General features: G+C 34.9%; 4 protein-coding genes and 1 pseudogene across 10 annotated transcripts; 3 read left to right on the top strand and 2 right to left on the bottom strand.

The window, feature by feature from the left end:
* The first annotated feature begins 4,728 nt into the window (after window positions 1-4,728).
* Window positions 4,729-7,744, top strand: LOC115990665. Its single transcript, XM_031114475.1, has 5 exons — window positions 4,729-5,257; window positions 5,423-5,794; window positions 6,016-6,557; window positions 6,800-7,138; window positions 7,235-7,744. Exons 1-5 carry the CDS (start codon window positions 4,729-4,731, stop codon window positions 7,742-7,744), a joined length of 2,292 nt encoding a protein of 763 aa, XP_030970335.1.
* Window positions 7,745-15,399: 7,655 nt separating this feature from the next.
* Window positions 15,400-16,260, bottom strand: LOC115990663. The gene has a single exon (XM_031114474.1). It carries the CDS (start codon window positions 16,258-16,260, stop codon window positions 15,400-15,402), a length of 861 nt encoding a protein of 286 aa, XP_030970334.1.
* An 8,567-nt stretch (window positions 16,261-24,827) lies between these two features.
* Window positions 24,828-28,747, top strand: LOC115990662 (probable LRR receptor-like serine/threonine-protein kinase At1g53440). The gene is made up of 6 exons (XM_031114473.1): window positions 24,828-24,959; window positions 25,078-25,315; window positions 25,418-25,655; window positions 26,452-26,483; window positions 27,575-27,693; window positions 28,370-28,747. The coding sequence occupies exons 1-6, from the start codon at window positions 24,828-24,830 to the stop codon at window positions 28,745-28,747; spliced, it is 1,137 nt and encodes a 378-aa protein (XP_030970333.1).
* A 6,460-nt stretch (window positions 28,748-35,207) lies between these two features.
* LOC115988704 lies at window positions 35,208-38,308 on the bottom strand (annotated as a pseudogene).
* A 1,559-nt stretch (window positions 38,309-39,867) lies between these two features.
* LOC115989425 (probable LRR receptor-like serine/threonine-protein kinase At1g07650) lies at window positions 39,868-58,869 on the top strand. Of its 7 annotated transcripts, none has more exons than XM_031113099.1 (24): window positions 39,868-40,046; window positions 43,105-43,282; window positions 44,046-44,117; window positions 44,208-44,276; window positions 44,354-44,425; window positions 44,700-44,771; window positions 44,899-44,970; window positions 45,112-45,183; window positions 45,276-45,347; window positions 45,481-45,543; window positions 45,673-45,744; window positions 46,680-46,748; window positions 47,465-47,530; window positions 48,789-48,851; window positions 48,943-48,978; window positions 49,084-49,124; window positions 49,339-49,712; window positions 49,781-49,976; window positions 50,309-50,443; window positions 51,328-51,446; window positions 51,596-51,806; window positions 51,915-52,152; window positions 53,888-54,038; window positions 58,232-58,869. In XM_031113099.1, the coding sequence occupies exons 1-24, from the start codon at window positions 39,947-39,949 to the stop codon at window positions 58,604-58,606; spliced, it is 2,988 nt and encodes a 995-aa protein (XP_030968959.1). In that variant the 5' UTR covers window positions 39,868-39,946; the 3' UTR covers window positions 58,607-58,869. The 7 variants fall into 7 exon arrangements, with proteins under 7 accessions (XP_030968959.1, XP_030968958.1, XP_030968960.1 ...); XM_031113098.1 differs by having other exon boundaries at window positions 45,472-45,543; XM_031113100.1 differs by lacking the exon at window positions 44,208-44,276 and having other exon boundaries at window positions 45,472-45,543.
* Window positions 58,870-72,089: the final 13,220 nt, after the last annotated feature.

Below are 72,089 nucleotides of genomic sequence, written 5' to 3'. Positions count from 1 at the left end.
GAAATCTCAAATTATAATAAATGCAAATTATTAATCCTTATCCAAAAAATAGAAGAGCCTTTGAGCACGCGCGTGAGCTTGTGCTCAGAGGCTAGTTGTTAATATTATTATTATTATTTAAAAAAAAAAAACTCTTAAATGTGAATTTTGAGTGGGATTTTCTTTTTCTCAATAAAATTATTTCTTGAACGTTTAAAACACTCATCTATATCATATCATATAAGTGACTTCACTAAATTGCAGAAATTTTTTTAGATTTTTAGATTTTTCAATAAATTCATTCACTTAAGTTTTTAGATTTAAAAAAAAAAAAAAAACTTTTTGATCTTTATCAACTTCTTTGGATAAAGTAACAATAAGTGTTCTAATGAACTTCTTCTTCTTCTTCTTCTTTTTTAATTTTATAAAGTAACAATTTTACTAGCTTACATTAGTATTTTTTTTTGTTTTTTTTTTTTTGGATAAACATTTATCCTACATCATCTATTTCCTAATAATAAAGTAACAAATTGAAAAGTATTATTTTTTCTTCTCAAATTTTTTTCTTTTGGAATAAATAACAAAAAATAGCTAATATGGTATTAACTTTAGCGTAAACTAAAAAAACAATTCTAAAACAATCTAATAACATTAACTTTTTTTTTTGGGATAAAGTAAAAAAAAAAAAAAAAACTAATATGTAATTAACATAAACTTCTTAATTACGTAAACTCCTTTTTCTTTTTATTCATATCAAGTTATCAACTTCTTCACAACTTAAAATTATCTAATATAAAAGTGGGAGTATACACACAATTTTCGTAAAAGATAAATCACACGATCACGAAATAGTATAACAAATTATCAATTTATATTGATTTGTGTATGTGTGAGTATAATTCTCTGTGTGACTCTTTACAAATGAAAGAATACAATAAACTCCTCTGATTCGATCTCTAAGAAATTTTACAATCCGAAGGGCTGTGAAGCTTGATCTTGAATCGTGCCTTAATGCCTCTAAGTTGAATGAGTAGTTGAACGTACTTGATTTGATGCGAGGGCCGTTAGCTTGATCTCAATTTAAATTGAAGGAAAATCCCTACCTTGATTTGAAAAATGTAGGAATGAGCTTGATTTTTGAGGGAGCAAGGTTGCTCTTTTGGACTTAGAGATGACTCTCTATTTTGGCAGAGTGTCAATAGGGTTTTTCTCTCTAAGTTTTTGTCCTTCTTTTTCTCATATGAGAAGCTTCTATTTATAGGCAACTCAATAGCATTTGATTTGGAATTTTCTCTTAGCATTTATTGAGAGTTAATCATGAATTTAATTTGGTCTTCCATTTAATAAGAGCTTTTCATATGAGTCATTTCTTTTGACGTTGCCACATGGCTTTCTTCATTTGATGTTACCATGTCGCTTGATTTCTTTCGCCGATCATCCACATCAACAATTTGAGATTAATTTGATCACAAGTATTTTATCATGAACAATCGGACAATTATGAATATATCATAAAATTTTGATGCCTACAGGGGGTATATATACAGTTTGGTATATTTTTCCCTTTTCCAACCATACGATTTCTTGATATATTCTTTCCTTCTCATACTTACCTTACCTATGAAACTTGCATGTATGTATTTGCCTTCTTCTTTTTGTTTTTTCATAAAATTCCCTTCTTTATTTTTTTTTTCATCAAATTGAATATGTTTTATGTGCAGGTTTCCTTTTGTTTAAGTTATTTTTGTTAACTTTGATCTAATTTATATGCTTATTATGGTCTTCAGAATCAATTGTATATCTTCCTTGAAAACTAACAGATTAATTTTAACAAAAATCTTATTCACTTTTTGAAAGATCTGTTTTCCAATATGTGTAGATCCCACAGGTAGCTATGAGACCAAGATTTGAGCATCCAAAACCATTATAATGAACATCACTCCACAAAGAATGGAGACAACAAATTGATTAAATATAAAAAGGGTGATGTAAAAACAATGGATATTTAAGGTGATGTGAAATCTCCATTACTTTGCTGCCTCCCCCTTGCTGTTAAAGTTAATTCAATTTTAATGTGAGTATCTTTACTTTAACTCTATTTACAAATTTTTTTTTAATGTTTAGAAATTAATATTGTTTGTAATTATTGAATTCAGAGTTTCTTTGTGTCTATATATTTATCTGTGTTATTGTGAATTTTGCTTTCAAATTTTTTTTTAATTTTATAAATTTGGGTAGTTTTAATTTGTAAATTCGGGATGAGTGCTTGGGGTTAAAGTAAAAATATTAGCTCAATTTTAATCATAATTCATGCAATAGTAGGGTGTTAGATGTTGATATTAATTTTATGCTTATTTACATTAATTAATATAAACATCTTAGCATTTTAGTGGTGATATTAATTTGACACTTTGAGATGCAAGCAATTCATTATAATTAAATATAAATGTTATTATGTTGGTATGTTATAATTATTATTTGTTGTTCCTCACCCTACTTCACCTTAATTGTTATTTGAATAAGTAAAATTTATGTCTTAATCCGACCGGCCGACCGAGTATAGCATTTCTCTTCAATCATTAATTAGTGTTTCTCAATAAAATTATTCATATTATAAGTTTATGACCAAAACCATGCAAAGCTCGGCCCGTTTACTACTAAAAGCTTTTAAAAATTTAAAACTTGCCATAATCTTTAAAATATTTTTACTATTTTATTTGTTATTAAATTTAATTATATTATCAAAAAATTTATATTTAAAAAAATTTATATATAATTCTTTTATTAAGTCGTGCATTGCACGGGCATAATACTACTAGTACTATATAATAAAAGTTGGACTTACAAACCATGGTTGCGCCAAGTGGCTTCACCTTACAGAAATTTTTTAGATTTTTTTAAAAATAGATATATATATATATATATATGTATTTTTTTTTTTTTTTTTTGTTCTTATCTTCTTCTCCTATAATTTCTAAGTTGATAAAAATCATAATTGGATTATAATCCAAATTCTAATCCTTTTATTATTAATTTATTTTTTACTATTTTTTTACTTCATTTATTAATCTATTTTTTTCTATTTTTTAACGAATACTTCTTATAACATTATACTTCTATAGCTCTATGAACCTAAATGCTATATATAAGGTTCCTAATAGAATAACAGTTTCTCTGGCTGGCTAGGGTTTAGGGTTTTTCCTTGAACACGCCGCCTATAGAATTTCGTACCTAGCATAGTCTAGGTTTCTATCACCCTTCAGCCTCCTTGGAGACTGGTAGGACGGACTGTACTGTGAGTAGCGTCACGTAGTGAGGCAGTAGTTGGGTCAGAAGAATAATCATGGCTGGTTTAAATGAGATGTGGGCAAAATTTTCTCTGTCAGAGGAGGAAGAACGTGGGGCTGAGGTTTCACAACAAAAGGAGTTGCTTGTTCATAGGCTGGCAGGTAAGTTTCTCACGAAGCGTGTGCTGAACGTGGATGCCGTTGCTCGCACGTTTAAACCCCTTTGGAAACCTATTGGAGAACTTAAGATTCGTGACATTGGGGACAATATATTACTGTTCGAGTTTGATGATGCCCTTGATCTGGAGCGTGTGTTGGAGTACGAACCTTGGTCGTTCGACAGGAACCTAGTAGTTTTTCAAAGGATCGTTGATGCTGAATCGGCATTGTCACTTGACTATTCATCCACCACCTTTTGGATGCAAATTCACAATATTCCACCGAACCTTGTCACTCAGGAGACGGGAGAATCAATTGGTAATATGTTGGGCTCAGTGGTGCAGGTGGCCAACCCCGAAAACGACGGCACAGGGGGTGAGTTTTTAAGGGTGAGAATTAAAATCGATATTTCGCGGCCATTGCCAAGGTGCTGCAAGCTCTGGAATGACGGTAAACTCGTGGGCTAGGTGGGCTTGAGATTTGAGTGCCTTCCTAACTTTTGCTACTGGTGTGGGAGAGTTGGTCATGGGGAGAGGGATTGTGAGGTTTGGCTGCGCAGCATGGGGCGTTTGCGAAGGGAAGATCAGCAATATGGTGATTGGCTTAGGGCAGAGGCAGTCAGAGCATCAAGGAAGACGGTGACTGTGATTGCAGGAGCTGCTCGCAGCCAAGTTCCATGGGCAAAGCATAAGCAACGCCAAGCTTATGGACTCGGCACTAGGGGCGGAATGGCTGCTCCAACAAGCTCTGCTACTGGATCAGATCTCAAGTCACAGGGGGAGTACAGAGGAGATAAAAATGTTGTGGCATCCAAACCGGTGGCACTTATAATTGAGGAGGTTGGGTGTGGGAGCACTTCAGACAGTGAGAGCATGGCGACTAGCAAATGTAGAGTGCTTGAGGAAGAACAATCCGTGAGATTGGAACAGAATATAGTGAACCTGTCCATTGGGGAAGAAACGAATCACCAAGAAATTGGGAGAAAACTTACGGGTAAGGGCAATTATGTGGTGTGTGGTGTTCAATCAAGTTCCCTGGATGATAAATCTGCCACCTCTAAGCCAACACCACAATCTACAAGGGGTTGGAAAAGATTAGCACGTGAGGTGGGAAATTATGGACATGGGTCAAAAGAGGGGTGTGGGACCGATGTGGAGGGTTTAAAAAATGTTTTTGGGAAACGTGGTATGGACATGGAGATTGATGTACTGTATGAGGGGAAGAAGCATTGCTTGGAAGGTGGTAGTCAGGTGGAAGACCAAAATTCTAAGGTGATTGCTGGGTCCCAGCACCACCGTGCTCAATGAGTTGCCTTAGTTGGAACTGTCGTGGGCTTGGGAACCCACAGACAGAGGATGAAGTAGTTGCTCTTGTGATTACAAAAGATCCCAAGTTGGTTTTCTTAATGGAAACCAAAGCTGATAAACCTATTTTGGAAAGGGTTGGTAAACGGATTCAATTTACTAATCTTTTCTTTGTTCCTCGTATTAATTCAGGTGGTGGTCTTGCATTGTATTGGAAATCTAAGCTTGTTGTGGCTGTTCAGTCTTATTCAAATCTCCACAAAGATGCTTTTATCAACCATGGAGCGGATGACGCCTGGCGTTTCACAGGTTTCTATGGAGATCCTGAGACTGCCAACCGGGAAAACTCCTGGTCTTTACTTCGAGAGTTGAGCCGCCGTTCAACCTTACCTTGGGTATGTATGGGGGATTTCAATGAAATTTTGTTTGCTGATGAGAAACTGGGTTGGTTGGATAGGCCAGAGAGACAAATGCAGAGTTTTAGGGATGCCTTGGACTACTGTATACTGAAAGATCTTGGCTTCAATGGTTAACCTTTCACTTGGTGTAATCGTAGGTCGGGTGATCAAAATACCTGGATTCGGCTGGATAGAGGGGTAGCTACCATTGATTGGATTTTACGGTTCCCTACTACCCGTATTCACCATTTAGATGCTTTCCATTCTGATCATAAGCCATAGCTGCTTTACCCAGATTCTGAGTATAAGCGTTTTTATGGAAGGGGCAAATTGTTCCGTTTTGAAGCAATGTGGTTAAAAGACCTTTCCTGTGAATCGGTGATTAAAGATGCTTGGGGTGAACACGCTATGTCTGAATCGGTCTGGGGATTCCAAAAAAAGATTGTGGCTTGTCAAAATAATTTGAAGGTGTGGAACAAAAATTGTTTTGGGCATGTCCGTAACTCTTTACAAAAGAAACTTAAAGAATTGCAGGAGGCAAAAGAAGGTGGTAGCTATCGAACTAACCCAAGGAGAATCTACATGTTGAGGGAAGAAATCCAAAGGCTGAAAAATAGGGAAGAATGCATGTGGAAGCAGCGGTCCTGGAATGCTTGGCTCAAGGAAGGTGATAGCAACTCACGGTTTTTCCATTGTCGGGCTAATCAAAGGAACCGAAGAAATTTTATTACAGGCTTGGAGGACAATGATGGGGTGTGAAGAGAGGATGAGGGCCGAATGGGAGGCATCATTGAGGATTATTTCAGGGACATCTTTACTACATCCAATCCTTCAGGATTTGAGGAAATTTGGGTGGTGTTCACTCAACCATATCTGAGGAGGATGCAGGGTTGCTAGGCCGTGACTTCCAAGCTAGTGAGGTTAAGCTTGCTCTTGATCAAATGGCCCCTCTTACCGCCCCTGGACCTGATGGTATGTCCCCTATCTTTTATAAATCTTTTTGGCACATTGTGGGTAAAGATGTTACTTCTGTGGTGCTTAATGCTCTTAATTCTGGTGTGGTCCCTGAGTCGTTAAACTCCACTTTTATTGCTTTAATCCCAAAAGTAAAACACCCTAAGAAAGTGGCAGATTTCCGCCCTATCAGTTTGTGTAATGTGGTTTATAAACTGATTTCTAAGGTTTTGGTGAATCGTTTGAAAAAATTCCTTGCTTTTGCTATTTCGGAAACTCAGAGTGCATTTTTATCAGGTAGACTTATATCGGATAATGTGCTTGTGGCCTTTGAAACTCTTCACTACCTTAAAAGGAAAACCATTGGGAAGGTGGGCCAGATGGCTTTGAAGCTTGATATGAGTAAGGCTTATGACAGGGTAGAATGTGAATTCCTGGAGCAGGCTATGCGGCATCTTGGGCTGGGGGAGAGGATGGTGTCTCTCATTATGTCTTGTAATTAGCACTGTAACCTATTCGGTTCTGGTGAATGGTTAGCCTGTGGGTAATATCAAACCTAGTCGTGGTCTACGTCAAGGAGATCCACTGTCACCCTATTTTTTCCTTATGTGTGCCATGGGTTTACAAAGTCTGTTGAATAAAGCTGAATTGGAGGGGCATATCAGGGGTGTGGCCATTTGTAGGAATGGACCAAAAGTCTCTCACTTATTCTTTGCAGATGATAAGTGTGCTGTTTTGCAGTGCTAAAGAAGCTGAGTGCCAGAAGATTCTTGATATTCTGGCTATTTATGAGAGAGGGTCGGGGCAGAAAATTAACCGGGAGAAAACTAATTTATTTTTTAGCTCCAATACTCCTCATGAGGTCCAGGTCCGGATTCAACAGGTTTTGGGTGTTCCTTCTATCCGTCAATTTGAAAAATATTTGGGTTTGCCGGCATTGGTGGGTAGGGCAAAAAAACAAAGCTTCATTTACATCAAAGAAAGGGTATGGAAAAAGCTTCAAGGGTGGAAAGAAAAATTACTGTCTCAGGCGGGTAGGGAAGTGCTGATTAAGTCAGTAATTCAGGCGATCCCGACTTACACCATGTGTTGCTTTAAACTTCCCAAGGGCCTTGTAAGGGATCTGGAAAGCATGATTCGCAAATTTTGGTAGGGGTATAGTGGAGAGCATCGGAAAACCCACTGGGTAAAATGGGAACGATTATGTGAAGCCAAAGAAGTGGGTGGTCTGGGTTTTAGAGAGATTGAAAAATTTAATGATGCCTTATTGGCTAAACAAGTCTGGAGAATGATCAATAACACTGATTCTCTTTGTCATCGTGTCTTTAAGGCACGGTTCTTTCCGAATTGTTCCATCTTAGATGCAAAAGAATCCAGTTCCGGTTCTTACGCATGGAAGAGCATTATTGGTGCTAGAGACGTGATTCGAAAAGGTATGGTTTGGCGTATTGGGACAGGGGAGGCAGTGCGTATTAAGGAGGATAGGTGGCTGCCTGGACATGTTAACTGTTCGGTCATTTCTCCCCTTCCTTCTATGGCCTCGGATGTGAAAGTGAGTTCTTTGATTGATCCAGATAGAGTAGCTTGGAGAACAGAGGTTGTGCAGCAACTATTTCTACCCCATGAAGCTGACATTATCTTGGGAATTCCATTGAGCTCTTGACGCCCCGATGATCGCATTATTTGGGCACACACACCATCTGGTATGTTTACATCTTGTAGTGCTTATAAACTACTGGTTTCTTGTGATATCTCTACCAGTGCAGGTGGATCAAATCTAGACAGCCAGAAAAAATTCTGGAAAGGCATCTGGCAGCTTCGGGTACCCAACAAAATAAGGCATTTTGTGTGGAGAATATGCAACAATGCTCTGCCTACTCTGGTCAATCTTCACTGACGCAGCATTATGCCTAGTCTGATCTGTGCTCAGTGCCAAAATTACCCTAAAGACGCTCTCCATGCAATATGGTGCTGCGAAACCATCAAAGGAGCTTGGTCGACCTTGGAGTGGATTCGTCAAATCGCACCGCCACAGCCTGCCTCCTTTAACGAGTTACTAGCTGGATTCTTGTCCTGCGGAGAAGAATTCAGAGCTGAGATTTTTGTGACCAGTGCGTGGTTCCTCTGGAATAGAAGGAATGCTGTTCATTTTGGCCGCCCCCCATTGCCCGTGGATAGCATATGTAGCAAAGCAGGAAATTACTTGCAGGAATTTTTGCAAGCTCAGATAGAAGAGCCAATTCCAGTTCGTCCTCCTCCCAGTCAACAGTGACGTCCTCCGGATCATCATTGCTTAAAGATAAATTTCGATGCCGCGGTGTTTCGTCGATCAAGTAAGGCAGGCATTGGTGTCGTTATCCGTAACAATGCAGGTGAAGTTGAAGGTGCTCTGTCCTCTTCCATTCCCATGGCCCATTCGGTGGCTGATCTTGAAGCCTTAGCATGTTTGAAGGCTGTCCAGTTTGCTCTGGAACTGGGTATTACTAGAGTAGTGTTTGAAGGTGATTCAGCAGTTATCATTAATGCCCTTCTACACGGTGCGGGTGCATTCGCTACTTTCAGCAATATTTTGGATGATATACACATGCTTTCTACGGTTTTTCAATTTGTAGAATTTAGTTTTGTTAATCGACGTTGTAATTCAGTAGCTGATGCTTTGGCCAAAAAAGCTAAGCTTATTGTTGGGGCACAGGTTTGGCTTCATGATGTGCCAGCAGACATTGCCCTCTTAGTTAGTCTTGACGTTCATTGATTTTGTCAGTTCTTTTCAATAAAATGCCCAGGTCCTTGATCTGGTTTCTCAAAAAAAAAAAAGGTACCTAATAGATATATACTTATTTTACTATTAAAAATGATGACAATCTTATTAAGCTACAGACAAAACAAGTCAAATGTTACAAAGTTGATGATACCTGCATTCACCATGGTATCAATTACATTTGCCTTAGGTTTTGAAATACGACAACCAGATCTTAACAAATGCCTCTTTGATTGTAGTGCAAGTTCATGATTATGCTCTGAATTAAATGCACTAGCCCTCCAAACACCATTTTCAATTGTGAAACGAGCAAATGCTTTACAACCAATTCTAGTCTCTAGTCTCTTTGAATATTTCTCTTTACAAAAATCTTCATCTAGTTTAAAACCCTCCTTAGAACATAGAAATTCATGTTGCTTTATGTTCTTCGTCCCATTATAATATCTAGGCTTTCCTTTTCGAATACTAAAACCCATTCGCAATGTATAATCATTATACAAAGCATATGCTTCATCAGCATTATGGACCATCTTATTCAACAACTTTTCATCACTATTTTATAGCCTTGCCACAAACATGCAATCCCCTTCAATTTCTTCAATATCACTTGGTTTGCAAATAACTACAACAATTTTTTATGACAAATATAAATATTAGAAACAAAATACTAAGGAAATTACAATACAATAATTATATCATGTTTATAAATTTTTTTTTTTTTTTTATCGATATGCACCATGTTTACAATTTTGTATGTCTTCTTAAATGCCTATGGTACACTTGATCACAAAATTCTTATGTTTAGGCACAACAATATAACAACAAATTTTTAATACCAATTTTAAAATATTTATTTATTTAATTTTTTTTTTTTGGGATTGACTATGGATAACAATAACAGCAACAACAAAATTTTAGTCTTAAATTTTTTTGGGTCAATTATGGATACTTATTGAAAAAAAAAAAATAATAAATAAAATATTGTAAAGAGCAAAAAAAAAAAAAAAAAAAAATACAGCAATACATTTTTATATAGTTTTATTTGTGAGCAAATATATCACCACAAATAGTTAAACATTCTTTCAAAACATAAATTAAATCAAAACAAGACAAGACAAAATATACCTTTATCACTTTCCAAGTCCATTATTTCTACCATTCTTTTACTTGAAACCAAAAAAAAAAAAAAAAATAGTAACTTGTTTGTAGGAATGGCAACTGGTCGGGTTTTTTCATACTCAGACCCGACCCGCGGGTCAAGACCCGCGGCCTGAACCCGGCTAGTTTATTAAACGGGTTTTTTTCCCGGGGCCCAGACCTGCCCCGTCGGGCCCCACGGGCCTCGCGGGCTCGTTTTGCCCAACCAGATTTGGGTCCAATCTGGGGCCCAAATCATGGCCCAAAAAAAAAAAAAAAAAAAAAAAAAAAAAAAAAAAATTGAAATGCAAAGAGACTCACAAAACCCCTCTCTTAGATACTTTGGCTTGAGACTGTAACAAGAACAACGAAATCCAAATTTCAAATCTGTGAACCTCACATACAAAGCAGATCCATTTACTGAAACTCTAAAGTAAACAAAATGGGAAAACCTTGAGCTTCTTTCACTGAGCTCTCCATCTCCTAAGCTAAACCAGCTAATCCAAAAAGGAACAAACTTGAACAAAAACACAAATCACACCCACCATTCAAAACAACCACAAAAACACAAATCCACTACAACCGCATTCAACTCTTCTTTTATCATTTATATATATACACAAAAATGTTTGATTTAGCTACAGAACAGAACAGACCAAGTACATCAATATAAAAAAAAAAAAAAAAAATTGAAGAAAAGTAGAGAACAGAACAGACAGAGACCGACGGCGAGAGCTTGGGATGGAGACGAGAGGGACCGGCTACGGTGACTGTGAGAGGTTGGACAGTTGGGCCGACGGTGAGATTGAGAGTGAGTGAGTGAGCTTGTGAGTGAGTGAGCTTGGGACGGCGAAGAGAGGGATCGGCGGTGAGCTACGGCAACGGCGAGGTGAGTGAGTGAGTGAGAGTGGCGAGACTGAGCTGAAGAGATTGTGAGTGAGGCAGCGTGAGTTCTAAGCAGCTGAAGAAATGAGGGATTAGGGTTAGATTATAGGTATATATATATATATATATATATATATAGAGGGTATTTTTGTAATTTCAGGGTACCGGGTTTTTATCCGAGTCGGGTCTCGGATTTTTTTTATAAAACTCGGACCCGACCCGGACCCGCTTCAGGTTTTTTTTGTAAAACCCATACTCGACCCTATTCCTAATCGGACTGGGTAAAATCCGGCCCATTAGGGTTGGGCCGGGCCGGGTACCCGCGGGTCGGGCAAAAATAGCCATCTCTACTTGTTTGTTCCTTTGTGTCCGTCGCTTGTCTTTTATTGAGAATTTTGTTTTGCTGTCAATATTCTTTATGGCTTTTAAGCCTATATATTAAGAACCCTATATTACTATTATCACTTATTTTATTAATGTGGGCCCAAACCTTTTAACTGAGCTTCATGAGGCATGCATGAAAGTTTTGAATTTCGCTTCGCGGTAACAGAAGTTAAAAGGCATCAATTATTATGAGGCGCTGGTAGGTAGGTTGAAGTGAGCATTTTTTTAATGAGGTGTCTTATATTTATTGGCTCGGAGTACAAGGTCAGCCTGCTGACCTTGTACTCCGGGACTACACAATAATTTCCCAGGAAAAAGAACCAAGAAAACGTGCTCTCATTAACTTAATTTTTGCTTGTAAAATTATTATTATTTTTTTTTTTTCAGATTGATAAATACAATTCCGAATTTCCAATACCTAAAGAAATAAACCACAAATCTTTTTTTCAACCATTAATGAAAAGACAAAAAATAATAATTTCCTTAAACTTTCCTCTAATAGCATTAGCATGTGTTTTATTATTATTATTATTATTATTTTTTTTTTTTTTGTGGAAATTAACATTCTTATTATACTAACCTCGAATGCATGAAAACAAGCCTAACAGGAAGACTGGGTTTGAATAGATCTAGGCTGGTTGGATCGTGAGGTAGACTGGATTTGAATTGGATATTGGGCTTAACATTTTATAAGTCGATTTAGGCCTGCTGAGTGGGTCCTTATATATTCACTATTCAGGATTGATGAGTGTCGCCTCAATTGGGCTGGCTATCAATCATTCAACAAGATATGTTTTAGGCACGTGCCAAACATAGCATTTGATAATTACCATTTTTTTTTTCAAATTGTATATCCTTGAAATACTTTTCTTTACATATAGAGATCTTAGGATGAAATTTTTTTATTTATTTATAATTTAATAAACAATACTATAATTACAAGTTAGTGTAATGATCCACATGGTCCAACCAATACCTCCATAATCTTTTGGTGTTCAAAAAAAAAAAAAAATTTTTTTGTTTATAAGATTAGAAAATTTAATAAAAATATGAATTTAAGAATAAATAATTAAAAATGTAGAAATCCACAACGAAAAACATAACATATATAGAAACATATCATCTTTTATATGTATATACATGTAAACAAATAAATTAAAACCACAAAATTAGGGAACGGTGTTAAAGTTTTAATATTCATAGATTATTGAATTCAATAACGTACCAATTATTGTAGGTGTAATTGGGTGTTAATTTTTTTTTTTGAGAAACAACCCCCTCGGGGTAATGATTTTATTAATGCATCCTTAAAATATCAAGTTGATAAACATCAAGAATATCTGGAGGAACAGACTCCATCCGGACAAGAAAAGGATTTCTGATAGCCCGTCTAGCAAGTTTGTGGGCAACACAGTTCCCTTCCCTATGAATATGCTTAACTGAAATAAAAGAAAAACTAGAAAACAACAGCTTAATATCCTGCAATACATGACTCATATAAAAACAATCCATATAGTCACCAAGAATAGCCTTAATAACCATTTCAGAGTCACCCTCCAAAACCATCTTGTCAAACCCAAGTTCCTTCACAAACACCAGAGCCTGACGAGCCGCTAACACTTCCACCATCTCCACCGAAGCAGGTGATGGAATTTGTTGTGAGAGAGTAGCCATAACTAATCCTTGCTCATTCCGGATTATCACACTGATGCCAACTAGTCCATCATGTGAGAAGATTGCACCGTCAAAGTTCGCCTTCACACATGGCGCAATAGGAGGCCATCATTTTATTGCACGAGCTGTCCTTGGGATCATAGTATGAGTGGGGCGAAGTTGTTGGAATTCTTGAAGCGCACCATGTGCCTTTGGAGCAACCTTCCAAACCGGTGATGTAATCCCATCGTTAGTTGCACCATTCAGCTCTATATCCTCAAGCTCCATCAAACGATGGTAACCGGACTTAACAGAGAAAACTCCATCACAGGAATACGGCAAAAAAGGAAGGTCCGCTTGATCAAACAAACTGAGTGGGATGGCCTTGATGATTGCTGCCTCATCAGGTAAGAACAATCTGTCAATCTCTGCCACATTCCAGCACCTATCATCATGGTTAATTAAGCTATAGACCAAGGCATTTGCATGGCTCTCAGGGATAGGGGAGAGGACTTTGCCGTGCTGAGACCCAGGTAGCCAATCATCATGGAAAATTCGCACCTGAGAACCATCCCCAATCCTCCACTTCAATCCACACTTAATGAGTTCTCTACCCTTCAAAATACTCTTCCATGCAAAAGACCCTTTATTGTCCTTAGCATAAAAAATAGACCCATGTGGGAAATATTTTGATTTAAAGAACCTATAGAAAAGGGAGTCTTGATTTTTTAATAGTCGCCACACTTGCTTGGCTAGCATGGCGTCATTAAAATTTCTGAGCTCCCTAAACCCCATACCTCCAGAAGCTTTTGGCCTACACAAAGTGTGCCATTTTACCCAATGAATACGTCTTCTAGTACCACGCTGGCCCCACCAAAACTGTCTAATCATAATCTCAATCTCTTGGCAAAGTGAAATGGTAAGTTTAAAACAACTCATAGAGTAAGCTGGGATCGCTTGTATCACTGCCTTTAAAAGAACTTCTCTTCCTGCTTGGGAGAGAAGCTTCTCTTTCCACCCTTGGAGCTTAGACCAAATCCGATCTTTAATGTAAGCCAAGCTTGCTTTCTTACGCTTACCCACAAAAGATGGTAAGCCTAAGTATTTTTCAAACTGCTTAATTTCAGGTACCCCCAGCCAATATTTAATGGAATCTTGGACCTCAATGTCCGTATTCTTGCTGAAAAACAGTGTTGTTTTCTCCCTATTCAGCTGTTGCCCAGAGGCTTGTTCATAAGTAGCAAGAAGGGTTTGTATGTGAGTGCATTCTTGGATTGATGCTCTATAGAAAAGCAGGCTATCATCTGCAAAAAATAAATGGGTTAAACGAGGTCCATTCCTGCAAATAGATATACCTCTAATATCACCAGAAGTGGCAGCTTTAGAAATTAGGCCATGTAAACCCTCTGTAACTAGGAGGAATAGGTAAGGAGATATAGGATCCCCCTGCCGCAATCCTCTACTAGGATAGATGGTTTGAGAAGGCTCCCCATTAATCAGAATGGAGTAAGAGACAGTAGTAATATACTCCATCATAAGAACAACCCAACGGTTGTGAAAGCCCAACTTTCTCAACAAACAATCCAAGAAAGACCATTCAACTCGATCATATGCCTTACTCATGTCAAGTTTGAGAGCCATAAAACCTGTAGAACCATTTTGCTGAGTTTTCATGTAATGTAAAGTTTCAAATGCCATAAGGATATTGTCTGTGATCACCCTCCCAGCTTGAAAATCACTTTGATTCTCAGACACAATAGAAGGCAACAGAGGTTTCAAACGGTTAGCTAGAACCTTTGAAATCAATTTATAAATTACATTGTACAAACTTATTGGTCTAAACTCAGAAATTTTTTCAGGATTCTTCACTTTAGGAATAAGAGTCACATAAGTGTTATTAAACTCTTTAGGAATATGACATGACTGTAAACAATCCAGGACAGCTTTAGAGACTCCATCACCAATCAAAGGCCAAAAAGATTGAAAGAATAAAGGGGGCATACCATCGGGTCCTGGAGCCTTAAGTGGGGCCATCTCCTTCAAGGCAAGATCAACCTCTTGTTTAGTAAAATCTCTAGTTAGGTTGGAGTTCATCTCTTCACTAACTATTGGTTGTATCACTTCCAAAATACCCTGAGCAGTGGATGGTCTTTCAGATGTGAACAACCTTGTATAAAACCCAACTATAATGTCAGCCACCTGAGTAGTATCTATGCACCATGAATTAGAATCATCAAATAAACCCACAATCCTATTGCGTCGAAATCTCTGAAAGGCTTTGTTATGGAAAAACCGTGTGTTTTGATCACCACACTTAAGATGCAAAGCTCTAGCCCTTTGCTGCCACATTAAGCTCTCTTTGTCCAGCAATTCATTGACCTCCATTTTTCGTAATCTCACTGTCTCATAATCTGCCCCCCATGCCGCTGCAAATTCAGCCTTTACCAAAAGTTTTGATTTTTCCTCCAATTGTTTCCTCACACTGCCAAAGGATCGCTTACTCATTCCATAAGCTTAATACCACAAAGCTTTATCTTTTCATGCATCAACGGAGAGCTTGAAACAGGGAGAGGAGACAGCCACACTGCCTTCACGGTGTCACCGCATCCATTTTCTTTTAACCACATGTGCTCAAACCTAAAGGGTTTACATGGTCTATCTGCAACCCCTTCAGGATTAATAATAATGGGATAATGGTTAGATGCATTGGACCGAATACATTGAACTCTTGTTGCTGGATTCAAAGCAAGCCATGAATGAGTAGCAAGAGCACGGTCAAGTCTCTCCAACACCATGGTATCACCTCTCTTGCCTCTCCAAGTATATTTTTTTCCCACATAACCTAGGTCCATAAACCCACAGTCATCCACAACCTCTCTAAACTCCCTCATTGCTGATTCACTTATTAGTCCCCCTCCAAGCTTTTCATGTGACAGTAGGATTTCGTTAAAATCACCGGCACACAACCACGGAAGGGTGTATTTCCGATGAAGATTACGAATTAAATTCCAAGTCTCGCTTTTTCGGCTAGCCTCCAGTAGCCCATAAATGCCCGTGAACCTCCATGAATCCTCCTTCCCTTTGTTGACTATAACGTCTATATGGTTAAGGGAGGAGGAGTCCACATCAATCTGAATCGTGTTCTTCCATAGTAGGGCCAAACCGCCTGCCCTTGTCACTCTTGGAACAACCCATTTCTCATCAAAATGCAAGTCATCAAAAATCTTCATTAGCCTATCATCGTCTGCCCACGTCTCGGCCAAAAACAGGACAGCAGGATCTTGTGCCCGCATTATCGATGCAAGCTCATGAACGGTGCGTTGCTTCCCAAGCCCTCGCACGTTCCACCATAGCCAACTCATTGTATTCGGCGGGGCTGCTGGGCAGCCTCCACCGTTGAGAAAGAGGGTGGCTGAGAAACCACATTCTGCTGTGATCGACGCTTCGCTTCTGGATGCTCAGTGGAATATGCTTCAACATGGCGCTTTCCCAACTGTGTAGTAGGTGCAACTTCTACGTAAGAGCTAATGGGCCGAGCCATCATCACCCATTTAGCTGTAGCTTCACTTACCAGGCCCGATCTCACAAATGAGGCTTTGTTATCTAGACTGGTTGGGCTTAGCCCAACATGGACTTTATTACACTCCGTGGAATCCACTGTGTCATCCAGTACAACATCTCCATGTTGGCTATCCTCATGCAAATCAGAATCCCTGGACGTGCGCTCCAAATTAATGGGATTGATTGTATCGTCATTAATGGCCTCATTTTGACTCTGAAAACTAGGCGTTGAAACCGGCTTGTCTGAATTCAATTCAGCATTAATGTCGACCGGGCTAGGCGCACCTTCCTTTTCTGGTTTTTCCTGTTGCCGGCATGGGACATCCGGCTCTCCTCTCCGATTGGATTTCTTTGTGAAAGTAGCCCTCTCTTTGAGTTTCTGTTTTTGTGTTTCAAAATAACTAGGTACACAAACAGTATTTTTGTTCGAGGGATAGAAAGGCAAGGCTCTAATGCTAGAATCGTACCTTTTGTCCTTCAGCTTGAGGGTGCCATTACTTTGAATCCATGCTTCGCAGTCCTTATCGGCATGGTCTAGGCATCCACACCAATAACATAAAATAGGCAACCTCTCATATTTAAAAGTCACCCATGACTGCTCACCATTTTCCAAAGTCACCACCCTCCCACGACAAAGGGGCTGAGTAACATCCACTCGTACCCGTACCCTCATAAAACCTTGTCCACCCAAGGTGGAACCCCCTGGCACGCGTATCACCTCTCCAATCGAAGCACACAATTCTTTTGCCGTAGCTTGGTTCATGTATGTAATCGGTATGCCATGCACTTGAACCCAAAAGTCCGTTTCCTTGAACACCACATCACGCAAAGGAAGGGTTTTGTTAAAATACTGTAGTACAATAACATGCTTATCAAAGCTCCAAGGCTCATTGCGTAAGACCTTTTCAACATCTGATTTATTTTCAAATATGAACAAAAGCCGATGGTCACCAAGATTTTGGATCTGAAAACCATTCTTTGACCTCCAGATAGGGTTAAAAGTGCGTGCTACTGCTTCCACATTTAGAGCTCTAGGTGTGAAGAACTTCGCCACAATCAAGAACTCCCGAAACTTATGCTGTGCCTAAAATTTGAATGCACCCCCTTCTCTGTCGGAGAGGGATAGTTTGTTCCACCCATTCGTGATGTCCTCCATACGAAAAAACTGTTAGAGCAATCGGGTCCATCATCTCTTCTATTGTGTTGGTGTATAATTCACAACAAAGTTTTCACAATTTTTTTCCTTAAGCCCTTTTGTGGCATACATAAGTACATCAAGGAAAAGGAAAATTAATTATGACTTCTAAAATTATGATAAACGAATATTTTAAAAAAGCATTAGGGTTAGGGCTTTTAGACAATTGTAAGGCCACATTGATTTTCCTGCAATGCAAGGATTTTTGACCAATGCAAGTAAGTGAGAAATTAATTGTATTCAATCTTCTGACTACACTAAAGTTATTAAAGGCCGTTTCAAAACACCTAATAATTACAATTTCTAATCGTAATTGAAATTTTGTATACAAATTCGCCCATTCACCAACTTGAAGTGTTGGTGAAGATACAAATTTTTTTAAATCTATTGTTAGAATATTATATAAATGATGTTATAATTATATATGTACTGTAATAATATTATATTACTAATTAAAATAGTTTTGTTCCTATGTTTTATGGAGTATCTACACAAATAAAAGAAAATCATCAACTACCATTTTTTTGAAAATAATACAATATTATAACAAATAATGTTCAACTTATACTTCAAAGAACTTAAATTGTTATGGCAAACATTAAAGTACAAAAGTATCAAATGTCTTTATTAATTTTTATTTTATTTAACAATTATTTTTAAATATAAATATGTCAAGCATAACCTTATATAATTAAAACATGGAAGAAATTTTAAATTTTTATTTTTATTCCATATGTGCATATTTTCTGCACTATGCTATACACATAGATCCAAATGCATGAAATGCATGAAGAATGAGAGATAAAGAGATCATACCAAGTGATTTGAGACAAGAAAAGGTTGAAAATCACATGGATTGAAGGTTTTGAAAGAGAAAAGTGTGTTTGGGAGGTGAAAAGGCTGAAATCAATCGAGAGAGATCGAGGAGAAGTGATCTGAAATCACAAAGAGCCTTTATATAGAAACTTCATAAATCTCGACAGATCGAGATGTGTCAAGAGGTGTCGAGAATTAAAAAGGCGCTTTTTAGCTGTCGAAGAGCTATCCAGGATCTATCGAGAGGTGGCCATAGTGAAGGAAGCTTAATGGATCGAGGAAGCTGTCGAGAAGCTATCGAGCAAACAAAAGGTATCTCGATGGATCAAGCAGCTATCGAGAATGCGATAAAAAGTACCTGAAGGGTCTCGATAGATAGCCTAGCTATCGAGAGGTGTCCAGCAGCTGTCGAGATTGCTTAAAAACAGTTTTTCAAGAAGAGAAAAACACAGATATGAATGCAATCAAGTATGTTATACAACCAAAGATCCAAACAATATTTTAAGTTCTCAAAATCATCTCTCAACAAGAAAAATGTTAAGCACATAGATCCAAAACACATACACACACTAAACACGTCTAACCAATTTTATATTTCAAAAACAAGTTAAGACAGTTTAGTGAGCATACATTTTCACAAGTATTCCTTGTGATAGCCAAATCACATTGTACCTGCACATGTATCAAAAGTAGCAAAGAATTTTGCGTGTCATGTGGTGTGTGAAAGGCATTGCAAGATTGCATAAGTGTCTACATGTTATGACGATTTGAGATATGAGAAAATCACTTTAACTCACACACAATCATAACTGTTTGATGGGGACTATCACCTTTGACGTACATCATATAACTCCCATATCTCCTAGAATACACACTTGCAATCATATGTAAAGCATTTTGATCTTTTTACTTTTATTTTTCTTTACATATTTTTCTTTTAATAAGCAAACCATGCATGGGCATATATGAGAGAGAAAAGAAATACCCAATGATGTTAAGCATTTGACATTCCACTTTTACTATGCCGAAGCATACAAATGTCATTTCATGATTGGCGGGCAACAATGGTGAGATGGTTATTTATGCATTTCTCTTAGGATTTTCTAATCCTTCCCGTCAAAAAAAGTGATACGAGTGTTAAGTACAAGAGATCACTTAATCTTACTCATCACAAACACGAGCCACAAAACTCACTTGCTTAGTTGTGCATAGAGATGCTCATCTAAGTTACAAAAGATACAAAGTTTACAAAACTGTGTTTCAATGGCCACCTAAGGTACACAAGTACCAATGTACACAAACACATACTGTTTTTGTATTTTTCTGATTTTTCAATTTTTATTTTATTTTATATGAAAAACAAAATAAAGCAAAACTGAAAAGAAAACAAACAAAAACATGTTAAACAGAACAATGCATAAAACTAGATGCAAATGCATAAGGAAGAAAGAGGAGAAGGAGAGATCAATCCATAGAGATGACACCAATGTTTTGGCGAAGAAATTTAAACGTTTGCTGTCAAAGCTTTGGTAAACAAATCAGCCTTTTGATCATCAGTGTGAATAAACTCAAGAGTAAGAGTACTATCTTCGACAAGCTCCCTAATGGAGTGATGTCGAATCTTTATGTGTTTAGTTCGAGAATGTTGAACCGGATTCTTAGAGATGTTGATGGCACTGGCATTGTCACAGTAGATGGTAAGATGCTCTTGACAAATACCGTAATCATGGAGGAGTTTTTGCATCCATAGAAGTTGGGTGCAACAGCTATCAACAGCGATGTACTCAGCTTCTGTAGTCGATAATGAGATGAAATTCTGCTTTTTGCTCATCCAGGAGACAAGATTATTACCCACATAGATACAACCCCTCGATGTACTCTTTCTATCATTAGCATTCCCAGCCCAATCAGCGTTAGAATACCCAGCTAAGACATCATTTGTGTCCTTGTTGTACCACATACCAAAGTTGGCAGTGGTTTTGACATTCTTTATGATTCTTTTCAAAGCAATCATACGAGACTCTTTGGGATTAGCCTGATATCTAGCACACACTCCCACACTGTAACTAATGTCAGGTCTACTAGTAGTAATGTAAAGAAGACTACCTATCATGCTTCTATAAAGAGATGAATCTACACTTTTACCTAACAAGTCAACAGTGAGTTTAACATTTGGGCTTATAGGGGTTCTAACAGAACTAGCAAATTCCAAACCAAACTTCTTCATAAGATTTTTAGCATATTTAGATTGAGATAGGAATATACCTGAATCTTGTTGACGAATCTGCAATCCAAGAAAGTGAGTTAGCTCTCCAATCATGCTCATCTCGAACTTGGCATGCATGAGTTTTGAGAAGTTATGAGCAAGTTCATCCTTAGTTGACCTAAAGATGATATCATCAACATAGACTTGAGTAACTATCAACTCGCCGTCTTCCCTTTTTATGAAGAGAGTTTGATTTGCTTTTCCTCTTGTGAACCCATGTGACACCAAGTATTGTGTGAGCCAATCATACCAAGCTCTAGGGGCTTGCTATAACCCATAAAGTGTCTTCTTAAGGTACAACACGTGATCCAAAAAGTGTGGATCAATGAATCCTTTTGGTTGAGCCACATAGACATCTTCTTTAAGGATCCCATTCAAGAAAGCAGTCTTTACGTCCATTTGATAGAGTTTGAACCTCAAATGACATGCCAAGGCTAGGAGAATTCTGATGGACTCCATACGGGCTACCGAAGCAAATGTCTCATCATAGTCTACTCCTTTCATTTGTGAGTGTCATTGAGCTACAAGATGAGCCTTATTGCGGATTACATTACCCTTCTCATCAGTTTTATTGCGGAATATCCACTTTATGCGGATGATATGCTCACCCTCCGGTCTAGGTACCAAAGTCTAGACATCATTCCTCTGAAACTGAAGCAGTTCATCATGCATAGCTTCAACCCAGCTTTCATCCTGAAAAGTTTCCTCAACTTTAGTGGGTTCAACCTGTGACAAGTAACAAGAATAAGATACAAAGTTAGCAACACATTTTTCAACTGTACGCTTCCTTAGTGTAAGTTCATTCATGTTTCCCACAATAACTTCAGGAGGATGATTCAATTTGATCATGGAGGAAGGTCCTTTCTCTTCATGGGATTCAAAATCAGGTGAAGTATATATGTCAGCTAAATCTTCTACAACACTTGGAGTATCAGGAGTACTTGGAGATGTAGGTTCTTGTTCAAAAATTTCTTGAACTTCCTTGGGCTCAGGAGGAAGAATTTCTTTGGGGATTTCCTCACTAAATTTATTAGAACCAGATTCTGAGGATTCATCAATGACAACATTCACTGTTTCCATTTCCTTCATGGTTCTTTTGTTGTATACCCGATAAGCCTTACTTGTAGAGGAGTATCCTAGAAATATTCCTTCATCATTTCAGGAGTCAAATTTTCCCACATTATCTCTATCCTTGAGAATGAAACAAATACTTCCAAAGATTCTGAAATACTTCATATTTGGCTTTCTTCCTTTCCATAACTCATATGGAGTCTTCTTGGTGTCGGGTCTAAAGTACACTCTATTAACCGTATGACATGCAGTGTTAACAGCTTCACCCCACAAGCCACATCCTTGTTGTGCAACATGGCTCTAGTCATCTCTTGAATAACCTTGTTTTTCCTTTCTACTACACCATTCTGTTGAAGAGTAATAGGAGCAGAGAATTCTTGAGATATACCTGATCTCGTGCAAAAGGACTCCATATATGAGTTCTCTAATTCTTTACCATGATCACTTCGAATTCGATCAATCTTCAGGCTCTTCTCATTCTGCAATCTTGTGCACAAAGTTTCAATGTACTTAGGAGCATCAGACTTGTTTCAATGTACTTAGGAGCATCAGACTTGGATCATAGGAGTATGACCCAAGTGTACCTAATGAAGTCGTCTACCATAACCATGATGTATCTCTTTCCATCAAGAGACTCAGTTCTAGTTGGAACCATAAGATCCAAATGTAGTAGCTCCAACGGTCTGGATGTAGCAGATGTCTGAGTGCCCAGATGTTTAGCTCTCGTCTGTTTCCCAAGCTAACATGGTCTATACACCTCATTGCTCACTCTACTGAGCTTTGGTATCCCCAACACTGACTCATGCTTAGATACAATTGAAAGATATTTGTAACTAGTATGTCCCATCCTTTGGTGCCATAGATCTTCATTTGGTAAACGAATGCTATTGCACACAATATCAACATTAGGAACCAAGCCATAACAATTGTCTAGAGTGCGAATACCACTTATGAGCTTCTTTCCAGACTCATCCATGACAAGGAATTTTCCCTTTGAGAATGGTACCATGAAGTCTTGATCACATATTTGACTTATGCTCAACAGGTTCACTCTCAGACCTTCTACATATAAAACATTTGCAATGTCTAGCAGTCCAGGTAGAGAGATGATTCCCATTCCTTTAATCTGTGATTTGCTCTCATTACCAAAAGTAACAATACCACATTTCTTAGACTCGAAAACCTTGAAGAGAGATCGGTCTCCAGTCATGTGTCTTGAGCAGCCGCTGTCAAGGTACCACAAGCATGTGTCCATAACCTTAAATGTGGACTTCATCATGAATCACACTTTGTGCTTAGATGACAGATTAGTAGGAATGGTGTTTTCTCTCATTTGCCTTTTATGAACTAAACCTTTAACTTTCACTCTTCTCAAACGAACTCCTTTGCCCATTTTCATTCTGAGACAATATAATTTCTTCTTTGTCAAGCTGAGATCTTTTCCAATAGTCATCATAATAGAATTCAAATAACTTTTAGACTTTCATTTTCTAATACACTCAAACAAATAGAGATTAGAAAAACAAGATGTATTTGAAAACAAAGATCTCTTCAAGCCGGTTGTAGCCATGACAACAGGGGTCAATGGGTCACACAGCAAAGATTAAAACCTAATTAGAGTGTGCCCGCTCTGATACCACTTGATAGGCCAAGAATGTATTGACCCCTTTTGATAAATTAACCAATTAATTAGCCAAGTTGATTAATTAATCAGATTAACTTACAATATGCGTAGCAGCACAAAAAAATCACCAGTTAATCTAAATGCAGCGGAAAATAAATTGACACAGTGATTCGTTTACAAATGGGGAAAACCTACACGACAAAAACCCTACTGGGTGATTTTAAGGTCACCATTCCCGAGAATCCACTATTATCAAAACAAGCGGTTACAAGTAAAGGAATCCCAGTACCTTATACCAACCTACAGTTGAACCCTTACCCCAATAGCTAGTTGGACTTGTTCTATAGTGACAATCTCTCCTTTTCAAGGCACAACTCCTAGTACGTGACTAACCAATAGATGCGCGGATCCCAATACGTGACTTAATCACCAACTTGAGAAAGATGTTGCTGCAAAGTTCTTCAGTTCATCCAGACGATGAAGATCACAAAACTCCTTGGTAAAAAAACCTTAAGGTGTACAAACACAGCAGCTTCTTCAAGAGAAAGATGAATTAGGGCAAATTCTGTCTCCGGTCACAATTTGCTTGAACATAACTTTGCTTCACACTCATGCAACTTGTGTAATCTTTAACGGCCCTTAAAATAATCTTTATATATGTTTAGGGTTGTGAGAAAAGAAAGCCTAAACATATACTCATGGATTGGATGCAAAACAGAATTGAAAATCTATTTTTCATAAACCTCGATAGATAGGGTATCTATCTAGCTAGCTGTCAAGCTTCAAACTTCACAGCTTTTTAAACCTCGATAGATGCTAGCTGTCGAGTTTTAAAATGCAGCACTTTCTCACTTGTTTCTTGGACAGACTTGCATGGCTTTAACACTTGAACTTGAAACCTTGTTCCTTGAAGTATTAAACACATCCTAGATCTACCAAATTATAAGTAAAGTGTGTTTTGTCAAAAGATTAGCCAATTACATAAAATATTGACATATGTTCTTAACATGATTCACATATGTCCTAACAGGAATCATGGGGAAAAAAAAAATTTATCATTGCTTCTTTTTTAATTTTTTTCCCATTCTATGATAAAACGAATGGAATATTTCGCATTTTCATCTAGTTTTTTGATCGCCAATAAAGTACTTGTGATTGAGAAAGAAGCAAAAGACAAAATCTAAAAGCTTGGGGGGTTTTTTGTACTCATTCATCTATTTTTCTTTTTTCTCCCCCCTTATAGCTTGTGTGTTCAACTACAATATAGTGCCTTCCAAAGGCATTTAATTTTCTTCTCCTCTTTAAGAGTCATCTAACTAGTCAATAGCTATGCATTTTTAATTGTTAAAAAATTGATCTTGTTATATTATAAGATGCAGTTTGACATCTTAGCCTAATGCCTTTGACAGAGTTAAAAGGATTAGATTTACAAATCGGTTTTTTTACATATAGACAAATAAAAGCTGCCACTAATAACTTCAATGTTGCCAACAAGATTGGGGAAGGTGGTTTTGGATCAATTTACAAGGTATTCGATAGCTCCTTTTCTATTCTAGAATGAATTTATATTTCCATCCTTTCTTTTTATTCTCCTTATTGATCCTTGGCATTAGGAGAGAGAGATAAGAGGAAATACATAGCTAAAGAATGCATTTTTTCTATTCTTGATGCAAGCTATTCTATTTGATGGTACTATAATTGTAGTTAAACAACTTTCATCAAAATCAAAGCAAGGAAGCCGTGAGTTTGTGAATGAAATAGGCATAATATTTGGTTTACAACATCCTAATCTTGTTAGATTGTATGGATGTTGTATGGAAGGAAAACAACTATTGTTGGTATATGAGTACATGGAAAACAATAGCCTTGCACATGTTTTGTTTGGTAAGCTAGTTTTCCATACCTTACCAGACTGGTCCATGCATTTTATGTTGATAATAGAAGAATGAGGGCGAAACACTAATGGATTCTAAACATCAATTTTAGGTCTTGCGGATGGCCAGTTAAAATTGGATTGGTCTGCAAGGCAGAAGATATGTGTTGGCATAGTGAGAGGTCCAGGTTTCTTGCATGAGGAATCAACACTTAAAATTGTTCATAGAGACATCAAATCTACTAATACGTTGCTTGACCAAGACCTCAACCCTAAGATCTCTGACTTTGGTTTGGCCAAGCTAGACGAAGAGGAGAACACCCACATTAGCACTAGAATTGCTAGAACAATGTGAGCTACCTTCCTTTATTTTTGCCCCTTTTATACTTCCTTTTGCAGTCTATTTTTCCCTCTTTTCTGTTTCGTCACCTCTGCAAATCTTGATTATGAGGTATTGTGAATAGATTCCAATCTTATAAGATAGTAGTGTTGTGTTGTTGTCCTAAAAGTATACCAGAATATGGAAGCAATGAAATCTTTGCACTAAAACAAGTACAAAATGTTGGGAATATACACGAATTTGCAGATCTATGAGAGGTGAAAAAAAGAAAGAAAAATATCAAACACAAAGGCAGTCGCAAACACAAGAAATTATGTGATTTGACAATTTGTCTACTTCGACAAAGTTATAGAGATTTCACTATTTTCAGGGAAAACATACAAGATGCTACATTACAGTTTTTCTCTCTAAATAACATAACAAACCCTAAAATGAAGCAACGGTATTTATATCCCACATAGTGGATTCACAATGGACTAAAAACATGTCAAAAGAATTCCTGAGGCAGAAAAACTCCCATTAAAAACCGTTATCTCTCTAGTACTCAAGAAATGATCCACTTTGCCACTTAGAAAACACAATCTCTCTAGTACTTATCAATCTTGCTTTTGTTGTTTTGTTATCACTTCTAGTTCAATAAGACTAAACTCACTTATATGGTGGCCGTATTAATTACATTATTAAATGTGTAATAGTTGATTGGACAATTTGGTAGTTTGAAATGGACTGATATTGACCCTGTTAGATTTAAAAGTTCTTAAGATCATCCTAGTGAACCAAATATCATAGTATATGTATGTCTTGTAGAGGCTACAAGGCGCCAGAATATGCATTATGGGGTTTGTAAGGTTGAATTTATTCAACTATGTGTTGGCTTTATTTCGTGCCAAATTTTCTTGTAATTCAGCATTTAGAAACCATGTATTTAGGTGGGAATAATGTAAGGGTTGTGTGTGAGAGAGTGTGAAGAATTGATCAAGTGTGTGCATGAAAAGGCTTCTTGCGACTGACTCACGAGTGGTGTCTCGCCAAAATCCATCACACGTGTGAAGCATGTAGGAAGTTGAAGGGTCAAGACAGCTGGATCACTACAGGACAAAAAGTATAGTCTGGCCATTCTGTTTTCTGGTGACTGGAACTCGCGACTCATCCCAGTCACGAGTTACTCGCCAATGCACCCTGTTTTGCAAAAAAATGACTTTTCACATTCCTTCTCATACTCTATTATAAATACTCTTATTCCCACAAAATGTTGAGAGCTTCCAGAGAGAATTTTGAGAGAGAAACCCTAGAGAACAATAAGACTGATTCATCCACAATCTTATACATTTGACTCTTCAAATTCCTCTACTCTCACCCTCTCCATTGTCATACCCTTGAGAGGATTTTAAGCCAAATCCTTACCTCACCACATTTAGAGCAGTGAGAAGGTTATTGGTGTTTGGGAAGCAGGTCAAGAGAGAACTAATTTATTTTGGTTGATGCAATGGGCTAATTGCGGGATCCAGTAAGTTAGAGAAGACAAGGTTCGGCATAACCCTGTTGGAGCAAGATGCTTGGAGGGCTTAGGTGTATCGAGTAGATTAGGCTTGGAGAGTCTATTGCTATTCATGTATCCCAACTGATTTTCTAGTGAATCATTTTATCTCTTGGAGGGCGGCGGAGAGGTTTTTCGCCGAGTTCTTCGATTTCCTTTTCGATAACACGTGCCGGTGTTATCTTGCATTTGCTTCTCTCTATCCCTTACTATTTGATTTTAATTACTGCTGTGTTGTGATTAAATTATGGCTTAGAGTAGTTCGCATGTTTGGGTATAGCTTATATTTATCATTCCGCACATATATTGTTTGAATATAAGCTTGTGTTGGTTATTTTGTAATTGGGGATCTGAACATTCACTAGTGTTTTACACACTAAGTGAGCTTTCAAGGTTATTTAACCTACAAAGCCGACGTTTATAGTTTTGGAGTTGTTGCATTGGAAATTGTTGGAGGGAAGAACAACGTGAAATATCGACCAAATGAGAACTTTGTATCCCTTCTAGATTGGGTGAGAAACTTCCTTCTCATTTTCTTTTGAAAGTTACAACTAAAAGTTCTATATGAACCTATGTTTTTTTTTAGTAAACAGTATGAATCTAAGTAGCTTCTTTGGAACTACTCCACTTGACAAGGTCAATTTTATGTTTCACTGGGCTTAAGTTGGAAAATAAACATGTAATCGAGGCAGAGTTTGGCCAATTATGCAGTTTTTTTTTTCCTTACATCTCCATGGTTCAAGTTGCATAAGTAATTTTTCTTCATTAGAATCAAAATGATGAGTAAATGAAATCTTAACATTTTGTAGTTGAGTAATATTGTCTGATTCTCTCCATGAGGAGAACTTGGGTAGGTTCGAATCTCCCATCCTCCATTTGTTTTAAGCACAAAAAGAAAAAATCGCGTTAAATTTTTTGAAAATGTTGAAAAAATCAATTTTATTTGGAAAATAAATCAAGGGGATGAATTTTCAAAAAGAATGCTTTTATTGATTGCATTATATTTATAATTAAAAAAGAAACTCTTTTATTAATTTACTAACTGTTTTTTTTAATCATGTTTTTTTTTTCATCATTTAAATTGGTATTCTATCGCTTGCTTACGTTTTTTATTTTTATTTTTTATTTTTATGAATTACCTATTTTTCTTTACACATTTTCCCTTATTCTCTCTTCTTTTCACTTCAGGCCATCGTTTTACAACAGAAAGGAAATTTGATGGAGTTGGTAGATTTAGAATTGGGTTTAGAGTTCAATAAGGAAGATGTACTTAGAATGATTAAAGTAATTTTATTATGTACTAATCCATCACTAGTGCTTAGGCCAACTATGACTTCCGTAGTAAGCATGCTTGAAGGCAAAACAGTTGTTGATGAATTGGCTTGGGATCCAAGTATTTATGGTCATGAATGGAGTTTTGGAGCCTTTAGAGACCAATTTGGTCAGAACCCACGACCAAGCTCAATGGAAACTCATAGCCTAATTCAATTATCAATTGCAACATGGAATAGCTCTTCTTCTACATCAGCCCAGGATCTCTATTCCATCAATCTTGGCTCTAGGTAATATATATAAGCAACTAAGCCTCCAGCTTATGTGACAAGCGCTATGCAAGTTTAATGATAAGAAACTATGAGCTTTGTGGATTTACTTCCAAGATAATACTTTGAATGTACAAATATTTTATTTAAGATGAAGCTAAAGGTGTTTCTAAAATTGTTCCTTCTTGATGATTGAAAACTTTACATTTGACAATACAATCTAAAACTTCCTTACAATTAGGTTCACTTGGTTGAGGATATTGAAAAGTAGAAGGATAGAAAATGGAGAAGAGATGAAAAAGTGGGAAATAGAGGAGATGTTAGTTTTTGTCTCGTGGTGTTTGGTTGAGGGTAGAAAAATGGAGGGATGAAAACTCTTTTGTTTGGTTGAGAAGAAAAATGAGAGGATGAAAAATATAGTTTGTTTAAATTTACTCGCATACCCGTATTAAATAAAAAAATTACAAATTAACAAAAAAAAAATAATGAACCAAAAAAAAACCAAAGTAGATTAAAAAAAATGAACATAAAAAATTTAAAAATCCAGATAAAAAGTACCAGAAAAAGACAAAATCCAAAGAAGAAAACCAAAGAAAAAAAGAGAAAAAAAGAAAAGAAATAGATGGGTATTAGAAAAGGACAAAGAGAAAAGGGAAACAGAGAAAAGCAAGAGAAGAAAACAATAAAACCCAAACATGTGCTTTTTGGTCTATGCATATACGAACAAGAGTTTCGTGTTTACTTTCCAATTTTTTCTCTGATTTGGAGAAAAAGTTTTTTGGTAGGTTTGAGGAGAAAACAATCAAGCAATACCAGTTTTATCTCCTAAAATTATTCTAATTAAACACCTAAAAAAATAATTTTCTCTCCACTTTTCTCCTTTCCTTTTCCATCTCCCTAAAATCACCACAACCAAAATGGGGCCTTAGTGACGGAGGATAAAGTTTCACAATAACATAGGGATGATGCAATTAATAGTGGTGCTTACAGTTCCTAAATACACCATAAAATTGGGAAAAATTGGCATTTGTCCTTACTTTACAAACTATGCAGCAAATGCCCCTGTTTTGAAATTATTAAGCAAAATGCCTCTGTCAAAATGGCATTTGCCCTTAAAAGGGAAAACCACAAATCAAGAGAAAACCATATTTCAGAAACTATGGCTCTATTTCCGCCAAATCAAGTGAAAAATATAATCTATTTCCGCCAAAAAGAGAAAACCACAAATCAAGAGAAAATGTCTTCTCGTTTTCAATTGTTGTCAGCCTACCCTGACCGAGAAACTAAAGCAGAGTTATAATAGGATTACAAAGCAATAAAATATTTGACAGGTCTAATTGTGACTTGTCATGAGTAATTCTATGGTACCCCCCCTCCCCCCAAAAAAGGGGGGTACGATACCCACTAGTAGGTAACCTGCTACACTAGGTTACTTTTTTCTCACATTTGACGGTTCCATCCTTAAATTGTGCAGTTCCAACATCATATGTGACAGTTCTTTTCTCACATTTGATGGTTTCCTTACTTTTTTCTCACATTTGACGGTTCCATCCTCACATTGTACAGTTCAAATATCACATGTGATAGTTCTTTTCTCACATTTGGTGGTTCCCTTACTTTTTTCTCACATTTAATGGTTCCATCATCACATTTTGTAGTTCCAATATCACATGTGACAGTTTTTTCTCACATTTGGTGGTTCCATTACTTTTTTTCCCTCAAATTTGACGGTTCCATCCTCACATTGTGCGGTTCTAACATCACATATGACAGTTCTTTTGTCACATTTGGTGGTTCCCTTACTTTTTTCTCACATTTGACGGTTCCATCCTCACATTGTGCAGTTCCAACATCACATGTGACAGTTATTTTCTCACATTTGATGGTTCTCTTACTTTTTTTTTTCTCACATTTAACTGTTCCATCGTCACATTGTGCGGTTCCAACATCACATATGACAGTTTTTTTGTCACATTGGATGGTTTCCTTACTTTTTTCTCACACTTGACAATTCTATTATCATATTGTGCATTTCCAACATCACATGTGATGGTTATTTTTTCACATTTGGTGGTTCTCTTACTTTTTTCTCACATTTGACGATTCTATCCTCACATTGTGCAGTTCCAACATCACATGTGAAAGTTTTTTTCTCACATTTGATGGTTCCCTTATTTTTTTTTCTCACATTTGACGGTTCCATCCTCATATTGTGCGATTCCAACATCACATATGACAGTTCTTTTATCACATTGGATGGTTCCCTTACTTTTTTTTCACACTTGACGGTTCCATCCTTACATTATGCAGTTCCAACATCACATGTGACAGTTCTTTTCTCACATTTGGTGATTCCTTTACTTTTTTTCTCACACTTAACGATTCCATCCTCACATTATGCATTTCTAACATCACATATAACTGTTCTTTTGTCACATTTGGTGATTCCCTTACTTTTTTTTTTCCCACATTTGACCGTTTCATCCTCACATTGTGCAGTTCCAACATCACATGTGACAGTTCTTTTCTCACATTTGGTGGTTCCCTTACTTTTTTCTCACATTTGACGGTTCCATTTTCATATTGTGCAGTTCCAACATCACATGTGACGGTTTTTATTTTTATTTTTATTTTTTATTTTTTTTCACATTTGATGGTCCCCTTACTTTTTTTTCTCACATTTGACGGTTCCATCATCACATTGTGCGGTTCCAACATCACATATGATAGTTCTTTTGTCACATTGGGTGGTTCTCTTACTTTTTTTTTTTTCATACTTGACGGTTCCATCCTCACATTGTACAATTCCAACATCACATGTGATAGTTCTTTTCTCACATTTGGTGGTTCCCTTACTTTTTTATCACATTTGATGGTTCTATCCTCACATTGTGCAGTTCCAACATCACCATTTGGTGGTTCCCTTACTTTTTTTCTCACATTTGACGGTTTCATCATCACATTGTACAGTTTCAATATCACATGTGATAGTTCTTTTGTCACATTTGGTGGTTCCCTTATTTTTTTTCTTCACATTTAACGATTCCATTCTCACATTGTGCAGTTTCAACATCGCATGCGACAGTTCTTTTCTCACATTTGGTAGTTCCCTTATTTTTTCTCACATTTGACGGTTCCATCCTCACATTGTGCAGTTCCAACATTACATATGACAGTTCTTTTCTCACATTTGGTAGTTTTCTTACTTTTTTTTTTCACATTTGATGGTTCCATCCTCACATTGTGCTGTTCCAACATCACATGTGACAGTTCTTTTCTCACATTTGGTGGTTCCCTTACTTTTTTCTCACATTTGATGGTTCCATTGTCACATTAAGGAGTACCAACATCACATCTGACTCTATTTTTGTCACATTCAGTGGTACCTTATTTTTTTATTCTCAAATTTCACCGTTCCATTATTACATTGGGTAGTATCAATATTACTTCTGACCGTACTTTTGTCACATTCGGTGGTACCCTATTTTTTTTCCTTACAATTGACAGTTCAATCGTCACAGTAAGCACTACCAATCTCATATCTGACCATAATTTTACATTTGGGCTTATCACTGAGGTCACTTTTTTACTTATTAATAACCACATATCACAATAGTAATTTTTTTAAAGTTATTAAAAAATTTAGATCTAAAATCGAAAAAAAAAAGAAGCACCCCATGAAATTAGCCCAACCACAATAATTACTCTTGTTCACAAAAAAAAAAAAAAAAAAAAAAATCAGCTGGAAGTATCTTGGTTTCTTCCACAAATATTTCAATATACCAATTAACTTCCTACGTATCTCCCTTGGTAGCTTCCATCACATTCAAGGGCATACCTCCCTATAAAATAACATAGTTAAGGTCATTTTTTTGATGTTTATATTTTTATTATTTATATATGATGGTGAACCAAAAATTAGACTATCTCTAATTCGTCCATAGTGTTGTCCAAGACTAGAAAGGTCATCCAAGTGCAAGAAGGTCATCTAGTATGGAGTCACCTGGACGATCGCCAAACACTTAGAAATTTTCAAAGTAAATCTATATCCAAAAGCTTATGATTCGAACCACGTTCTACTATTCTGAAGTAGGAGCAAAATTCTTATTCATCGCTCTAACTTCCCACTAAGTTCTTAACTTCTGATGGCAATTGTAGAAGTTAAGTCTGAACCTTCTAACTTCCATTCACCTTGATGAAGTTACTAAACAAGTAACTACTCCAAATCTCACTATAAAAGGACTCAGCCATATGAAATCAAAGCAAGTTTTTCACCACTTATAGAGTTGGAATTCCTTAGTTCAAGAGAGAAAGCACTTATCTCTCTCTATCTCTCTCTCTCTCTCTCTCTCTCTCTCAGGGTTTTGCAAAATTTATACAAACTCGTCATTCTAAAGCCACTTGGTATTTGTTCCTTTAAAATATTGGAACGTGTAATTTGAACATAATTAGCTGTTAAAAGGTCAATTTTCATCTCTATACTTTATTCATTCATATAGGTGGCTGATAGTAGCTCTCACTAACTCCTCAGTGTTAGTAAGACCTATTTACTAGGATTTGAGACTAAGCCATATAATTTATGGCATTGTCTTCTTTTAGTTGCTTCAATCTTTATCTCTCTCTCTCTCTCTCTCTCTCTCTCTTTATATATATATATATATATATAATCTTTTTAGAAGCAATTCCGATAGTCTTTATTTCTTGTATTTCTTGATGAAGTTGTTTTATAAACTCCAAGGATTCCGACATATGATAGTGTGATAGCTTTAAAAGACTTAAAATGGTTGGCTTGGTAACACTTGGATTCTTGTAATGGTCAAGGCATACCTCCTTCTAAAACGACATAGTTAAGGTCACTTTCTTGATGTTTATTATTTTCTAATAAATATTAATGTGTGAGATTAATATCGATATACTGATTAGTTAATTAATTAATTAATAAATTATTTATTTATTTATTTAGTTCGTTAGTTTTACATATTTATATATATTTTTAGTTAAGCCTAGTAACAACTTAGCGCATCAACATGGTGGTAATTCAGCATATTTTTTTCCAACCAACTCTAGTTCGAATCCTAGCACTTCACACCTGCAATTTTATTTTTTTGAATTTTCAATTTTCAGTCCATAAGTTGAAAAGCCCACAAGATCCTATGCCCAAGAAAAACCCTAGTTTATCCCAAATCTTCTTTCCTTCAATGTCAGTGATAACAGCCACTGATTTTCCTCTCTTTCTCTACCCTTTTGTTCGAAGTCTCCACCGTTTCTCGTCACCAAAATCTCAGTACGTCTCTTCCTTATTCTTTAGTTTTCCATTTGGATTTTTTGCCTTTTGGCTTTTGTATTGCTAAATTGTTATTAATCTTGTTTTGTTTTTGTTTTCCTTTCGGTTTTGCAGGGCTGCTAGGAATAAAACCCAAAAGCTTCTATTCCTTTTGTTTTTGTTTTCATAGCAGGTGAGAGAATGTTAATTTAATATACTTGAACTATTAATCTTTTATATACTACTGATTTCAATTTGGTTTCCTTTTCTTTATTTTTTCTAGCTGGATTTTTTTGTATTGCCATTTGGTAACCATCATTTTTAATTTTGTTTTGTTGTTGGTTTCCTTTTGTACAGTAGTATAAAATAGTGTTGATTTATACTTTCTATAGTTATGTATTAATATTTTTAGGAATAATATATCGGTCCACATGGATCGATACAGAGATGTTTACAGTGGATCATGATACAGGAATAATATACTAAAATGATCATTTGTGTAGTTTCTAATATACTTCTAACTTTATTATTATTATTATGAGATAATTTTTGCTTCTTTCAATCTTTGGAAGTTCCAGCTCTTGAATTTTGGACTTCTTTGGAAGTTCCAGCTCTTGAATTTTGAACTTTTTTATTTTTATTTTTATTTTTTTTTTTATGGGTAAGCTATTGTTATATACATGCATCTGATAGGTCATAAATCAATATCACATTCCATAATACTCCAGAGAAAGTTGGTGATCTAAACTTTTCCCCCAAGTTTTTTTTAAAAGGGAAGCTTATAATCTTTGGGGTCAAATCCCAAAATGTTATTAAATTTTGATTAGAAGATCTTTCTTTTTATGTTTGGGTTCCATCTAGTACAGCCCCCGCTGGGCACTTTAGAGCTGTTTGAAATTTCATTATTTTCTGTGACAAGTGACAGCTGCATTTCAATATGTAGGTTTGGTACTCGTCCATTTCAAAGTTCCAACATGACTATTAGTTTAACTAGCATTTCACGGTGTTTCCACTAGAAATATACATGGTTTAATTCCCTTTTCCCACGATTATCGAATTATAAAAATAAAAAATGTTCCAGCAACCTTGTGAAGCTTTCTTTGTAATTAACTTATAGTTGCACCTATGCCTTTGAGATTCCAAAACCAGGATTATTTTGTATCTCAAGAGTCAAGAAGCAGAGGGATTTTTAAACAAAGGAGTCAAGAAGCCTTTTTTTTTCTTCTTATAAATTGCCACTCAAAAGGGTATTGAGTTTGTTGAAGATTAGGCACAAGGGGATTTGTTACATCATCTTTTGCAAGTATAAAAAATTAAACATGAACCGATAGCAAGGGGAGAGGTATCTGCCTAAATATTGGCTGCCCCAATCTCCCACCCTTTTTGCCTCCAATCGCTTTGAAAATCTGAATGGCCGGATTGTCAGCCTCTCATCTTTTGTTAAAAAAATTGTTTTATGAATCCTGTGTATTCAGTATTCATCACTTGTTATGGTATATGAGGTAATGGAAGGGTGACATATCAATAAGCCCCTGCAAAAAAGGAAAAGAAATGTTTAGCTTCTCTTATTTATGCTCTTAATCTAGAAAAGAGAGTGACCAAAAAAAAGAAGAAAAGAAATCTTGGAGTGGAGGATTATCAGTAAAAACATGGGTTCATTGACTATCATCTAATGCAAGGGAAGGTCCAACTTTAACTGGTTTTAAACTTTTTAGAACCTGTCATCCATACTCAAATGCCAAAACAATGAGACCAAAAAGGTATAACAGGAAAATATTCAGTCTTGATAGAACGTAAAGCACGATAGAGATATTGCTTCCTCCCTCTGTGTTTATTCTGATTAATGTCACCCTTGGCCCTATCCACCCTGCAGGGAAAAAAAAAGCAACATTTATCAACACATGATTTCAAAATAGAATGTAGAATTTTATACTGCATATGTGATTTGGTTATTGTTAGTTTGTTACTTATGATTTAAGTAACAGCAGTGTTTTGGTTAGTAGTTAGATTCATCAAAAGTTGTTCAAATAGTCTATTGAGGTTAATTTTATGAGATACAACAACAAAAAGTCTCATTTTATGAAAATGTTACATATTAATAGCCCAACATTCAATATCATAAAACATAGCTCGTCTTAGCTCAACTTGGTTACACCCTGAAGCTATGATGGATAAGCTCTACCCTGGTTAGCAGTTGAGCTAGTTTTATCACAGCATACTGAAATCTAGAATTATAGTTATAGTTAAGAAATTCCGATGCAGTGAATTTCCTGACATTAGGTTATATTTCCAGATCACTTTATCCACAATATTGATATGCAATGGCTGTAGGGCTAAAACTAGAATGTACTTCTAACTTTCTAAGTGCTATAAGGAATTATTGGGCACTCCTACAGCACTATACTTCCTATTTACATGCATATCTGTCCTACTCCTATCTGTGAACTCACATGCAAGGCCCTATTTTATGTAAGTAGGGATTGTGGTTCTCTGATAGTATTGGATAATGACTCCTGAGCTACAGCTAAAGGTCATGATGTCAATCCGATCAAAGGAAGAAAGAGAGGCTTTTGTCTTCAATGTGGAATACTTACCAGACTTATTCTTTGGCAAATTAGTCCATTCATTAGGATTGATACTCACTTCTGATGCCTTGATTAATTCAAGAATTGCTTGATTGACCTGAAATTTAAGGGAAAAGAAAAGTTTTTAGGTTCTGTTCTCCTTGTAAACTATGGTCCAATCAAGTCACGGTCATAGATTTCAAGAAGCACTAATAATAATAATAATAATAATAATAATTATTATTATTATTATTATTAAGCACCGATTATTTAAATCCTTTCGTCTTAGATTTTCACCATTCCATAATCCAATGAGCTGCTTTATTGTAATCAAATCAATTATGGATGAAAAATGTACCTCTTCGATCCTCTCATGGCTCACTAGATGACCTCCATGAAGTTCTATCATTCTAGCAACAGGATGCAGCTTCTCTGCAAGTCTCCTTGCATAATATATTTGAGCAATTATATCATGCCTACACATTCACAAACAAAGTCTTGAGTGGAAATCCTGAATCAATGAAATTAAATTGTAAAATGTTCTAAAATTTATCCTTTCTGAAGCTTTAAAAATTAAGTTTGCAAGATATGCTTATTACTCATTGTACAAAAGAATATTATCTTGATACATATCACAGAACATAACAACTATGCTCAAGTGCAATAAGAAATGGAGTTGAGAAAAGATTTTGTGACCAAGCACTGTTTAATTAATATAGAAAATATGCCTGCACACCTGCCATGAATGACTGAAACAAGAAATCCAGCTGAACGGATCAATTCAATTTTTGTTCGTGTCATTTTATGGGTCCAGCAAGCATAAAGTTGACCCTCAAAACCATAGTTAGACTGCATTCCAGTTGCTGATATACCTTTTACATATTCCTGCAGCACATAGGTTGTAGGTCAAGTTAGGGACATCTTAATGTAAAGTCTACGAACAATTAATTGAGAATGATTTTCCGTTAATAGAAAATCCAATTCTATGTTTAACCTCAATACTTTTAGGTGATGTTTTCAAAAAATTACAACAAATAGTTAAAGGAACGCAATTGAGAAGTGAAAAGCTTTTAACATTTCTTACTTGATATAAGATTGCTCTTCTTGTGTTAGGTCCAATACATTCTTCAAGATATTCCTGTAGATTGTAGATAAAGCGAAATTGTACGAGTTAACCACAAAAAGAATGGAAGTGTATTTCTAGTTTAGAATAAGTGAAAATAAACCAGTGCAAAAAAAATTGTAAAACGAATATAAAGATTATCTTCCACTAAATGTTCAAATAAAACAGTTTTTTTTCACCAGTTGAACATCCAAATACATAAATAGAAAACTCTGGATAGAACTGAGAGCATCTTTTACCTCTGAGCAATGGGTGTCCAAGTCAACAGCTGCCCGTTGCTCAGGAGATTTGGCCCGTAAGAAACGGATTGCAACGGATAAAGTTTTTAGATCAAGCTGCAAGAAACAAAATAATTTGAGCATCTTTTTGAGGAATAATTTACTTGCAAAATTAAGTTACCGAACATAATAAATTTATATCGTTGAGAATTTTACAATAATTTATATAGTTTTCTTATTAAAACATTAGAAAACTATGAACATCAAACAGAGCAAGGGGGATAATGTCCCCAGGTAAGTCTTCAACCCAAACCTGAAGTTCTAGCCCAACCCGAGATTTCTTTGCCAAAGTATCGACAACCTTATTACAATTTCGTTTCACATGGCAGTAGTGATCCAGGCAATCAATGGTGGACTGTCAAGCCATTCGGTGTAAAGATTAATTTGTCAAATATATAAGAACCGAAACTCAAACAAAACAATAATAGCATAAACCCACAAAGTTTAGAGAAATAATATAAACCCATATCAGCGTTAATCATATGTAAAAGAGAGAACCTAAAGATTGTGGGTGGTTCCGCCGATTTAGAATGGCAGAAAAGAAGCGCCGACAAGTTGGATTGGATATGAGTGCGCCGCCGATTTGAGGATGGATTGGAAGAGACGAAACTAGAGAGCGGCGCCGACAAGTTGGATTAGATGAGAAGAAGCGCCGCTGATTTGAGGTTGTGGGTGTGCGGTTGCGACTGTCTGGTTCTTGTATGGTTTTAGCTGTGATTTGAGGGTTTTGTTTAGAGAGGCAAACTGAGACAGAGCAAGCAGAGGTAAGAGAAGCAAGCGTGAGAGAGAAAAGTTTGATGAATGCTATAATTTTTGGTATATATATAAAACCTGTTTAACCGGTAACCAAAACCATTAAAATTACATCAACAGTCAAGATTAAAACAGAACTAAATGAAGGGTTCAGATTTAGGAGTACCGGACCTCCTTTTTTTTGGGGGTACGGTAGAACGACCCGACTTGTCATAATTCGTATGACAAGTCTTTTTTTATTTTTTTTTATTTTTTAACAGTTCGTATGACAAGTCTGGTTTGCCATGTAGCCGACATTACGATGTAATTCAAGCCAACTCAGTGTGGCGGCCTTAGAAATTTCTTTTATACAATATCTATAATTTAATAAATAAGTAACTTGATTTCAACATCACCAAAAAAACACAAATACATAAAATATTATAATTTCTTTCTACTAACCAAAAAAAAAAAAAAAAATGATTTCAATATTAGTCCCATATTAAAATCAGTAACAGCTTATCACATATGATTTGTTGTAAAATTATTGTAAAAATATTCTGGATTTAGCCGCCCTACCAACTTAACTACAAATTGAGATCTTGTGAAATTATTAAAAAAATCTAATTCAAGGGTTGATATTAAAATGATTTTTCAACTTTTTAATTTCAGCCACTATTTCACTATTGAATAAGGCTATTGCATCAAATCCAGATTCACTCAATTACCTATTTTAAAAAATGAAAAAAACTAGAAAAAATAATAATAATAAACCCACATAATCGTAATTTAAAGACTTTTACGGGTTATATGTAAAGATCATCCATTAATTTGACAGAAGCTTATTTCGCTAATTTATTTTTAAAAAAAAATTTAGTTAAATTATACTTGAAATTAAACTAATAATATTTTAAAAATCAGTATATATAAACAAACAAGTTTTTTTTTTTTTTTTTGAGAAACATATAAACAAACAGGCTAAACGTTAAATGAAAAAGCACCCGACAAACCTAAAAAGCCAACAATAAATTTCGTGACAAGGATTTTTTATTAAAAGTAATATGAAGAAATCTCTTTTATGTCTTAGGAATGGGACGTAGTCCAAACTTTTGAAGATTCAAAAGCAAAAACAAAAATTATTGAATGTTAAGGGCCCTACTCTTTAAATTATTGAATATCTACATATATGGTATATCAGACTTTCTGCACTTAGTTTGCAAGCAGAGCTCGTAGAATAGCTAGCTAGTCGGCAGAGCAAACAATAATGGCAAGGCTTGTTCTTCCTTACATTAGCTTTATAGTGTTCTTGTTACTTATGTGCATGGCAACACAACCTGGAACAGGGACAATTCATAGTGATGAAGGTCAGGACATTCTTTGCTCTGCTATCTATCTATCTATATATATATTTCTGCATATTTTTATTTCATATATAGGATCAACTGTTCTTTCAGACTGGACATCTATACATGCACTCAGTCAGCTGTGTTCAACATTAGAAGGAGTAGGCGAAAATAGTATAGTCGGTATCCAATATATTGCTCTGATTGATTATTGTTATTTGATTGATTTAGTTCTATATAGATGTATCATGTGTGTCAGTGTGTGTTTGTTTCTTTAAAAAAAAGAAAAAAGAAAAAAAAAAGGGGGTTCTATAAGGAAGTTTTGAAAACCTCTAATAATTTTATCACATCATATTAAAAAAAAAAAAAAAGTTTAGCAACGCACAATTTTAATCTAAAACAAAAAAAAATATATATATATATATATATATATTATTATTATTATTTTAAAAAAACCTTACAAACCCACCGAAATTTGGTTGGCCAGGAAATTGGTCATGGATATGAGAAAGACAGTTATATGGAAAAAAAAAATATATATATAAATGATATATATGAACCTTTGTCTTTTCCAAACATGGTATATCATCCACAGCCACAGGTTTCCTTCCAGGATTGAGACTCAGGAGATGCAATAATTTTTCAATGATTGAGAGCATCTCAGTTTAATTTTAATTTTTCAACTTTTCTCACCTAAGGTTGAGGTTGAAAATTAAAAATTTTAATTCTCAATCTCACTCTCTTTTGCACAAGCTTAACTATAGAACGCGTTATAAAAATAAAAAGAAAAAAAGAAAAAAAGAAAAAAGAGCTTATCTATAGAAAGGGAACGGGATTCAAATCTTTCCTTCATCGCCAACTTTGGAATGGACAGTGATTGATTTGTCTTCATACATGCTTCATGTGTGATTTTACTTTTGCATGTTTTTCAAATCTTTTGGGGATGAGACTATTCACATTTGGGATGCTAAAAAATGTAGTATTTAGGATGCGTTCAGGATTTGAGATAAAGTTAACTTATTTTACTTTTTAGCTTATTTTTCTCCTAAATTGGGTTCCATTGCATTGTTAAGTGGGTTTTATTGCTCCAAAAGTCAGATTTTAACTTTTTTCTACATACTTTTAGCAAAAAGTTTTCAATTTCAGCAAAATAAGCAGTTCCCAAATGAACCCTTAGCACCTCAAAAGACAGCTTTATTTATTTTAACACATCACTTAACAATACACCCTACATCTCATTTTCTATTTTAACATACAAGTATACAACCCAATAAAAATTCATTTTCCTATAACCCATGACACCACTAGAATCATCCGCAACCTATAGCAACCATTGAAACCACCATGATCACCCACTAGTTCACATCACCCATGCAGCATCGAAACCCAAAACCACCATGATCCACCACCGCCACCAACACTCAATCAAAAACTTACTGTGATTAACCCAACCAAAAATCTACTAGATCACCCACAGCTGACAACAACACTATTGGCACCCAACCAAAAATCACTATGATCAACCCAACCAAAAACCCACAACCTACTCTAACCTAATCTAAGTATATATGTGTGTGAAGCTCCTTCTTATAGATTTGAACCTTGACCCTTGCTCCTCACACCTCACAAGTATTTATACTTGTAGAGTGACCATCGCGCCAAGAAAATAATATTCCAAAATTGAAACTCCTTTTTATAAAACTAACTTTTAACTCTCCTATTGTAATCAAGGAAAATATTCTTATATGTAACCTTGAAATCATAACATATTATCATAATATTTTCTAAATAATGCGTTGAATTTTATAATTCTTTAACAATGTTTTTTAAAGTCTTTTGCAATCAATCCATATTTTGATACTTCAAAATGAAATCTAAGATAGAAAGAGTAAATATTGGTGCTTTCAAGTTAATCAAAAATAAAAAATAAAAACTCATGCATCATCTTTAGAAAATCAAGGTCTACATATAGAATATTTTAAAATTTTCAAATATATGATCATATTGTAGATATATACTTCTAAGTTAATTTATTTTTAATTTTACTTTTTAAGTTTTCAGGTAATTTGTGTGAAATATCTTATATTTATATAAATCTTTGAAGTTTGAACTTCATAAGAGAATGACTATATATTGATTATTTATATTTTTTACTTGTTTGAAATATGTATTTATAGTGAGCTTAAATTATGAACGAATAGCTTAAGCATATACTAACTTTAAACTAGGCTTGAAAAAATCAATTGAAACCAAGCATAGGAAAACAAATTATAGGTTACATTTATCTTATATTTACTATTTTAATATTTTTTCCAATTAATAAATTAAGTCATTTTTTTCTTATACTAATAATAAAATTTAGAATTAATTTTGTCCTCAATATTATGTTTTAATCTTGCTTCTCTAAACATTTAAATTAGAAATACTAAAAGGTACTAGGTTAGATTCAAGCCTCTCAACTTATTATGTTGAAATTAAAGCATTAATAAACTCAGTGCCACCTCATTAGCCCAACCATTTTAGTACTTTATATAGATAGATAGGGTATCCACAGTCAGTTGGCCCAATGAAAGAGCCCAATTGCTGATTCAATTTCTCATAGCTCAAAAGAAAATGTGGGAGAAGAAAAGACCTTGAGAAAACTTTGAAGAATTTGATCTTAATTCTTTTAATTTGCTTGAGGCAACTCATGTTTGATTCATTAATGAGGCATTACAATTGGATTCTTTTTTTTTTTTTTTTTTTTTTTTCCTTTTAAAAATTTTTAATACACATCTCAAGGTTCAAGTTTTACGGTAATAAGTTTTTATGGTTCTAATTTGAATCCACAATTTAAATTACTTTTTTGTCCATCCAAAACAGCTAATAGTAACCTGCCACTTACGATCTATTGTGAAAATGTTGTGGACATAACATTTTTTACTTAAACTTTAATTAAGATTTTTATGATCATAATATTACATTATTTGAATTTATTACTTGGTTAAGGAATTTCAATGCTATTGACTATATTAAATCTAAGCCAACAAAAAAGGTAAAAGGTTAAAAGGAAATTGATTAAGTTTGATTTATCATGCAGTGAAAGCCCTTGGTGAAATAGCTGAACAATTGGGAAAGAAAGACTGGAATATCAATGTGGAACAATGCAAAAATGACCTAAGTTGGTTAACGCCAAAATTGGATTGGAAGCCACCATACAACAATTCTCTCTTTTGCGATTGCTCCTACCCTGATAGTGTATGCCACGTCGTTGCATTGTAAGTAAAAGTTAAACTTTTATTTTGCTAATCAACCAAAAGAACAAACTGCATAGTGTGAAAATTTTCGCCTCGTTAGATGGAAGAAGTGGCAGCTGGTTTAGCTTATTAGGGTTTTCCGTAGCTTCTTCCTTCTTTTTTTTTATATATAAATATATATATATATATGTATGTATGTATGTATTAAACTTTAAATTTTAGATGGATACTTGAGTACCTAGTTGGCTTACCTACTAAGACTTATTTAATTATATTACCCATTTGGGTCTTGTCCATTTAACCCAAATATTTAATTGGATTGGGTCAAGACTTACTCAAATTAAGTGGGTCATGGGTGAGTTAATAGGTTTAGGTAAAAATTGCCACCTCTATTATATATGGGTCTTATTGTATTGCTTGAGAAATTATACAATATGTAGAGTTTGTTTTATTCAATTGAAATTAAAGTCACGATTTCCAAATCCAGACTTATTTCCATTGCTTTTGGAGTATGTGTAAAAGTGTGTAAAACAATTTATGTGTAATAAATACTATTATTTACAATTTTGGGAAAATGATCCCCTCTATTCCAATTGAATCTTGATTCTCTCAAATTTTTAGTTAGTTGTAAGCACATAATATTTATTTAATTTTTTTAAAATGAGACGGAAATAGAGCATTAATAAGAGATCTTATCCCAAAATTTTATTAATACTTTCTCTCTTTTTCTCTCTCTTTCTCTCCCTCTTTATTCTAAACAATTCAAAACATCCTTGTCACATAGGGTTCTTAAAGGGCAGGATCTCGACGGTAAGCTTCCACGATCTCTAGTGAAGCTACACTACCTGACGTACCTGTAAGAAAGAGTACCCATTATTTATTTTACTAATTAGCACTCCCATAATTGATTTAACCACATAATTGCACAATTTCCTCTTGATTATAGTAATCTCAATCGTAACTTCCTTAGTGGTAACATACCCCACGAATGGGCTTCTACAAAGTTGGAATTTTTGTAAGTGATTTCTCAGTTCATGTCCAAGATTAGCCATTATAGGCTCATTCTTATTTAATTAAATGAATTTGCTACAGGACCCTCTCTGTGAACAACTTATCAGGACCAATTCCAGGCTTCTTGGGAAACATTACCGCACTTAGATATATGTATGCTCTTATTTTATCATTCTTCTAGAAAATACTCAAGTTACTAACAATTTAACAACATAAAAGTTACAAACTAATGTGGCAATAAAAGTGATCAGTGGGCGTCAATCACCTAATGAATGAATGTTTGAATTGTTTATTGGTGATTGGTGACACATCAGAGCAGAAAAAATTGAACTATTTCTATCATCACTCGTCATATAGATGGTAAATTATGTCATACTTCCATTTGGTCTAACCGGCTTTAATATTTAAGAATATATTATACATTCAGGAGTATAGAGAACAATCTGTTTTCAGGAATGGTTCCCCTTGAGCTTGGAAAGTTGGTTAGCTTGGAGAATCTGTGAGTTTCTTTGTGTTTTTTCCCTTAATTTTTCAAATAAATTTTGATTTGTCATTTCTAAATTGTCATTGATTTGCTTAATCTTGAACACATGAAATGACCTCAACTTTAATTTTGGTGACTGTAGCATTCTTAGTGCTAACAATCTCTCGGGAGAGTTGCCATTCGCGCTTACTAAGTTGACCAAATTAACGGAACTGTAAGTGTTTAAAACCTTTTTTTGTGATTGATAGTACTTTTAGATTTTACTTGAAAAAAATCTTAGTCATTTTGGTGACTGTGGCATTCTTCTTGTTTGTATTTTGTTCAATAATGTTTCTGTTTTGGGATATACATGCAGTAGAATTAGTAGTAACAACTTCACTGGAAGAATACCTGACTTTTTCCGAAGTTGGAAACAACTTGAGAAATTGTATGTGCTTTTTCTTACATCCTTATCTAAATCTCTTTATAGTAAAAGGTTTCAGGTGTGATCTAAATCCATTTGAATTGTGTTGTTAACAGAGAGATCCAAGCTAGTGGTTTTGAGGGGCCAATTCCTTCTAACATTTCTATCTTGAGTAACTTAACTGAGCTGTGAGTTCTGCCTTTCAAGATATCAATTCTTAACTTAATCCCTAGGATATGCTCATGTGATGTTTTAATTAATGAAATTTAATGTTGAAGAGCTAACAGTTATTGATGGTGCAACTCTATGTAGAAGGATCAGTGACTTAGTTGGAGGGGGTTCAAAATTTCCAAACTTAAGTAGCATGAAAGGCATGGAAAGATTGTAAGTCATTCTTTTGTTGAACATTGCTATAGACTGGAATGAAAACAAAATTTACCAACATTGCTATAGACTGGAATGAAAACAAAATTTACCATAGTGTTGCTCACTAGAAGTTTATTTACAATGCAGAATGTTGAAGAGTTGTAATATCTCTGGACCAATTACTGAATCTATATCGGACATGACCCAACTTCAAACCTTGTATAGTGCTACTGTCATTTCTCCTTGTACCTCTTATTTATAGCCTTTCTTAATGGCGAAAATAGCCAAATAGCACCATTTTACAAACTATATTGCAATCTACCACTGTTTCGAAAATATGTAGAGATCTACCACTTTTTGGGTACTCGAGTGTAGCGAAATCGAGTTTTCCATGGTACTCGAGTTTATGGAACTCGAGTACCATGGAAAAATTTTGAAAATTTTTTGGGGTACTTGAGTTCCATGAACTCAAGTAACCATAAAAAATTTTCAAAATTTTTCTGAGTACATTTTTTCAAAGAACTCAAGTTTTTAAAATTCGAGTTTCACGACAAACTCGAGTTTCAAAAAAGGTGGTAGATCCCTACATATTTCCAAAACAGTGGTATATTGCTAATTTTTTCGGGAAACAGTGGTAGTGGGCCATTTTCGCCCTTTCTTAATGGAAAATGAATGTACTGCAGTCCCCGGATGATCGGACATTTGAACAGGTCAATTATCGCATTTATTAATTATAGATATGTAAATATGAAAGTCCGAATCTTTTGGTAATATAACAGGTTATTTATTCTTATAAAAAAGAAAAAAGAAAAAAAGAAACAGGTTATTTATATTTACAAATTTACGGGCTTAAAATTTGGTTAATATTTTATTTTCTAGAACTTAGAGCAAGAGTTATTTAAATACAAATTTCGGCATTAGTTTTTTAAAAAGTAGAATAGAAACTTAAGCTAAAATGGGAACTATTTGACAGAGATGTGGTATCAGAGCACATAATTGTCTCAACTGATTAATGAGTTTCTCTATTAATTAGTTGTTACAATATATTGTGTTTTTTATTTTGACTTGCATCCTTTTTAGTCGTTGACATTTTGTCTTATAATTTTTTCCATTTTCAGTTCAGATCTGTAGTTAAAAACCTTCTTTTCTTGCAGAGATCTCAGCTTCAACAGATTGGATGGAAAAATTCCAGATTTTCATGGTTTATCGCGATTGAAATATTTGTAATCTTCACAAAAAAACCCTTAACTTAGTTCAATCTTAGTGTAAATTCAAATAAACAATTAGGCAGCTAAAGCACACACAACTATGTGTAACCAAGTTTGGCCTATTGGCCGACATCTGTGGGTGAGTCTGCAAGGAGCTTCACTTTGTATACACCTGAAATTAGAATCCTATCCATTTGCTTTGTCTTTTAGAATAAGTTAAAACTTAAGTACAGTTCTTTAGATGGAGTATATTAGGGTAAACCATAAAACACATAGTTACATTGTTTGAATTTAAGTATCCTTGGAAAAGATAACATTGTTTGTGATTTATTGGTTAATACAACTATTTGTTTGAATTTAATTGGAGAACTTAATATATTGCTCCTAAGGATTTCCACCTAAGTTTTGCCCTTTAGAATAATCCTAAAATGACCTTAAATAACTAGGTCTTTACTAGAGAAAATAGAGTAGGACCCTTTAACATGGTGTCTGATTGGCATCCTCTTATTTTAGCAAGAATATTTTATTAAATCCAGTTTTTTCTCACCTTTTGCCAAATAAACAAATAAAATAGCTTCAAAAAAAATTGAAATAAATTATATATATATATATTTATATATATTTGTCACCTTTCAGCAAATCAGCTACCAGAAAATACAGGATGCCAAACTCACCTGTGGTCATGCTATTAAGTGTTTAACCAATGATATTTTTGTTTGTTTACTAAATAGGTTTCTGACAAGTAACTTGCTCACTGGGCCTATTCCAGAATGGATCAAGGACAAAGATAATACTCAGTAAGGGTTTAAATCTTAAATTCTTCTTCAATTTTGCATTGACTTGTGAGTATAAAGAAACTGATTTTTGAAGTTACTACAATAATATTATGAGTAATGATAGTTACACTCTCCTTATTACTCACTCAAAGTACACACTGCGACATGATTGAAATCGTGTTTTTAGAACATGATCTCGCAATTTTAACTAAAATTGTGTTTTAAAAACACACAATTCCAAAAGGCAGTGTGTGTGGAGTGTGCAATAGGGAGTGTATAATAACATTTTTTGGGATATTATATACTTCACTTTGGATAGTGCTTCATTTCACGGTCTTTTATGGGGTTAGTTATAGTGGAAAGACCTTGACAGCTACATCCTTCTATGTGACTTGTATTTGTAGTGAATCCAATATATGGTTTATATAATAGAGAACTATAGTGTTAATGCTTGCTCCACTCTACAATAGGTTTGGACCTCTTGGGCCACAATATCTTTGACACCACCTAAAACTTATGGTGGAACCTTGAGTTCCTAAGGACTTGAATGTCATGAGAAATCTAGAAATGCACAAGACAGATGACGCTGATAGTGAATGGCCACTATTGATGATGATGGCTGACACCAAATGCCAAAACCAATTGATGGAAGTATTGTGTGTGGATAGCGTTGATTGTGCCTGAACTACTTGGTGGTTCTAGTGGACTTAAATTGTGTGTATGGACGTTACCTCTTGTCAATTACAATTTCTATCCACACTTTGAATTACCTACCAGATTCGAATCCAAGGGGATTTCTGGGCTTTGTTGCACTTGCATGTCAGGTTCTCTACCTCCTGCTTGTAGGTGATTGTGTTGTCAGGGCTTGATGGTTGAGGAATAGATTCAAGATGGCATGGCTTGCCAAATATTGGGTACCACCTTAATGTGTATTGGATACGGCCTTAATGTGCTTTGGCATGACAGCTTATGTCCACACCAGAAAACCTTTGTTGGCTACTTCTTTGTTATATGACTTGTGTTCAAAATGAAATTAATGTATGGTTTATAGAATTGAGAACTCTAAGCTAACCCTAAACTAACCCGAAGTTAATATGCTTGATCTACAAGTACATGAGCCTACAATAGGCTTTGGCCTCTTGAAACATAATTTCTAACACTTTCCATCTTGAATAGTTTAAAATGTTGACAATTTTAGCAAAATACTCTTTAAAATTTACTCTTGTTCTTGTTTGGAATTATAGTGAGGTACAATATAATAATTATGCTTTTTGTGTAGCCCAGTAGATCTTTCTTACAATAATTTGTCAGAGCGTTCTGCACCATCATGTCGAGACAATCTGTAAGTTTTTACCTACTGGAGCTTTACACACTTTGCTCTCTTCTTAACCTTTCCAGTTTTTTGAAAGTAACTAATTTTTCCATTGCATCAGAAATTTGTTCAAAAGCTTTTCTGGAATGGACAACTTGTAAGCTTCAAACTTGTAAACTTTTTAGAAGAACAGATGCTCTTAATGTTGTCTTTTTCACTTTTATCTTGGATAACTGACACTTTATCTGCTTCACTGATTAAGATCACTTAGTGAGTGCCTGAAGGACTCTCCATGTTCAAAAGGTAATTATATATCTATTGAAATCAAAGTATGAGGTATATGCTTCAGTTACCTAGTTGGGCCTGCCTTTTTTGTAATTTCTTTCCAAAATGAAGAAAAGAGTTCAGTTTAATATTTCATTTTGTACAAGACAACTACATAAATTAATTAGAAATAATATGGAAATTTCATTGCTTTTTTATTATGTCTGCTTGATTTGGTGCTGCTTCTATATAGATTATTATGAAGTACATATAAATTGTGGTGGGAAAGCAAAAACCGTTGGAAACATAAAGTATGAAGCGGATTATCACCCAGCTGGACCAGCAAGTTTTGTTTGGAAGGAGAACTGGGGATTCAGTAGCTCTGGACGATTTTGGGATTTAAACACTACCGGAAATGACTATGTAGCAAACAATGTATCCATACTCAAAATGAATGAGTCTGAACTATACACAAGTGCACGCCTGTCTCCTCTTTCAATCACATACTATGCCCGCTGCCTAGCAAACGGACCTTATAAATTGAAACTTCACTTTGCGGAGATAGTAATCAGAGACAATAGATCTTTTTACAGTCTTGGAAGGCGGATATTTGATATTTATGTGCAGGTATTCTATCAAATTTATTTCCATCTGTATATTATAGTAGAGGAGTTAATTGAGTTAATTTGCTGCAGGAAAAATTGGTGTTGGAAGATTTTGATATTGAAAATGCTGCACCAGGGGTTGATAAAGCAGTTGTTAAGGAATATAAAGCAAATGTAACAAATAATGTTTTGATGATTCGCTTTTTTTGGGCTGGGAAAGGAACAACAGATGCCCCAAAGAGAGGAAATTATGGTCCCCTCATATCAGCTATCTCTGTGGAAAATGGTAATTGTATTGGAGTTTGAGAATCTTATTGTTGTCCAATTTCTTCCATACTCAGATTAGATTGATGAACTGTGGAATCATAGGAATTTAGTGGATCTAGAACTCCATATGTATCTGCATTTAGATGAAAGACTCAAAACCATGTTAAAGTACATTTAGATGGAAGACTACAAAAAACTATACCATGATCTTCATCATTTTATAACAATGCTATGGCTGTTTGTCTTTTAACCATATGTTGCTATCTTGCTTTGGATTTTTTGTATAGTGCTAAATATATTTCAGAATGCAGTCTTAAAATTACTGTCCTTAGTTATTTTCATTTTCTGTAGATTTCAGTCTCCCTAATGATGGCAAGATGAAGATTGTGGTCGGAGCTGTAGTTGTGGTGCTACTCCTCATTTTTATGATTTTGGGCATTCTTTGGTGGAAAGGTTGTTTGGGAGGGAGGAAATCAAGGGAAAATGGTAATTTGTGCAAATCTTATGTGGAAATTATACATGACAGTATTCACTATCTCCTATTATGGCAGGAAGTTGGAACAATGTATAGAAAATGAAAACTTTTATTTTTATTTATCTTTCCCTAGAAGATCAGCAGTCCAAAGTACACTTTCAAAAGAAACTATAGGATTTCTAGGCTCAGAGCATATAATCTTTTCTTTGGGATGATGCATGATGATTTGGGTCATTTAGTTCCAATTTTGATGATAATGAGCCATGGAATCATGAAAAAAAAAAAAAAAAAAAGCCTATATCATTGCTTTTTTAAAAAAGGAAAAAAAAAATCTGCCTAAAGTAATTTTTCAATAGAATAATGCATTTTTGGCTTAAGTTCTCTGTAGTCAACTAATGTCTAAATATTTTCATAAACCAAGTTTCTGATATAGAAAATATTATTTTGAAAGATTTCACTCTCAACTTGTCCTCAAAGTCACGTGAAATTTGGTTTGTTCGTTTAATATTCTTATTTTAGTTGCAAAATGATCTTGTCACAAGTGTCAAGCTATCTCATTCTATGATAAATGAATGGACTATTTTCACCTTTCCATTTAGTTTTTTGATTCCCAATAAAGTACTTGTAATTGAGAAAGAGGAAAAAAACAAAATCTAAAAACTTAGGGTTTCCTGTACTTGTTCATACTTCATATATTTCTCCTTCACAACCCCCCCTGGTCCCCCCTCACAGCTTCTCCGACAATATAGTGTTCATCCAAAGCCTTTAATTTTCTTATCCTCTTTAAGATTCATCTAACTATTCAAGAGCATGCATTTTTTTTTTTTTTTTGTTAAACATTGGTCTTGTTATACTATAAGATGCATTCTGACATCTTAGTTGATGCCTTTGACAGAGTTAAAAGGATTAGACTTGCAAACTGGTTTTTTTACATATAGACAAATAAAAGCTGCCACTGATAACTTCAATGCTGCAAACAAGCTGGGGGAGGGTGGTTTTGGATCAGTTTACAAGGTACCTGACAATTCTTTTTCTTTTTTAGAATGAGTTTTCTTTTCATCCTTCTATTCTTATTCTTATTCTCCTTGTTGATCCTTGACATTTGAAGAGTTACACAATAAAATACATACTTGAAAATGTATATTTTTCTATTCTTGATGTAGGGTATACTATCCGATGGTACAGTAATTGCGGTTAAGCAACTTTCTTCAAAATCAAGGCAAGGAAGTCGTGAATTTGTGAATGAAATAGGCATGATATCTGGTTTACAACATCCAAATCTTGTTAGACTGTATGGATGTTGTATTGAAGGAAAACAATTATTGTTGGTATATGAGTATATGGAAAACAATAGCCTTGCACATGTGTTGTTTGGTAAGCTAATGTTTTATACCTTACCATGCATTTTATGTTGATAATAGAAGAATGAGGACAAACACTAATCATGAATTTCATTGATTGGGTTCTGGACATCAATTTCAGGTCCTGCAAATGGCTGGTTAAAATTGGATTGGCCTGCAAGACAGAAAATATGTGCGGGTATAGCAAAAGGTCTAGCTTTCTTGCATGAGGAATCAACGTTGAAAATTGTTCATAGAGACATTAAATCTACTAATGTATTGCTTGACAGAGACCTTAACCCTAAGATCTCTGACTTTGGATTGGCCAAGCTCGATGAAGAGGAGAACACACACATTAGCACCAGAATTGCTGGAACAATGTGAGCTGACTTTCTTTCTTTTTCCCCCTCTGTACTTCCTTTTGGAGTCTATTTTTTCCCTCTCTTCTATTTCATTACCTTTGCAGATCTTGATTATGAGGTATTGCGATTTGATGCCGATCTTATATGTTGGTAATTTTAGTTGGGCCCTGAAAAGTACACCAGAATATGGCCTGAATGAAATCTCCGCACTAAGACAAGTATAGAAAATACTGTCAGAAGAGTATTGACCAAAGTACTTGACTGGATTTTATATCTATTTTGCATCAACATGTAATAGTGTCCATGCTTTTTAAACTGAATTCTAATGCTACACCCCCTTTTTCTAATGAATAAGCAAACATTATCAACCAAAATGACACAATTACAGCTCAAACAACACAAAATACAAGCTGCCATGCTGCAGACACTAGGTTGTCAAAGCAACCCCCTACAATACCCCCAAATGCACATAAACCTCTGCCCAATACCCACAAGCAACAACACAATTCACCCTTACACAGAGCAACTTATCTGCAATTACTAAAACCAGCAGCTATATAAGCACCTGGGACAACAGATGAACCTCCGAAACCCCAGACACATTGTCAACCTCTGCCAGAAGCCAGTCACAAAAAACAAGAAGCTAGAAAACAAATCTGGCAGCACAAAACAAAGCCCATTCGTAGCTGAATTCTCAGCTTAGAACAGAGAGCTTGACCATTGATTGAAGGTTTGGAAGGAAGAAAAGCTCCAGGCCTCCATCTCACATCATTCAAGATATTCTTCACCTTGTGATTCTTGGAAATCAATGGGCCTAATTCAGTATCTGATTTCTCAACCTCAAAATGTGATATACTATTGTTGCCACAACAACTTTACTAACCACCTGAGAACACCCCCATTGCATCAAACTCCAACCAGTCACAGGGGACACTCCTGCCAGGACATTGCCAACTCGCTTACAAATAGTTTGAGAGAAGGGACTAGAATGGCAATCCACCTCACCACAACAGTATTCCACACCAATTTCCACCAATCCACCTCACCACTCCTAACTCTTATGGCTTCCCAAGTAGAAGGGCAAGAAAAACACCATTAGTTGTAAGAGTCCACCTCACCTTATCTTCATCATGCAACTGATCCAACAAGCATTCTAACTACAGCACTAATAGCTTCACTTCTAGGTGGTTTCCATTTCCATTCACCATTTAAAGTAACACTAGACACTCTTGAAACTGCCATCAACACCAATCACGATCAATCAAGTCCAACAAAATCAATTATCATTATAGGTCAAATTCTTTGGCCAAACCATAATGTCCCCACCTTCTCACATAAACAGGGAGATATAGCAGATTGGACGTATGGAATAATTCCCTCCCCCACCCCTACCCCTACCACCAAAAAAAAAAAAAAAAAAAAAAAAATCTTTTAGTGCAACTACTCATTAACTTTGATCCACTTTGCTACTTTTAGAAAACATAATATCTCTATTTTAATTTACTTATTACTCTTACTTTAGTAGTTTTGTTATTGCTTCTAGCTCAATGAAGCTATACTCACAAGTGGTTGCTTCAAAAAAAAAAAAAAAAAAAACTCACTTATGGTGGCCTTATTAATTGCATGATTGCATACATAACAATTGATTGGTAATCTGATGGTTGGTAATTGACTGATGTTGGCCTTTTTGGATTTAGAAGTTCATAAAATCATATTAGTGAACCAAATATCATGATAAATTTATGTGCTGCAGAGGCTATATGGCGCCAGAATATGCATTATGGGGTCATCTAACCTACAAAGCGGACGTTTATAGTTTTGGAGTTGTTGCATTGGAAATTATTGCTGGGAAGAACAACATGAAATATCGACCAAATCAAAACTTCGTATGCCTTTTAGATTGGGTAAGATACATCATTCTCCTGTTGTTTTGAAATTTATAGCTAAAGAATATAATGAATACAAGGTTTTTTTTTGGGTAGAAATATGAACCCAAGTTTCTTCTTTTGGAACTACTCCATTTGACTAGGTTAACCTGCATTATGTTTCACTGGGTTCAAGTTGGAAAATAAACATCATTTAGTTGAAAACATACATGTGAGAGAGTTAGGCAAATTAAGGTTATTTTTAAAAAAAAATTTTTTTTCCATCTTTTTCTTTTTGGTTGCATTTTCAAGGTTCAAGTTGCATAAGGGGCTGTAAATGAGTCAAGCTGAGCTGAGCCAAGTATTAAAATTTTAGGGCTTGTTCAATTAATTTCATTTCAAACATGAGCTGAGCTTAAGCTCATCACCAAACGAGATTAATGTTCAAGCTTAGTTCATTTTCTTGTTGAACAAGCACGAGCTTGTTCACAAGCTACTTGATGAACTTATTATTTTCCCATATATAATAAAATCATGATTAAATTTTTTATCCCATCACAAATCTATGAATTTTTACTACTAATGCACTCTATATTATCAATAACGTATAATAACTAATTTGATATTATATGAACCTATTTACAAAACTGATAGGTCACAAATTGAATGACCCCTTGTGATAGAAATTAATTAATTAATTAACCAAGTTATTAATTAATCAATTTATCATGCAAACGCGTGGTAGCACAAACAAATCACCAATAAACTAATTATGCAGCGGAAAATAAATAACACGGTGATTTGTTTACGAATGGGGAAAACCTAACGGCAAAAATCCCACCGGGTGATTTTCAGATCACCACTCCTGAAACTCCACTATTATCACAACAAGCGGTTACAAGTAAAGGAATCCCAAGTACCTTACCAACCTATAGTTGAACTCTTACCCCAATACCCAATTGGACTTGTTCTATAGTGACAGTTCCCCTTTCTGATACACGACTCCCAAGTACGTGACTAACCAATTGCGCGGATCCCAGTACGCGACTTCAATCACCAACTAAGAAGATTGTTGGTTGCAAAATTCTTCAGTTCATCCACATGATGAAGATCAAGAAGATGCTTGGTCACAAAACCCTATGGTGCACATACACAGCAACTTCTTCAAGAGAAAGAGATGAACTAGGGCTTGAACAGAGTTTGCTCAATGCTTGTGCAACTTGTGAACTCTTTGACGGCCCTTAAAAAAAATCATTTTATATGTCTAGGGTTAGGAGAAAAGAAAACCCAAAGACATATTCACAGATCCCAAGAAAATCAGATCAGAATTCTGAAATTCTTAAACCTCGATAGATAGAAGGTGTCGAGCAGCTGTCGAGAAGGTGTCGAGCACACGGGGCTTTGAACAGCTTTCTTAAGCTCGATAGATGCAGCTGTCGAGCCAGCTGTCGAGCTTTAATGAATTTGCACTATCAGCTTGTTTTCTTGGACAGACTTGAAGACTTCAACACTTAATCTTGAAACATGGTTTCTTGAAGTATTTAAACACATCCTAAATCTATCCAAATACAAGTAAAGTGCGTTTTGTCAAATGATAAGCCAATTACAAAAAATACTGACATATATTTCTAACAAGTGAAACACATATGTCCTAACAAAAACCTACATAATCCATTCTATATAAATATAATTCTAGACAAGTATACGTATAAAACTATAATACTATATATTGTCAAATCAAACTTTCATGTTCACAAGCTTATTCACAAACACAATTATTTATTTATTTATTTATTTGATAGGTAATATAAGAATTATTATTGATGAAGAAAAGAAAAAGAAACATCAATGTGTTCACGAGAATGAACACAGCAAAGTACAAAACAGAACAAAAAAGAAAGCAATTACGAGACCAAACTAAGAGAAGAAAAAAACTGAACAATAGAAGAACATTTTGTAAAGCCCCAGCACTGAGACCAATTAAAAAGACTTTCTGGCATAAGCCTATTAACTCAACCAAAGACTTCTCAGAATCTTCAAAGGACCGACGATTACGCTCCATCCATATAGTCCATATCAAACATCTTGGAATTAAATTTCAAATATCTTAATCATGTTTCCCAAGCCAATGATTCCAACAAAATAATAATTCTGCCACGGAGCTAGGCAATACCCACTGAATACTGAAAGCCTGAAGCATAAAAACCCATAAAGAATTCGCCATATGACAGTGAATAAGGAGATGGTCCACAGATTGCCCACTGCACCAGCACATACAACACCAATTTGCCAAAGGGCGACCTCTAATCATGAGATTATCCAATGTAAGAATGCGATCATGAGCTGCCGTCCATAAAATAAAATAACCACCATTTTGGGAATCTTTGCTTTTCAAATGCCCTTCCAAGGGAAGATAGAGTTGGGAGTCGCCCTTAACTCATTATAAAAGGAACGAGTATCAAACTTATCATTTCCATTAAGACCCCAACACAAAGAATCATTGCCTACTCCATGTGAAGATGAGCTTGAATAAAATCAAGAAGAGAAAAAGAAGCAACAAGCTCCCAGTCTTCAAAATCCCTATAAAGTCTCAAATTCCAAAATCTAACATCATCCCCCTCTTGATGACTCACAACATCAAAAATACAAGCTTCCTTATTAGTTGAAATCACATATAACTCAAGGTAGAGGATTTTAAGGGAATCAACCCCAACCCATCTATCATGCCAGAAATGAATCCGGGTACCATCACCCACAACAAAGGAAAAATGCTTAGAAAAGCTTTCCCACCCTTCATTAATACTACGTGTCTACGCCACAAACCACACCCACGAGTTCTCCTACAAACTTTAGTACTCCAACCCCCTTGACCCTCCCCATATTTAGTGGATATAACCCTTTGCCAAAGATGAGTAACTTCATGCCCGTATCTCCACAACCACTTCCCGAATAAAGCTTGATTAAAGGACTCTAAATTTCTTATCCCCAAACCTCCCATTTCAATAGGTGAGCAAACCTTGTCCCACGCCACCAAAGGGTATTTGAAACTCCCCTTAGACAATCCCCAAAAAAGTTTCTTTGGATTCTTTCCAGCTTAGCAACCACAGCTATAGGAATAGTAAATAATGATAAAAAATAAGTAGGAAGACTAGAAAGAGTGCTCTTCAATAAAGTGAGCCTACCACCCTTGGATAAATAAAGACGTTTCCATAATGATAATTTCTTCTCCAGCTTTTGAAGCCATTAAATCCAGGTGGGTTTATAGGGATGCAAATATTGATACTCATATGTTTGCTAAGTGGTCTCTACATAGCTCTATCTGTAGTTATTTTCATATGGGATTTAGCCCCACTCCCCAGCAAGTTTTGTTAATGTTATCTTGGGTAAGGCTGCCCAGTATTCTCCATAATGTTTTTCTTTGTTTTGGTTAATAATATTTCATTCAGCCAAAAAAAGAAAAGAAAAAAGAACCCATAAATTTTTATTTTAAGTCGAGCTCGAGTTGTTCATAAACAGTTTTTGTTCACTTACAAGCATAACTAATTTTTATTTGTTGTAATTAGAGTGATGTGCTGACGAGTGATGTTGTCTTAACATCATATAATTCAATAACAGTGTCCACATGTTCAAATTATCGGATGGAAAAAAATGTCTGTGAGTTCTTTCCATGAGAAAAACTTGGATTTGATCTCCAAACTCCTACTTCTTTTATGAACAAGCACAAACACACACCCAAAAAAAAAAAAAAAAAACTCGTTAGATACCTTTAAAATACAGGAAAATTAAATTATGTTTGGTTAATAAATGAAAAGGATGAATTTACAAAACAAATGTTGATATTAATTGCTTTTATATTTTAATGAAAATGTCATTCTTTTTTTCATTATTAACTGTTAATTTTCTTTTCATATTTTAATTAGAGTAATGTTTATTTCACGCATTATTACACACATAGTACATACACTCACAAAAAAAAGGGGAAAACGTGACTTGAAATCTCGATTTTGAAGTTTGAAATTGTGACTTCAACTTCCAAATTGTGACTTCAAGAAATGTTTTCCCTTAATTTTTGTGAGCATGTGTACTATGTGTGTGATAGTATTTTCCCATTTAATTAACATGGTTGCCCATTGTTTGCTAACTTGGGGAACATCATTGATAGAAAAAAGCAGAATTGAATTGTTTGTTTTTTCTTTTAATAACTTACAAACTCTTTTCATTTGTCATTTTAGGCCATCGTGTTACAACAGAGAGGGGATTTGATGGAATTGGTGGATCCAGAATTGGGGTCTGATTTCAGCAAGGAAGAGGCACTTAGAATGATTAAAGTAGCTTTATTATGCACTAATCCATCACCAGTGCTTAGGCCTGTCATGACTGCAGTAGTGAACATGCTTGAAGGCCGGATTGTCATTGATGAATTGACCAGAGGCCCAAGTATTTATGGCAATGAATGGGGGTTTGAAGCCTTAAGAGATCAATATGGTGAGAGCTCACGACCAAAATCAATGGAAAGTCAGAGCCTTACTCAATCATCAAATGCAACATGGATTGGTTCTTCTTCCACATCTGCCCACAATATCTATTCCACTAATCAAAATGAATGAGGAGTGTGGATGGCAATAAATGTGGGATTTTAAGTAAAATTAGTTTACATAGGCATGTAATAACTCTACAAACATGGTTAATAGTGTTTTGCTCACCGTTAGATGTAAAGTAATCTACGGTTCAAAAAAAAATGTATACCTTGTTGAACCTATATATATATATATATATATATATATATATAAATAAGCAACTAAGGCTCCAGCTTATGTGACGAGCATTGTGCTTGTTTAATGATAAGAAACTATGAGCTTTGTGGTTTTAATTCCAAGATAATACTTTGAATGGGATTTGGTTGGGAGAGAGAATTTGCTCTGCGAAAAGCACACATTTATTTAGCATTTTGTCAACTTGTGGACCAGTATTTGCTCTATAAGATGAAGGCATGAAGCCAAACGGTATTTTCGAAAATGATTCCTTCTTGATGATTGTAAATTTTACATTAGACAGTATAGTCAGATGATTAATTATGGGAGTAGCGAACACAGATCGAAGCCTTGCATTGGTTCATTCCACATTCTCCCCGGTGCAATTTAAGTCAGCCATATGCCATTTATGCATCTTATCGGTACAATCTGTAGGTTTATACCAAAATTGCTTCCAGGCCGGCCCAAGGAATAACTAGGCCTAAGGCCCCAGCTCCATTATAAAAAGGCCCAAGTATTTTTAATGATAATTGACTTCTTTTTAAAAAAAATAAAAAATAAAAAATTGGTGTACTCCTATGCTTGGAAATATAATATTACAAATATGTGGAATCATCAAATGTTAATTAAATTTCCCTAACTAACAGATTGAGGTTTTAAACATTAGTCACATAATCTTTGTCATGATCACACACCAAATAATCTCTACCTCTCTTAGTGGAGGTTACTCATAATTTTGAGCTGTTAGACTCAAGAGCGTTTAGAGATGTTTAATCAAATGTGGCCAAATGAGTCGGGGCATAACAAAACACTTTATGGATGTTGTTATCCCAGACTTTAAATAAGATTTGGTTTAGTGCTATGAAATCTTTTCTATAGGTGTGCTCAATGGTCGCACAGCCTATTGACCAATATGAACAAAGAGGATAATGGAATGAGAGATGCATGGTTGGGCCATGCCCACTATGTGCAAGTGAGAGATGTTAGAATTTGATCAACTGGGTTGCCTGTTACTGGGCATGACCTCGCCTGTTTAATGGGATTAATTCCCACATAACATAGACGTAACATATATTGACAGTACATGGGAGTAGGTTACAAAATGCACCCCCCGCCCCACCCATTTAAGTACTTGCTTTGCTCAATTAGCAAGTACCACCGTGAGCAACATTTTTTGGGTCATGAAGCCATGGTAACGTGGAAAAATGCTGCATATAAAGTCCTAGAGGTAAAGTGTTGTAGTTACCTCATATGTGACCTTGACGCCAAAATGGGCATTTGCCCCTTTCTTACAAACGTTCTAGCATTTTGCCCCATTTCTCAAACTATTTAGGGAAATGTCTCTGTTTTGAAACTCGATTTTCTAAAAATTGAGTTTAATTTAAAACTCAATTTTTAGACAATTAAGTTATAGCGAACTGAAAATTTAAAAAAAAAAAAAATTGTGGAACTCGAGTTCCTTGAAAATATTTTTGTGGAACTTGAGTTCCATGAACTCGAGTTCTTTGAAAGGAACTCGAGTTCCAGAATTTTTTTTCCCCCCTAAGTCCAAGTTCGCTACAACTCAATTGTCCAAAAATCGAGTTTCAAAACATGGGCATTTCTCTAAATAGTTTCAGACAAGGGGCATTTTGCGGGAAAGTTTGTGAGAAAGGGGGAAATGCCCATTTTGGCTGTGAGATTGATACTATCCAATGTGACCATATAAGGAATTTAAAATAAAAACAAAATATATAATGTTACTAACAAAAATGATGTAATGTAATTACCATCATAGAGATATTGAGTTACTATCTAATATGACATTGGTACAATATAACATGACTATGTGAGGATTGAAAAACAAAAAAAAAAATAAAAATAAATGACACTACAAATAAATGTTGTAGTAGTTATCACCATATGATATGTTGTTGCTATCCATAATAATTATATAATAATTTAAACAACAACTGAAACAAAACAAAAAAGTGCTGTTAGAGATATCATAATTCGATGTAATGTTATTGTCCAATGTAACGTTGTTGCCATCTAATTTGAGGAAAAAATTGGCCTTTACCCTTTTTAAAAAAACAATCCAGCATTTTGCCCTCTTTCCCAAACGAATTAGGGAAATGCCCCTTTTTTGAAACTTGATTTTCTCAAAATCGAGTTAAGCCCTATAGTGGCGGTTTTAAGGAGCTTATAGTGACGTTTTAAGGACCTATAGTGGCGTTTTGTAACTCGATTTCCATGAAGTCGAGTTATAGGTAAAAAAAGAAAAAAATTGCATGTAACTCGACTTTATGAAAATCGAGTTAAAAAACGCCACTATAGGTCTTTAAAACGTCACTATAGGTTCCTTAAAACGCCACTATAGGTTCCTTAAAACGCCACTATAGGGCTCCAATTTTTTTTTTTTTTTATAACTCGATTTTTAGAAAATCGAGTTTCAAAAGAGGGACATTTCCCTAATTAGTTTGAAAAAGGGGGCAAAATGCTAGATTTTTTTTTTGAAAGGGGCATTTGCCCATTTTCTCCTCTAAATTTGATATTACTTTTCCAACGTAAAAAAAAAAAAAAAAAAAAAAATATATATATATTATATAATATATTAATAACCTATGGTGACCTATTAGTTAGGTTTCAAAAAGATATGGATATATCGAAAAAAAAAAAAAAAAAAAGGATTAGCTATGTGTTTTCAACTTTCAACTCCAAAATTTGTAAGAGGAAACCGAATATATTTTTCACAAACTGAAGAATTGTTTCGTCTCGGTGATCTTAAGTATCTTTAGTCTTGAGCTTCCAATAAATTTAGAGATGTATATAGTTTTCTTGTACATCTACCCAAAATCTCTATCCAATAAATCTTGATTCTTATTAATGTAAGTATGCTACTGCCCTCTAGGTTATATGATAAGCAAGATGCTTGTTTATTGATAAGAAACTCTATTTCGATTTAAATTTATATATTGAGGTTCTACCCAAAAAAAAAAAATTATATATTGAGGTTACTTCACTAATTCCAGTAGTTAAAAGCTCAGATTTGTTTTTTCAATTCTAACAGGATACTGTTTAGATGGAATTTAATTAGCTTGAACTTGGGAGTGACACACATCTATGCCAAGGGCACACTCATTTATTTAGCCCATGGTCAGATTAAGATTTTGATTATTTGACAACAGTCTCTGAGTTATCCTTACTAATTCCCTATGACATTATTGTTTCATTCTTTGAGTGCAGCCTTTGTAACTTTTATTTTTATGGACAAGGTATTAAGTTAATGTAGGGGAATCATTTACTTTTATTTTTCAAGCATCTTGCACTACACAGGGCCGGCTGAATGGTAGAACAAGAGATGCGGTAGCCTAAGTTCCCAAGTAAAAAAAAAAAAAAAAAAAGGTCCCCAAACTTTAACCAATAGGGTTATTTATAATCAATAATAAAATAATATTTTTTTTACTAGATGAAACAAATAAAAAATATAGGAAAATACAACGTCCACAATATTTTTCACAACACTTTTACAACTAATGCTAAGTAGCAGGTTGTTACAGTATGTTATTGATGGAAAAAAATAATTATAATGATATTTTCAAATAGAAAACAAAAAGCAATTTAAAACCTATGATTTGTTGTAAAACATATTGTGAATGTGGCACTTCTAAAAAAAAAAAGAATAATAATAAAAGTTTAGTTAGCAAACTTTTACTAGTTCTCATCTAAGTTTACCACTAACACCACTCTTTTACTTACCACTATCAATCTGCCAATTCAACAAGTATGAAAAAATTTGTCAAATTTTTTTTGTCTATAAATTTTCTTAAAAAAAAAAAAAAAAAAAAAAACTCTACGTAGTTCATGTTAATTAGTAGTAATTTTGCATTTAAAACAAGATAACCAATTTTCGTCTTAGGCTCCCAAATACACAAAGCCACCCCTAGCACTACATTTTTACATAGGGTTAATTGAGCAACCACATTGCTTCAAAATGAAAAGGCCTTTTTTTTTTAAAAAAAAAAAAAAAAAAAAAAAAACTATGAAAACATTAGTATCTAACAAAAGTGGTGAGTGATCTGAAACTATGATGGGTAGGGATGTGACTGTTGTCTCAAGTACATCATTCAGCCATTTTGAATTAGTGAAGGTTCGGTCAATTCTTTCTAGAAATTTGTCTTCCTCTAGTCTACCATTGCACTATGTATAGAAAACTCTTTCTGCATTTAAGGTACTCAATTGATGGAATTGCAGTAGATCTTGTAGCATAGAAGCTCTTGGCACATTATGTTTTTATTTGATACTTTAAATGTCCACTACAGTGTTTGATTGAAATCACCTATCGACTGCCTTCTACTCCCTTCCAATGGTTTGTGTTTGTTAATTTCTTGCCAAACTTTGTTACATCTTATGTAGATAGGTTTGACCATAACTAAATGTAATATAACACCATCCAACATCAGGTAACTTTAGTGTGAATTATATGTTGGTTTGCAAATAAAACATTGAAGAAAATGACTCATCAATCTTCAAATATCTTATGAATTGGAGGGAAATTCATTCAAAATAATGAGCCTTATTTGCTAGGCTTGAAAATCAACATCAATGGGCTTATGAATAAGATTGGATTGGACTGTGAACTTTTTTGGACATCCCTTTTGCCACCATGCTTGTCACTGCCACCTATTTTGGACCAAAGTTATCAGCATTTTAAATAATATTTTGCACAATATATTTGTCTTAAATCATAATATGACATGTCTTGAAAATATATATATATATATATATATAAACCAATTATTATGATTATTCATTACTTGTTAGTAATTTTTTTTTTTTCAAAATTCAGCAAGTTTAGTTTTATGTTTGATATGTTTATACATAATAATTATTATTATGTATATACTATCCACTAACGTGCCCTAGTATACATAATAATTATTATTTTTATTCTCACAAAAATCAATTAGAATATGTTTTTCAAAAAATATATATATAATAAACAAAATCAAGTTTTTTTTTATTTATTTATCAAAACTGCTATTACTTTTGTTGTCATTAACATTGGTATTTGTATTTGTATTTTTATATTTATTATGGAAAAAAAACTAACTAACCACTGAATGAGAAGAAAAATGCATATCTTCGCTAGTTGTTGTGTCCTCTTAGGAAGTATATCGATCGGTGGGAATACTATTAATTCAAATTGTATACGATTTAGTTTTCCGACAAATATCCAAATTAGCATAAACAATACTATATCCCTCTAAATTTAAGATGACACAATTCACCATGGAACAAATTGGCAACTCAATGGCCTTGATCCTTCAGAATTTGGTATTTTAAAAAAAACATTATAGAATTATGTTACATAATTGAATATAAGTTAACAATTTAGATGCATATAAGTATTAGGGTATAAAATAGATTATAACATTATGTCACTTCGTAGCTACAAAAAAAGTTTATTAAATGTTATTGCTAAATTAATCTTTGTCCATGCTATATAATAACTAGTGTTGTTTCCATATATAATAAAGCTTTTATAGGTATATCAAATTTAGAATTAATTTTTTGAAGATAACATTTAAATAAAGTAACAAAAACATAACCATAAACAAAAACATATAAACAAACGAGAATAATTTTGTACTAATAAAATTTTTTATTTTTTACAATTATAAAAAGCAAAAAATATGAAAATTTTTCAATCAATATTTGAATTTATTAGATTTTTTACAAATCAATAAGTGTATGTATGTATGTATGTCTGTGTGTGTGTGTGTGTGTGTGTGTGTGTGTGTGTGTGTGTGTGTGTAATATAGCATAAAAACGAAACAACTTTTTATTGACCACTCCTGCTTATTGCACCACTTGACTATATAAATTCTTGCCACGTTTACATTTAAAAACTCCCAAAGAAGGTGCCTTTTCGTTTGGTGGTTTATGCAAAATGTTTTAATTTACTTAGTATTTTTTTTTTTAATACAAGATAAGAATTCTACTCTTGTTTAATCTATGTGTATATGTGTGTGAAACTCCTTCCTAAAAACTTGAACTTTGGCCCTTGCTGCCCCTCCCCACACTCCATAAGCACTTATACTTATGGAGTGACCATCACGCAAAAGGTGGTGGTTAATTTTCTTAGTATTGATTGATGTTCAGTTGTCTGTACTCTGTATTAATGTAGAGACACATTGTTGTCTGTACTCTGTATTAATGTAGAGACACATTGTTATGCCTGTTGGGTAGTAGTTACAAAATATAAAACAAACACTTCTTTCTTATCTCTCTTTCTCCATACTCATTCACTCTCTCTCCTTCTTTCTGAGATCTATTTCCAGTGGAGTGTTTCTCTATTTGTTGAACAAACACAGAACCGAGCCTTCTCTTGCAAAGTTCCAATCAAGTTTAAGATGTAAATTCCCTTTCTTTTTTACTTTTTCTTTGGCTCTTTTCATGCTAAACTTTTCAAAAAAATAAAAATAAAAACATATATGAATTTGACCCCCCAAACTCTCCCTATAAATTTTTTTAGATAAGATTGTCATCCTATATAGTGATAAACTTTGTATGTCCCAAAAAAAAAAAAAAAAAAAAATTGGGGCATTCAAAAATCTAGGATGATACAAAATTATTTGAAAAATTATCTAAAAAATGCTCTTTAGTTTTGCCTCTTCCTCATTTAACAAAAAAAAACTCTTACTTTGTAGACTTGGAGTTGACCATGGAAGGAGACAAATATACAATGTGGAGATAATCTTAAGAGATGAAGTTTAATTTCTAGAATTATTATAAAAGTGATTTATCTTTCAAGAATAAATGACAGTTTCAAAAAAACTGGCAAGAAGAAAGGGTACTTGGAGTTAAACTAGATTTTCAAAAGGCCTATGATCGAATGGAATGGAACTTTCTTATCTCAGTGCTTAAGCCCTTTGGATTCTGCGATAAATTCTTAAATTTAATAAACCAATGCATCCCTACAGTTCAATTTTCAGTCCTTTTAAATGAAGGCATATGCCCAAGTTTTCATCCCTCTCACGGACTTAGATAGGGAGATCCATTGTCTTCCTACCTATTATCTTGGGCAGTGAAGTGCTGATGAGGCTAATCAATAAAGAGGTGCTTTCAAGGAATTTATCAGTCGTGAAGGTATCTTGCTCAGCTCCACCCATTTCTAAACTTTGTTTTGCTGAGGACATTATTTTATTTTGCAAGGAAAAATCTTCAGAATTAAATGTTCTTAAAAATTGCCTAGAAAAATATTGTCTTCGTTCAGGTCATGTTATAAGTGTGGAGAAATCTGGGATTTCCCCTCCCCTCTAAAGGAGTTAATCCACAATTCCTTAATCAAATAAAATGCTGCTGGGGTCCCAACAAATTTCCTCCTAATACCAGTTATCTTGGTTTTCCTCTAGTTTTGTCTAAACATATTGTCAGTGACTTCAAGCCTCTAAAAGAGAAGCTGGAAAACAAATTATGTGGTTGGAAAAGCAAGAATCTATCATAGGCTAGAAGGGCCACGCTTATAAGATCTGTCGCTTAAGCCATACATGCTTTCACTATGTTAATCATCCAACTCCCAAAAGTTCTTTGTGAGCAGCTTGATGCCGTGATTAAACGGTTCTAGTGGAACCCAAAATCAAAATCAAGGTCGTACTTAACCCCTATTGCTTGATCATCCTTGTGCTGGCCCCAAAAATATGGTGGTTTGGGATTTAGAAGTTCGTTGGAATTCAATCAAGCTCTTCTCCCTAAAATTGCTTGGTGGACACTATCTGAGAAGGATTGTCCATGCATGTGTTTCATGCCAAATATAGAGTCAGGTAATTGGTTAACCCACCAAATCTCTAGTAGTTCTTCTCCTATTTGGAGGAGTATAGTAGGCACTAAACAAATCATATCTCGTGGAGCTTGTATTTGGTAGGCAATGGAAATTCTATTAGAATATGGAATGATCCATGGATCCTGGACCTGCCCCAATTTATTCCAAGGCCAAAAGAAGGTGCCAACAGAGATAATGCCTTGATTGTTTCTCAACTTCTTTGCCAAGACAGATGCAACTAGGACACTCACAAATTAAGGGAGCTTTTTGATGATGATACTATAGTCCATATTCGAAAAATACCTATCTCCTCATTCTAACACAAAGATAAATGGATATGGACTCCAACTTCTTCAAGAGACTTTGAAAGCTCATATTTGTGTAAAAACACAAGAGCTTGTTCAAATCCCCAAATTAAAATTATGGCTAGATAGCTTTTACTCTAACTTATGCTAAGTGCAGAACAAGAGTAAAGGAGCGCAAATAACTGATAACACTACCCTAAGCCATATTCATCCATTATCAACAATAAAAGGAAAGCTTAAAGAGTAGAAAAGAGAGATGCAAACATAAGATAACACCAAGACGTGTTATCGAAGAGGAAACCGAAGAACTCGGCGAAAAATCTTTCCGCAACCCTCCAAGTCGAAATTGATCCACTAGAGAATAAAGTTGGAGTACACGAATAACAAAGGACCCTCCAAGCCTAGTCTACCCCATGTACTTGAGCCCTCCAAGCTCCTGCTACTAACTGGCTTCTCGAAACCTTGTCTTCACTAAATTTTCGGATCCCGTAATATGCCTAATTGCATCTGCCAAGCCTTACTGGCTTCTTTTGGCAAATCCCCAAACTTCCTGTTTGTTTTTAGTAGGGATGGCAACGGGTCGGGTTCGGGCCGGGTTTTTGCATACCCGAGCCCGACCTGCGGGCCAATACTCGCGACCCGGACCAGGCCGGATTATTAATCGGGTTTTTTTTCCGGGGCCCAGACCCGCCCCGCCGGGCCCCGTTTAACAGCTTGGGCCCAAATCTGGCCCAACCGATTTTTTTTTTATTTTTTTTTAAGCCCATTGAGTTTTTTTTTTGCCAGATTCAAGCCCATTCATTGTGGGCAGCCAATTCAAGCCCATTCAAGGCATTATTGGGCAGCCAATTCAAGCCCATTCAAGCCCATTAAGATTTTTGACATATGCAGCCAAATCAATCCAAATTATAAGTTAATCATAAATCAATAAATCACCTGTTAATTATACATCTATAAATCAATAAATCATAACTAAAATCACCAACTAAACATAAAAATAAAATAAATCCAATAAGTCCAAGAACTAAGTATCACAAGTCCAACAAGTTCAAGAAATTAAAAAATAAAAAGTTACAAAACAAATCCCACAAGTAAAAGAAATTACAAAATGTCTTAACCTACAAACCAACAAATTAAAAAGACTAAGAAATTACAAAATGCTAAAAAGGCTTAAAATAATTACAAACCAACAAATTAATCCAACAAGTTTAAGAAATTAAAAAAGGCTACTAAATTAATACAAAATGTCTAATCATCCATAATTGTGACACAACTCCTATCCTCTTCATTAGGCTCTCCATCATCAAGAATTGATTGAAGTGTACAATCTCCAGACATAGTTGAAGAACCTACAACAACAATGAATTAAAGAATGGAATAAACTTCATCAAATTGTAATTAGCAAATATAAAAATACAATTTTAATTTTATAAATAGAAATTAGACAATTACTAACCGTTGATTTCACTCCATAACCAATTCTGAGCACACATCATTGCCTCTATAGTCTTGGGATGTAGCCTACTACGGTGTGGACTTAAAAGTCTCCCACTAGTGCTAAAGGCCAATTCTGAGGCAACAGTTGTGACAGGAATTGCTAAAATATCTCTTGCAATCCTTTGTAAAGTAGGATACTTTAGACCATTACTTTTCCACCATCCCAAAATATCAAAATCTTCACTCCTCTTCAACACTCCCTCATCAATGAAATGATCAAATTCCATTCTAGCACTCCCATGTTTCTTTGAACTACTTGAACTATTATTCACAAACTCATCAAGAGATGACATTGCCCCACTCAACCTAAATTTCATTTGTGCCACAGGGCTTGAAGTACTAGCAGGAATATGAGAACTTCCTTCATTATCTATAGAGGACTCATTTATATCTCCATACTCATCAAGCAAATCATAACAAAGATTCTTAATTTTTCAATCTCCAAATTAGAATTATCACCATAAATGTTAGGATAATAAAATTCTAATAACTTCATCTTATATCTTGGATCTAAGATAGCAGCAATAGCCATAACAACACTAACATTAGCCCAATAAGAATTGAACTTAGCAAGCATGCTTTCTGCCATCGTACTTATCATCTCATTTGAAGACACACTCCATTCATTCAATGCAATTTTCAACTCACACACCAAATTAAAATACATATTAGTTGTGGGGTACTTACGACCAGAGAAAAACTCAGTCGCACTATGAAACAACTCCAACCTCCCACAAATATCTTTGGCTAACTCCCAATCATAATCAAATGGTAAACAAGTATAAGGTATTTCACGTTTAGCCAAACGTGAGAAAACATCTTTATAAATCAATGCAGTAGAAAGCATTAAGTAAGTTGAATTCCAACGAGTTTTACAATCTAAGACTAACTCTTTGGTGCATTGAACACGCAATTGACGTGCATTTTCTTCAAATTTCTGCCTTCTTTTTGGTGATCCAGTCCAATAAATCACACTATCACGAATCCTTTCAATACCATCACCAATAAGAGACAACCCATCTTGAACAATCAAATTCAAAATATGTGCAGCACACCTCATATGCAACATAGACCCACCCAACATAAGAGAACTACTATCAACCTTATTCAAAAGAAGTCTAATCATGGCATCATTAGTACTACAATTATCAACAATTATTGTAGACAACTTCCTATCAATGTTCCACTCTAAAAAACAATCAACAAGGACTTCAGCAAGGACATCTTTCGTGTGTGGAGAAGGAACATAAACAAACCTAGAAAAATAATATGAATAATTATAACATAACTCAATAAACATTCTAAATGTAAAGTCTTTAACATTCAATTTATAGATAAAAAATATTACCTTAGAACCCGGCTTTGCAACGTCCAAGTATGATCAATAAAATGAGCGGTAATGACTATAAACCCTCTCTTTTTGTTACTTGAAGTCCACATATCGGTTGTAATTGCCATCCTACTTCCATTGTTGTCCGTCATCTTCAAAGCTTTCTCCCTCTCATTATCATAGATTTTAAGAATGTCACTCTTCGAAGTATTTCTTGTGACAAGTTTAAACATAGGTTGAAGATCAGCCACAAATTCTTTAAACCCAATATGGTCAACCATTGAAAGAGGATATTCATGTAGGATGACCATACGAGCAAGCTTATTCCTAACTCTAACTTGATCAAATTGATAAGTATTCAAACTCATAGTTCCATCCACCTTATTTTGTTGTTTGATTAAGACTTGTAGTCTCATACCCCTTATATCTTTAAATTTCATCCGTGGACATTTTGCTAAATGATTACGCAAATGAGTTGTACCTTGGCTAGACTCACCCAAGTAAAGTTTGTTACAATGATGGCATTGGGCTTTAACTTTTCCATCAACTTTCTTCCTTGTAAAATGAGACCAAAAATCTGAGGTAGTCTTTCTTTTTCTACTTGTATCCAAGTCCTCATTTGTAGGCTCTTGCTCTCCCTCTGTCCCTTCTTGTTCCTCTACCTCTAAGTCTTCTCCCACTAAGTCCACCATCGGGGATTTCAGATTCCTAATTGGTTCAAAAGTTTGGGAGTTAGAATCAAAGCAAATTATCACAAATTTATTGTTACACATACTCATTGATTAATAGACACAAATTCATAATTACACAGATTCACAAATTCTATCAACGCAATCATAATTAAACATGATTAACTACAAATTCAAACACTTACTCGTTGTTTAATGGTGATCCTGAGGGTGAACTGCCAGGCGACAATGGTGAGGGTGATCGTGAAAATGGCAAAGGAGACCGCATAGTCGGCAAGGGACAACGTTCGGTTCTCAAGGGAGAGCCACTTGGCGAGGAAGAACCAGATTTGTTTGTGTCTGTGTTTGTGTCTTCCATCTCCGTTTTAGGATCTGCATTCCCAACAAACACAAAAAACAAACAATTTCTTCCATTAAACAAACTATGCAGAAATGAAGAAGACACCAAAGTTATCACATGAAACAAAGTCACAAAACCCTATTGCATTGACCCTTTGAAACACTTTCTTGCTCCTCAAAGCAACAACAATTCATGTAAATTACTAAATTTTAGCTCCAAAAGTAAATAACACCAAAAAGCAACCAAATCAAGTTCCAAAATTTACAAAAATTATCCCATCAATTCATCTTATAAAATCAGATATGCAAAATATTTCCAAGCCTTTAACTTTACACGGCTTAGGCATTTTCATTTATATGAGAGTTTGTTACAAATTCAAATTGTATGTACAGTTCAGCTATACCAGCTATACAATCCGGATATACCTCTAGCTCGTCATTTAGATACAAAATTAAGTAGGTTATTAAGCACAAATGTGTGCATATTAATGTCATTTGAATGCACAATGAATGAGCCAGTAAGTTCAATACTTAAGAATAAAAGCATTAGAATCAAATGCTTTCTAGACTGCTTGTAGCTTTGCCTGTGTACATGTACCATTTATTCGGGTAGCTTTACTTTCATTTTTTATAATGACTATTTAGCTTTACTTTCATTTTTTATAATGACTATTTACTCACCAAAATAAAAGCATTAGAATCTCAAAAGACCTCTATTTTCTGGTCATTGGAAGCACAAAATCTTTTCCTAATGGGAAAGGAAATTTATAAGAAATGAACAAATTACAAAAATAGAAACTGACAATTTACCTACTACAGAAAAATTAAAAGTTACATGCATACATACATTCATATTATAAATGCTGAGCACTCCACCAACAACACTATTGCTTCCCTCATACATATGACACAAACTTCAAAGGAGAAACATAGAAAATAAATGAAAAATCTTTTAAAACAACAGGAACTTGAAAATTAATTCAAGTTCTCACAACTAAAAACACAACATTAACTAGCTCAGAAAAGCAGGAAAAAAAAAATGGAGACGGTGAGAGCAACAACAACAACAACAACAATAACAACAAAAAAGAAAAAAAAAAAAAAGGAAAATGAAAGAAGAAGACGGTGAGAGCACAAACCTGATGGAGATCAGAACAGAGCAAAATCAGCTGTCGATCAACAATAACAACAACATTACAACAAAAAAAAAAAAAAAGAAAAAAAGAAGAAGAAGGAAAATGAAAGAAGAAGACGGTGAGAGTACAAACCTGATGGAGATGAGCTGAAGGAGAGGGAGTGTCGGTCGGAGTGAGGGAGAGGGAGTGTCAGACCTGGGGAGTGTTTAGGGTCGACGGTCAACAACATTACAAAAAGA

Source organism: Quercus lobata, chromosome 5 (genome assembly GCF_001633185.2).
Source record: "Quercus lobata isolate SW786 chromosome 5, ValleyOak3.0 Primary Assembly, whole genome shotgun sequence".
NCBI lineage: Eukaryota > Viridiplantae > Streptophyta > Magnoliopsida > Fagales > Fagaceae > Quercus > Quercus lobata.
Note: the sequence above shows the minus strand (reverse complement) of the source record. Positions and strands in the feature narration are given on the sequence as shown.

Bases quoted from the DNA above. Each gene is read 5' to 3' on its own strand.
- LOC115990663 (XM_031114474.1), bottom strand. From the start codon at position 16,260: ATGAGTTGGCTATGGTGGAACGTGCGAGGGCTTGGGAAGCAACGCACC.
- LOC115990662 (XM_031114473.1), top strand. From the start codon at position 24,828: ATGCCTTTGACAGAGTTAAAAGGATTAGATTTACAAATCGGTTTTTTT. The intron at 24,960-25,077 runs GTATTCGATAGC...ACATAGCTAAAG, and splicing joins GTTTTGGATCAATTTACAAG to AATGCATTTTTTCTATTCTT. The intron at 26,484-27,574 runs GTTTGTAAGGTT...TGAGCTTTCAAG, and splicing joins GCCAGAATATGCATTATGGG to GTTATTTAACCTACAAAGCC.
- LOC115989425 (XM_031113098.1), top strand. From the start codon at position 39,947: ATGGCAAGGCTTGTTCTTCCTTACATTAGCTTTATAGTGTTCTTGTTA. The intron at 44,426-44,699 runs GTATGCTCTTAT...TTATACATTCAG, and splicing joins ATTACCGCACTTAGATATAT to GAGTATAGAGAACAATCTGT. The intron at 45,348-45,471 runs GTGAGTTCTGCC...AACTCTATGTAG, and splicing joins TTGAGTAACTTAACTGAGCT to AAGGATCAGTGACTTAGTTG.
- LOC115990665 (XM_031114475.1), top strand. From the start codon at position 4,729: ATGAGTTGCCTTAGTTGGAACTGTCGTGGGCTTGGGAACCCACAGACA. The intron at 5,258-5,422 runs GTTAACCTTTCA...TGCTTTACCCAG, and splicing joins GAAAGATCTTGGCTTCAATG to ATTCTGAGTATAAGCGTTTT. The intron at 5,795-6,015 runs GTGATAGCAACT...AGGAGGATGCAG, and splicing joins GAATGCTTGGCTCAAGGAAG to GGTTGCTAGGCCGTGACTTC.